The sequence below is a fragment of the Coenobita brevimanus genome, chromosome 94, assembly GCF_032717465.1.
Source record: "Coenobita brevimanus isolate Jiangsu-jjx chromosome 94, ASM3271746v2, whole genome shotgun sequence".
NCBI classification, from domain to species: domain Eukaryota; kingdom Metazoa; phylum Arthropoda; class Malacostraca; order Decapoda; family Coenobitidae; genus Coenobita; species Coenobita brevimanus.
In genome coordinates, this window is record NC_137047.1 from 23942346 (window position 1) to 24003293 (window position 60948).

Sequence of the window (60948 nt, forward strand, 5' to 3'; positions counted from 1 at the left end):
CTGTTGAAGTAACTGCTGAGATGGACGTTGTGGGAATCGAATGGAAAGGTGAAGGGTGGAGTCATCAGCGTATGAGTGGATAGGGTTAGATGTACAGCTTAGAAGGTCATTGATGAATAAAAGGAAGAGAGTTGGTGATAGGACAGAGCCCTGAGGAACACCACTGTTAATAGATCTAGGAGAAGAACGATAGCCGTCTACAACAGCGGCTATAGAACGACCAGAAAGGAAGCTAGAGATGAAGGCACAGATAGAAGGATAGAAACCATAAGAGGGCAGTTTGGAAATTAAAGATTTATGCCAGACACGATCGAAAGCCTTTGAGATGTCAAGTGCAATGGCAAAGCTTTCGCCAAAGTCCCGAAAGTGTTTAAGTTCCCCTCTGCCCTTTGACCTATTGTTTTTAAATAGAACCACTTCGTCCTTGGCTGATCTTATACCATCCAACCAAGTTTGGTCCAAATGGAATACAACTATTTAAGGGACGAACCTTTTACCTCGCTCTGTGACCTTTACTTTTGACCGATTGTTCTGAAAACTGAATCCCTTCATACTTTTCTGATCCACGACCCTCCCACCAAGTTTGACCTAAATCGGATGAAAACTGTTTAAGTGATCTTAACATTGCCCTACTACCTATGCTCCTGTTTGGGCAAAGTTTAATTAATTGTTCCTCTGATGGTCGTCAACCATTACTCTAGAATTGTTGCTGCTCCATTTTTCCATAATCTTAACAGAGACAGATGGACAGACAAAAGGCCAAAAACACAGACAGACACGCCGAACTAAACACATGACCCCCTAGCGCTACGTGCAAGGATGTAATAATGCTGTGACGCAGAAACGGCGAGAATATGACAGGTTTTCAAAATGTTGCAGGACGATTGTTTTCTGTCCTTCCATCCCTGTCTGGTGTTGGATGGGAAGCCTGCATCACCTTCGCTGCCATTCTCTGTCTGCTGAAGGAAGATAATTCAAGATATGACCATGACCAATACCACAAAATTCATATGTTGTGGTTCTTTCAGTCTGCGGCCTTCAGACTTCAAAGGACGAAAGGATCATCAACATTAACATTCTATGTAAATGGATGGCAACTGACTACTGGACTCAGTGCAACTCACCACCGTTCAGCGGTCGAAGCAATAAAGAGAACACCCCCCCCCCCAACACACTTTGCTTTTTGTATTTAAGATGTACTGAAGGTGTGGGAATGAAATGATAGAGAAAATGGGCGATTATAACTAAGTATCTGTAAGTATACAAAAACGTGCAGAAGTTATATGTATAGAAGAATTGGTACAGTTATAGGTCGACCTGTGAATGAACTTAAAGGAGACTTGTGACAACTCAAGAGATGAAGTGAGGAATATAAAAAAAGGATGAAGGAGGCAAATTAGGCTAGGGTAGGGAACATTGCTGCACTTCAAGGTTATGGGAACGGGGAAATGATAAACAAACATTCTTTACCAGCTACTGCCTGAGCACGTCATTTACATAATTCTTGCTGCCACCAGAGTACTTCACCTAAATTAAGAAAGCAATTTAGCAGAAGTGTTATATGAAGGTTATATTTATCCAGTTCCTCCAGAATGAAAAGCATCTCTCTGAGCTGGATGTTATCGTCTGGAAACAGCAAGGGTAAAGCAAAACAGACGCCATCGCATGAGTTACAGTGCAGGCTTACGGGTTGAAAAATACTAAGCACATCATACATTATACAGCAGTGCTCTGTCTGTCTGTCTGTCTGTCTGTCTGTCTCTCTCGTTTGGTTTTACAAACGGTAAATGAAAAACAGCTCGGTCTCGCAGAAAGATATCTCGGACAATTGTATAGTGCAGACATAAGAACAAATATAGTCTATTAATACTGCGAAACTGGATCATTTGTCGTCAGTTCTAAGACTGATAAACGACGCATATATTTGATTCAATGTCGTTACACTCTTCTCACTTTCACTTGGCCTAAAACTGCCTTTTCTCCGTCTTGGTCGCAGTTGTAACAACAAATTAATATTTGAATATCGTGCTAGTCTTAAAAAAAAAAAAAAAGTGCTAAGGAAAGGATGTAAAGCCGTGGCACTGTCTTTTTCAGCCACTGAGTTACGTGAAACAAGCTACAAAAGGAAGGAAAGCTGAGCCAACTTAAGGTGAAGTACTATAGTCTCTAATCTCATCGACGTCCAGTTTGTTGTTGTTGTCATATACTGTACTGTGTCAATAAATTCATCAAACAAAATAGTTCTAAATGACTCTGTTTAATGAAAATAACTCATTTGAATGCAGTTTCATTAACCTCTGTGTTTATCTGATCATTGTTCTCCTAGGCCAGAATATTGTAAGGATACAGACAAATTTTTAATAAGTATTAAAAATGGATGAAAATTCCTCTGAATATCTGAGGAAATCTGTTTAGTGAAAACATACTAAAGTGTAGAATGAATATGGCAAACAGTGGGAAAATGTAAAGGAAATACTGAAAGAATGTTAATACTGGGAGGCAAAACAATGAGTACATGGAACGACTGCTGTGAATAAAATGATGAAGGGAAATGGCGTGAGCAAATCTGCGGAGAATACGTTTGGGTTGAGTGACACATAAGGAAAGGATCTGATGCCCGAAAATGTGTCGTTGTCAGAAGTGAAGATACAAGTAGCTGTGAAAGGGTGAGGAATAGGGAGAAAGCAGGAGTTGATGATGCATTAGCAGAAATGATGATATGTCAGTGGCGTAGCTACCAAGAAGACAAACAGTACGCTCCCCCCACGAATCGCTGATCCCGATCTGCCCCTCCCCACGGAGGCCAAGTGGAGAAAGAGGGACTGTTAACTTTGTTTTTTTAATGAAAACTCGACATTCCGCCAGTGCCTGCAGAATACTGGATAGTCCTTACGGTTAATGGAAACATGAACATTTGATAACTGTTACATAATGATCATAATGAGTGCGCAACATATACAGTACGTGACATTTTCTTTAATAAAATGTGCCTTGTAATATATTTGTATCAAATCTTTTACCACAGCACTTGCATAGTTTTGAGTTTCGGAGGATTTCTGACATGTTGCATATTCTAAAAACAATCATAAGAACATTTACTGCCAAGTGTTGTAATAACTCTGAAAACTCGTGACTGGCCCCCACATCAACATCACATCCATCCATACGCCTTCTCCTCCATGGCCAGTCGGCTAACTACGCCACTGTATGTAGTTGAGAGAGTTTTGTGATCTGTTTGTGAGAAATATGCCCAAAAGCCGGGATGAATGTAAATGCACAGTATCGATGGAGTGAAAGACGGCTGTGCTTTTACTGTATAAAAGGATAGGTGATCAAAGTGAGTGCAATACTTGACGTCAAATAAGTCTTCTTAGTGTTGTGGGTAATGCATATTGAAGAAACAGTGATAGAAAAGGTAGAACATACTTCTGAATATCTGGTGAGCGATAAACAGGATGGTTTTTGGAATGCTGGGGGATGTGTCGATCAAATATTTGCAAAAAAGCCGAATACTGGATCAACCATGTGAGAAAGTCTGCAAAATAATGACCTAAATGGTACTTATGGAGCTGGAAAAAGTATGTGAAGGGATGAGCAGAAAGGGATTACGTAAAGTGACTTACGTACAGTATGCAAGGTAAACTACTCATTCCTGCACTTCCAACGGCCACATTAATGAAGTCAATCTTTGCACACACACACACACACACACACACACACACACACACACACACACACACACACACACACACAAACACACACAGTACATCGGTTTCACCTCTTACCACGGAATATTTGTCATCGTTCCTACCATCTGCTCTGCTCGGCTATTTAAAAGGTTGTTCTATGTCAAATTTTGTACTGTATATTTTTCCTCCAGCTCTGTGTTTATTACGCAAGTAGCCTAGACCTCCAGAGAGATATCCCTTTCAAAGCAATGAACACTTTTCATTTTTATAGTTTCAACTCGTGTAAAATTCCACTGACATAACATTTTGTGTTGGTGGCTACTTAACCGAGCCACACACAATGATCTTAACTTCTAGGCGGCCACATTTTAACTAGTTCCACTGATCTCTGACTCTAGTTCAATATTTTCTCCTCTAGTCCGCACATCTCAGCGCAAAATACATCTTTATCATTCTAATTCCATAGAATCTGCAACTTCCTCTTGGACCATGCACTATTTTCTCCCCTCCCCCTTCTTTTCAGTGTCAAAGCGCATGCAAGAATCATTCCTCTTCACTGATCATTTTTACATCTTACTGGTGATGAATATCGAAATCTACTAAAGCAAGGCTTCTTCTGAAATAAGCATGGGACAAAATGTATTCTTCTTTGGAGGCGAAACAGCTGAAAACTTTTGACTGCAAAGTAGTATCATATGAAGTAAAAAGCACATACAGCGTGTACTTGGTCCTGGCATATAAACGTTCGTCACAGAGTTGAATATGTAGGCCAAGGGTAAAATATGCAGGGAGTAAGATTTCAATTATTGCAAAGATACCTCCACGTGGCATTAGGCAGGCAACTGCATGTGGAAAAAGAGGGATGCAGAGTACGAAACACAGGCAGTTGACACCACACCTGGGTTTTGATGATGAACATATAATGAAGTTTGGACATACTGAACATCTGCAGACCGAGGACGCATTTCTTACTTTTTATTTGCTATCACCTGACGATCATATTCAGCTTAGGAAAGACCATCCGTAGTGAAGTAATTAGTGGATATGTTGTCTAATCCCTTCATTGCGAGAAGTCTGAATTTAAGCGTCTTAGGATAGCACCAACGAAAAGAAAAGAAAGCTACCGGATTCAAAAGGTTATGACCAACAGACTAAAAGGAAAAACCCTAATCATTACAGAAAAGTGAAAACAAAAATATAAGCGTCAATGCAAATAGCCTATTACAATACCGTAGTTCATAAGCGTCAATGCAAATAGCCTATTACAATACCGTAGTTCATTTATACCCGCTACCAGTAGGGACACACACAGGACAGCATACAAGAACTCTTTCCGCCATAACTCTGCGACAATTCCCCGCCTCTTTCACTACACCAGTCTTCGAGATAGTGCAAAATTCAGGATCAGAAACAAACTCAAGTGTTTATAAAAAAAAAAAAAAAGTGATCTGAAGTGCATAAAGTGCTTGCACGCGTAGATTGTAAAGTTAAACATACAAACTACTTGTAAGAGAGACATGGAAAAGACAGAGGAAAATGAATTGGTTTGTTTCCTGAAAAAAGTGCAACGTACACCAATAAACTGCACGAAGTACGTATCAATGTGGTATTGGATTTTGCAAAAACTGGCAAAAATAAGTACACATGTAGGCTACACTTTAAATTAGCCAAAATTCGGATGCCTGCTGAACGTACTTATTCTGACTAGCACTGATGATACACTTATAATGCAGTATCGTGAAACTATGAAAAAGGGTACAATCTTATGAATAAGCCTAGCAGAAAACATCTTAAAAATTCTGAGAGCTACATACAGTAATTGGCGACTTTGTTGGCGGAACAAGGACAAAATGATCCGAAGAATCAGCAACTAATAATTAGTATTAGAGAAACTAGCTATGGAAAATCTGAAAGCCTGGTAGCCATCGTATCGTATCTGCAGCGTTCCCTCAACAATAACAGGCCATGTGTTGCGTGGGAGCCCAACAGCCGTCGCTGCCCGCCGTAGACTGTTATGTCACCGGTATGCAGAACGTGTGTGTGTGTGTGTGTGTGTGTGTGTGTGTGTGTGTGTGTGTGTGTGTGTGTGTGTGTGTGTGTGTGTGTACATTACCCAACACCAAGAATCAAGTCAGTTACTCCGAAATTACAATATTTCTTGACCCCTGCCATCCTTCCTTCTGGAGATTCGGCTACTATCCTGATCGCCAGGTGTCAGCTACCCCTCAACCCTGCTATCACAACAACAACAACAATAACAATAGCAATTACTAATACTACTTCTTACACACACACACACACACACACACACACACACACACACACACACACACACACACACACACACACGGTGAAGACAGGGCAGTGTGACAACAAGGCCCCACTGAGCCACCATCTGGGCCACTCCCACAGCAATCAGCAACCTGGCCTCACTTATCACCTTCACCACCGCCGCCTTTAACAATACGCACTTCAACCCTTTTAGTCCGGTGACGCCTTGTTTCGTTTTAGTCTTGCTGCTGCCAGACGATTTCATTCAGCTTAGGAGTGTACTCAATGAGTGAGAGTTAATGAAGGCTTTATATATATATATATATATATATATATATATATATATATATATATATATATATATATATATCCAGCCATCCATCATCCAATCCTACATTGCCCCATGAGGAGAGTAGGAGCCCGGGGCTAGGCAGTTGGTCCCGACATTTAAGATGACAGTGACCAACCTCAATCATCCCTGAGTGGCATTACATGAGCAATAAACCCCAACCACCCCTTGGATATAAACCTTCACCGGCTCAATCCGATTGGAGCGCAATAATCACCTACTAAACCATCAGGTGCCAAAATTTGGTTACATGGTTACCACCAAGCGTAGTAAATGGTTTCCTGGTGCACAGGAAACCATTTGGCTTGTCACTCAGTGTAGAGTCACCCACAGGCAGAAGGAAGAGGAAAGATTGAAGGAAAGAAAGACAGAAGAAGGAGTGTAAAGTTACCCGTAGGCAGAAGGACAAGGAAAAGAATAAAGGAAAGAAAGACAGAGGAGGATGGAAGGAAAGAAGGATGGAGGAGAGGCAAGGGCAGACACCCAACAGCAGCACTACACTGAGTGAGTGGATGGTGAGCGCCCCCACCTACCACAATATATATATATATATATATATATATATATATATATATATAAGATTGCTTCGAAATGCGTTGCCTGAACTAAACATACTCAAAGGATATGGAAGTATAAACTATAAAAAAAAAAAAAAAAAAAAATCCGCCAGAAGAATGAAGGGCTTCACCTTCCCATTTTAAAATAATGTGTTATATTCATTTGCTATGCACTAAAATTATTAAACCTGGTTAAAAAAGTGAGTATCTACAACGTCTTGCTGATTATTAGCGTTAGCCAGCATAAGCATCAGTTGACACAGCCGTTAGCTGACATAGCTGGTCAGCCCAGGCTACTTTAAGTCCATTCAGGTCCTTCACACCCATTCTGAATCCGTGTAGACCTGATGGAGTCTCATGAATCTGAATTTTCCTGAAATAACCTGCAATAACCTAAAATGGATAAAATAGATCTGACGAGCCGAAATAAATTAGAATTATTAACATGGATCAGTGCTGACCTGAATGGATGTTAATAGACTACGATGGACAGACTGGACGTTGCGTGAACCTCACTGGGCCAAAGCTGCTATAAAACTGAACATAACCCTACCAAAATGAACAGAAATTGATCTGACTGGCCATACTGGACGTGAAGCCTTTCTTAATGGACCTAACAGGACCGAGTAAACGTAACTGACCCTGAATACCCCTGAACTGTCCTGGGCTGACCTGACTGGACCAAGGTGATGCCTATGAAGCCATATACCTAACTCAGTCCCACAGCTGCAATAAGTTCTGAGACATGACAGTTCATATTCATCACGGTCTTTTAGAAAGAGAGTCAATATAGGTCGCTGCAACTCATGCCTAAGAAGACCTGCGAGTATAATCAACCCTATCAGTCAAATAGTATGTGTGTGTGTGTGTGTGTGTGTGTGTGTATATATATATATATATATATATATATATATATATATATATATATATATATATATATATATATATATATATATATATACTTAGAGAGAGAGAGAGAGAGAGAGAGAGAGAGAGAGAGAGAATGTTGAGTCAAGTCTTTCGGACAGGGTGAGGCAGACAGAGGATAGCGAGCGGAATGGACTAAGAAGGTGATGGGTGGAGGGACATGATGGGGGAAGTGTACCCTGTGAATACGGGCATTGCTGGTCAGCTGATATTCGAGGTCGCACTTCTTACGGTGTACACTACTTCAGCGCAAAAAGAGGTGGTGTTGGAGGAAAGGAGTGGGCGATCTGAGCTTGCATGATGGCAGATACATTTCCTTTATGTCATGCCAAATATCAGGGAAAGTATATGGTGCGAAGGTGTTCGCTGTGAGAGTAATAGAAAACGTGAGGTGGATTGAAAGGAATGTGCGGGACGGGATAGAATAATGGGTTATGTGGTGAGAATGAGGATGGGCATTACAGACAAAGGCTTCATCCAATAGGAAGGCATTGTTAATAAGAATATGATGTAAGAATCATAGTTTTGACAAAAAAAAAAAAAAAAAAAAAGAAGAAAGAAAGGTCAGGTAGGCATTAAACAATGTTTTCCAAACAGAACCACTGACAAAAGGAAGAAATTAACAAAATCTGTGACTAGCGCACAAAACTTACCGATACTGCAAAATGTCTTCAAGAAGTATGGGAAATAAGTATGAGAATGGGCACGAGACTAGCCTTAGTCCTGTAACACACAATTAGCTAACTACATACAAATACACACATTTCCACACGTGTGCGGACAGTGAAGCCACCTGGATGAAATTTACCCGAACGAAAAATATCTTTAAAGTACCGGTACTAGTGCAGCCACGTTTTTTTTTCCCCTAGCCTGCATTAAAATATAGAGTTGCATAACAAAAGAATGATACTGGATGACTTTTCAGGGACATAGGTGGATGTATCTGTCCACCCTGATAAAAGTGAGAAGGCAGCCACAGAAGTCAGTCCATGGCCGTCTCTGATACAGGTCAGTGTGGGCCAGGAGCAGTTCATAATATAACTTCACCTGACAGTGTCTGCCGCACTACCAGTCTTAATATTCATATGCTCTTTCTTCATTATAAAATCATCTTTCATCAGCCTCACCGCATCAAGAACTCAACAATTGCGCGTCATGGACTTACATTTGCGACTCTCATAATTTAGAGACATTGATGAAACCTGCGGCCGCATTAAATCAACTTCTAGATTTGTTCTCCGTACAATTTCCAAGAAACTTTATGGAAAAAAGTCCTAGTATTTATACAAAATGCCATATTATTACTATAATTGCATCTCTGAGGAATAATAAGTGTTCATGATACGGTGTAGTAATAAAGACATCAATTATTACATACTGTACATACAGAGAGAGAGAGAGAGAGAGAGAGAGAGAGAGAGAGAGAGAGAGAGAGTTCATACATGACCTATATTAAATTAGTTGGAGTGTGGCCACGTGATGGATGACGGTGCTACACTGATAGCCTTTAGTTGCTTGTCCTTCTACATAACTAAACCCCCCATGAGAACGGGACAGTTCTCCTAAACTGAAGAAAACCGTCTAGACTTGGTAATAATATGACAATTTAAATGTCTCACGTTCTGAAAGACGAACAGTAGAATGCTTTAAACCCTCAGGGAGCAAGAGACATTGGTATATTAAATATGGTTGTCAATCCAAACCACCTCAAAGCATTCCTCTTTAAATGTCGCCAGCACACTGTCTGCAGACTCATTCATTTATCCATTTATCTCTCCATTTAATTTCACATGCACTCTTCAGGTATCACTATCTCATGCTCTTAGCCATGGCTTATTTTAGTTTAGTATAGCCCACGTCTCACTCTCATAAGTCAAGGCTGGCACCAAAACAGTCATGTAGGGATCTCATTACCTCCTTACTCACACTCCTATCCACATTCAATGCTCTCACAGCACTTACTTGCCTAACCTGTTGGATCTTTTACCAATTTCTAATCGATCCTACCATCCTTGTTACTTACACCTGCCAAATATTTAAACCCCCTCACACTCTTCAGCACAAAACCAATCATTCTGACAGAGCAACAAGTAGTAGTGCCTCTCTCAAATACCATAACTTTATCCTTACTCACATTTACTCCTAAATTTCGTTACTCCATACACCTCCAGATTACAAAAAAATCACTATACCTCTAATTCCTCATTCCAAAGAACGAAAGAAAGAACATCATCAGCATTATAAGTAAACAGGTCTAGTTAACCACTACTCTTCTTCCTCCAATTTCAAACTACTGTAATTTCGATGCCCATTGTTCTCTCCATGACTTCCCTATTACTCTAAACATATACGCAGTGAGCAGCTTAGGAGACATCACACCTCGGCTTCACTGAACGCTCAGATCGACTATGTCGCTATATTATTTATTCACTCTTGCTATTGCTTTCACTGCCCTTGATTGTATTATTTCGCTACAATATTCATTCACTCTTGCTATTGCTTCCATTGCCCTTGACTCTATTCTTTACTAGCTAACCTCTTTGGAATTTCTCTCGCCTTACTGAATGATTATACCACACGCTTTCCCTACCACAACGAGCAATTCAATACTCCGAAACGTTCAATGCGTGCTATTATCACCCTTCTCTTTGTATATCAGCACAGTAATATTATACTCATACCATTTCTCTAATCAAAGGGCACTCTCCATTCTACCATGCAATCACAAAACAGAAAACAAAAACATTTGCAGAAGGATATAGATATATAAATCATGATAAAAATGAATGATAAATAAATCGTTCGCTTTCAGACATGGAGATGAGAGCTGGACTAGTGGTGGTAGTGATGCTGGGTGTCGTGGCAAGAGGCGCCTGGGGCTTGCCTGCTGCTGCAATCAAATCAGACCACTGGGGAGTCAACCTCACCACGGTCAGTTCTGGACCCTCTAAATAGCAGTCCGTGAGTGTATGACACTTAGGCGATGGCAAACTAAAGGCAAATGCTCATGCAACATATGCTGAGTTTTTTCATATTAAGAACTTGTAAAATAAGAAATGTGTTTCGAAACTTAAAATTACTTTATCCTTATAGAAGCATAGTTAGGCCATGACACACGGTTCGGGCATTGTGTTTTGACGTAATGCTGCTGCTGTGTTCTAGGGAGAAATTTGTGACTTATTTCTTCATTATACCATATCATCCAACAAAAAAAAAAACTTCACTAGGTGTACCAGCCTCACCCAATTCCAAACCCAGCCAGTCCCGCACACTCCACTCTTCTCACCCCAATCATTTTTTTCCTACGATTTTCTAATAAAAATCTTTGAGTTACACCTTACCAGCCGACTTACAGTGCCCGACTTCATAAGATAAATTACCTCAACCACCCATTAGGCTACCATCCTTGTATACTACACTCATAATGGAAGTCCCTGAAAGGATATATCTCAAAAATCATTGTACTGACAGGACTGTTTCTTGGCACACGGGTTCTTAGGAACGACCTGGATCTATCTGTAATAACCTGTATCGATCCAGTTGGCCTGGAGTTACCTGAGAGCCTAAAAGACCAGAAATGTCACATATCATAAACCACATTCCCAAGCATGGGCTGACTCAGTCTCTGGTAATCTAAATGGATCTAACAAACCCTGAAGGGGCCTGAAATGACCTGAAATACCTAAACTTATTGCAAGAAATATTACACTGATAGGGCCGGCTACTGTTACATGACCCCATAGGTATGAGCTGAATCGATCAACTGGATCTACAATGAAGCCTACTATGGTCAGCTCAGTTCGGTGTGCCCCTACCATTTCTCCTTATTCGATTCAATCCCACTTCGGGGCACACATGTAAGAGGGTGCAGTAGCATGTCCTTTTATGTTTTCACAAATCTGCATCCTGTCGAGGTTCCCCAATGGACTATGCGAGTTCTCCCCTTCACAATCACAGACACTCCAACACAGTTTCCACGTACACTCCTTCACCCATGGTAAATAACTCTAACAGGTAGACTCTTGCGCATGTCTGGTGGTAAGCCCCACCCACCTCACCCCCTCGCGACGTCACATGGAACACCAAACTGGCTTCGTCAGCCAACACGTTTATTGAACAGCCTGATTTGGGGTCCAAATTTGGGCTCTTGGTTCTGTTCTTGGACCATTTTGCAGCTAACATTACAGAAATGATATGCAGGTGTATATTCATATCCTAATAATGTTATGGTTATCAGCTGTATTTTGACATTCATTTCGGAAAAATTAAAGTTTCAGCCAGTCATTGAATTAATAGATTTTGATGCTTTTTCGGTATTTTAGACAATTCTAAGACCCTTTCCTTCTGTGGCAATTTCATCGCAAATTGTTTTGAGTAAGTCATATGCACTGAAACACTTAAAAATACTGACAAAACTCTGAGGAAAATATTCCTACTAATAAGGCCGCACCACCAAACTAAAAATTTAACGGTCAGTATAAATCTATTAAATTCTGCAAGTTGGCATTTGTTATGACCAGCACAGTAGGTAGTACTGTATATGATAAGACTAGACTAGAAGGTTTATGTGTGAAACTGCATCAGCCTTCAGGAGTCGGACTATAGCAGGTGGTTCTTGAGCCAACAGTTCTTATTTCGAGTGTCTGGCGTACTGTTATGGGCTGAAATTATTTGAGCAGGCTCTACCCGAGTCGGGAGGAAATTTGCTCGCTCTCCTGCACGAACTCATTCATTTTCTTTTCCTTAATTCACTGTTTTTCGGGAATCTGTGGAGATTATAAACGGTTCCCTTACTCCCCCCACTACATTCAGATACATTACAGCAGCCCATTGCTCAAGAACTATTGGTTATTTAAAAAAAAAAAAAAAAAAAAAAAGTATCGCCCCAACCCCCGCGACCCACATGCCAGTTCCCGATGTAAACAAAGTTTTGTGAACCAGTCTACGTCATAGCGGCTCTCAGCCAATGAGGGCGAGATGCGCATAATAGCAACAAAATGGTAATCTTAAGAGTCTAAGTTATTTAACCATGCTCCCACCCTACACTCCAAATGCGTTCCCCCCCTGTGCCTATGAGTGAAGCATTGAGTGAGAGGAGGGAACTTCTCCGGTAACAGAAAGTGGTGTTCCTTGGCCATGTGGATTAGCTGTCCGCCAGAATCCATGCAGTATGGCTTGAATTTGTATTGCATAGTTGCCCAACAATGTCAGACGAGTCCAAAACAAAACTACACTGACCTGAATAGATGTGATGGACCCGACGGAGGTTCCTGAACGAGGTGATGGTGGTGCTGGAGGCCGAGGACGCAGTCAAGGACACACGTGGGGAGCAGACCTTGCAGAATCTTCGGCGTTATGACCTGAAGTCTGCAGTGTTCAACTGTGCGAACGGGTCGAAGAAAGTCTCCGTCAAAACAAGTAACCTGAAAGACATGAAAGAATATAAATTGACAGATAAAGGCCGGATCCTGAGAAAAACGCTCTTATCTCTTTCGAGACACAAATAACAGGATAATGGACAACACAAATGCTGGTAGGTGGGGCACCAACGTCTGCGCGCTCAAACAGAGGTGTGTGTGTAGGGAGGGGGGGAATTTGTCCTTACACGACACAGGAATTATGTGGGTGGTACAGTATTTCTCTTCCCTCGAGTTTTTCACAACAAAATTAAAGTTATTAAAACTCGTATTTACGAGTAAATGTCCTCTGTACTCATAGGTTCAAAACTGACCGAAAACCTTTTAATTAGTGTGAACACCGTGACATTCTATTTCAGCCCCAGATGATTGAGGAATTCGGGTACCCGGCTGAGATCCACCAGGTGACCACCGAGGACGGCTACGTGCTGGAGCTACATCGCATCCCCTATGGTGTGTCAGGACCCTCACCAGACCGGCCACCTATCTTCCTCCAGCACGGCATCCTCGGCTCCTCTGCGGATTGGATCATGAACACAGCAGACGAGGCGCTGGGTATGGATGAACATTACTGATGTTGATTCAGCACTTAATCTTTTCAGTCCGAGGATGTATAAAATCTATTTTTGCTGTCACTAGGTGATTTAATTCATCTTGGAGACGACCTCTAGTAGCGAAAGAATTATTAAAGGCTTTGCTCAGTCCCTCATTTCCAGAAATTCTCTCCTGAGCTGAACAAAATTGTCTAAATCTAAAAGCAACAAGAATATGAATAGTGTGTCACTAGCGAATATGCCAACTCGTTCAGTACAAGAACTTTTTTTGTTATTTTTACTACCGGCAGCCAATTTTATGCAGCTTAGAAGCTCATAATTATGAGTGGGTTAACGAAGATTGAATCTAACTCTTTCAGTTTTAGAACCCCCTAATTTCTTAAAACACACACACACACACACACACACACACACACGGATAAAACAGGACGTCATTGCACACAAGGGCCTAATAATATTCGACACGGCAATTGAAAAAGAAAATTTTTTCCAATCTTATATCCCTAGTGTTGGCTGATTAAGTATGCTCAAGACGAGGAAAGAACAGAATTACTGTGCATTCAAGTTTCATTAGCTTAGACTTGCCTGCTTTACAATTTCTAGCACAATAAAACCACATTTATAAATCATTAAATATTCTTAGTGTTGCTTCGTTATGCAGCAAAGTTCGACGAGGCATTAGTACAGTACATTCATGTATTCCCCTCTAACGAAATGTCATCCTTAATACCGGTAGGTCATAAGGAGCGTTTTTTGGTTCTAGCCATATATAGAAATGGTGGTATGTTGTGGTGTGCAGGGTACTTGCTGGCGGACGCTGGGTACGACGTGTGGCTGGGTAACATCAGGGGCAACACTTACTCCCGCTCTCACATAACACTCTCACCGGACGACGTTTCCTTCTGGAATTTCAAGTAAGACTGGAGACTCGGCTTTACCTATTAAGCGAGTAAAAGTAACATTTCTGTATTTGATCATTTAATGTTAGTTTCTTCTTTCTTCAGTAATGACTGACTGTCATTACAAGCTTAATGTAAGTACTATCTTGTACCGGCATGTATTATGAAAAACACCTTTCATTATCTACGCCTTAAAAGTCTAACGAGTACGAACGGTAATTATTCTCCAAGTGAGGGAATTGATTTTGAGGCAACTGCTCCGTGTCACACTGTTGATCCCCCAGCTGGGGTACTGTATTTTTTTTTTTTTTTTTTTTTCAAGGGAACACTAGAATATCTTGTTTAAGAGGGAGAAATTCTTGCTGTTAGAGGATTTAAAAACCAACTCACGTAACCTCTCCTCTGCCACTGGTGCAGCTACTCGGGCGCATTATATTCAGGCTAACACCAAATAATTTTATTTAGCTAAGTCCTAGCAGTCAAAAAGAGGTTAAAGGAACTGATGGACATAGATTTCACGAAACTAGCTCGGACTTCCTTTAAGAGCTGGCCACATAGCCCGCTCCACCGCCTCAAATCTGAACTCGGGTCCGCCCCTCTAATACTTCCAAATGCCGTCAGAGAATCCCATCAACCACTAAGTGGATAGTGTGTACTTTTATTCCCGCTGGTCTTCATGTGGCCAGCGACGAGAGATAAGTATCCACAAGGTGCGACATAACAAAAAGTAGAGCAATCTCCACTGAAAGAATTCAGCACTATCCATATTTTTCACATGATAGTCTGGTCATCGACATACCCTGGATACTTGAGAGAAATGCCAACACAGCACGTTGGTTTTTTAAAAAGTGAACACAAACCATATCTCTGCAGTTCGTGTTCGTGGTGTGGTAGTATCGTCATCATACGAGTCCGGCCGAGGTTTCTTTCTCAAAAAAAAAAAAAAAAAAAAAAAAAAAAAAAAAAAAAAAAAAAAAGTGGCCTGAATAAGATCCTAAGAACATCCTTAGTATTAACGCTGGTGAACTCTAACCACACTGTATACTGGCAAACGCAGAGCACAACATGTACCAGTGTGAAGATTAATTGTGGGAAACTCAAACTTCATGTTCACCGCGAACGTTGGAGAAATCAGCTTCAATTACAAAACTGTCTATACATCGCTGTTACGACCTGCAAATTAATGTAAGGCGATATACTGCTATAATATACTACTAGTGGATTATGAATGATAAAAGCAATCCAGTGCGATAAAGTAACACGAGGTTCAAATTTCAAATGTAACTTTCTTGCTTTTTAAATGGGGGAATGTAAAATAAGAGTAAACTGTTACTCTAGCTGGGACGAGATGGCCTACTACGACCTACCCACCTGCCTAGACTACGTTCTTGAGACGACGGGAGTAAATGACCTGTACTACGTAGGGTTCAGCATGGGCACCACCATCTTCTACGCCATGCTAAGTGAGAAGCCGGAATATAATGACAAGGTAGGCAACACAAGTTATAGGGATGGGTAATAACAGTGCAGAAGCTTAGAAGCTGAAGAAATTTACAGCAATGGCATGCGCAAGGGAGGCACAACCCCCTTCCCCTCATTACACAGAATTTTTCAACTCCTTGCAGTAGATGACAGGCAATTGTTTGGCTTATTTTTGCTATCTCCCAGTGATTTCATTCTGCTTAAGGTAGACTTTCCGGTCTGATCACGACCTGGAATATGCGAGGCGTTTTCTAAGCTCAGTAAAATCATCTTGAAGAAGCAAGAATGTAATGGGAAAAAAAAAAAAGTTCTCAAATATAACGAAAAATATCGTCCAGCTGAAAGAGTGAATGGGTTCGTTGCATATGAAGCATCTAATATGATTTTACTGTTCTTGCTGGGGAGAATTTATTATACGTAATACTGTTACAGTCAAGAGTGCCGTTATTGGGGCGAGGAGGGAGGGGGCACATGCCTTTAACAGGTCTGTGCCAGCTCAGAATCGAGCTTTGTCGCAGTCAAATTTTCTATCTTCATAAAAGTGGAAGTAAGAGAGAGAGAGAGAGAGAGAGAGAGAGAGAGAGAGAGAGAGAGAGAGAGAGCCTTGGCTAGGAATTCACATCAGCAAAAAAAAAAAGTGGGTAGAAGCCTCCGCTTTTGTGTGCACATCACATATTAAGCCTTTATTAATTTCTAAGTTTCTTTTTATGATAGGTTTGTAATTAATGTGCCATACAATACTCCGTGTCCTACTTTTCTCCACTCCCTCTCGCCTACCCCCTAAAAAATGTTTCTTATCTCATTTGTCGACGTATTTAAACATTCAGGATTCTTCTTCTTATTTGGTTTTACAAAAAATTATAACATTCATCGCTATTTTGTGATTTAAGGGATGCAGCTTTTGCCTGGGTGAAAGTGAAAACAATTTCACTTTTAGAAAATATGTTCAGGTCTAAAAAAAATTCCGTTTTTCACCAACAAAAAAACTATCTCCCCCCAGACATATGAAGAAAACTTAGTGGATGAAAAAAGATAACAACTGTTAGACGGGAGTAACAAGCGCCAGTCCTGAGATGGAGGAGTACAGAAGGGCAGAGAACAAACAAGGTTCACACACACACAGTAGAGAGAGAGAGAGAGAGGGGGGGGGAGAGTACAGGCCTACGACAAAGATGTCAATCTACTGCACTTATCTATTGCCAGACGCCTCAATCCCGTAAGGCGTGGCCACAAACAAATCGTTTCCATGTCACCCTGTCCCCCGTCATTTCACTGCCCTCTCCCTAACTCACACCCCCCTCTCTCATATACCTCTCCATTCCTACATCTCATCCTCAGCCTCCCCTTCTCCCCCCCTCCCCCTCACTCACATACACTCTCCTCATCATTCTCGCGCTCTCCATCCTTTCAATATGGCCAGACCACCTCAGTGTATTTCTCCTAACATTTTCCATCACATCCACATCCACACCGCAACCCTCCTTCATTTCCTCATTTGTCAGTCTGTCTCTCCATGTAACTGCACATGCTCCTCTCAAATAACTCATGTCCACTGATCTCACTCTTGACTTGTGTCCTTCAAATGAGGTCCAAGCTTCACTTCCATACGTTAGATTTGGTATCACAATGCCGTCATGCAACGACTTTTTTACTTCCATGCACACTTCCCTGTTTCTTATCACTGCATTCAAAGAACCAGCAACCTTCTTCCTTTTTTACACCCTTCCAAGCACTTCACCCTCCAAACTCCCATCCTTACTCATCACACTACCCAAGTGCTTAAATGCACTCACATTTTCCATTTCCTCATCACCCAACCTCACTGTACAGTACATTCAGTGACTTCATTTCTCTCGAAGATCTTAATTTTACTCCTCCATACATTCATCTTTAGATTCTGTTTCTTGCACGGTCTCCCACTCATTCACCAAGCCTACCTCACTGTACATTCAGTGACTTCATTTCTCTCGAAGACCATAATTTTACTCTTCCCTACATTCACCTTTAGATTCTGTTTCTTGCACGGTCTCCCACTCATTCACCAAGCCTTGCAGTTCCCTTGGTCTTCACTTAACAACACAGTATCATCTGTAAACAATAGAACAAGAAGTTTCCAAACGCTGCCCTCTCTCATTAGGGCCACTCCAACATCCAGTGCCCTAACTCGTACCTCTTTTATAACCCCATCCATATACAGTACAGTTTAATCAACCATGGAGACATGACACATCCCTGTTTCAATCCAACGTTTAGACAGAAAAATTCACTCAGTTCACTATCCACACGCACTGAGTCTTAGCATCCTCATACATACTCTTCACGGCATTCCACAACTTCCCATTTACTCCATATATTCTTAATATTTTCCACATTCCAGGCAAAGCTGTCTGGATGGAGAACGTTAGGAGAAGCTTTTATTCTGCAGCGGACTACAGAAGTTGCTGATGATGAATGGTGATGCCATTGACGATGAGGCCGCCTGTGTGTTCAAAGAATGCTACTGTAGATACCGCTAACGATAGACATTTTTTTTTTTTTTTGCAGGTGAGAGTGGCGATAAATTTAGCTGCCGTGGCCTTCGTGGAACACATAAAAGGACCCATCAGAGAGCTGGCTCCTATTGCCCATGATTTAGACGTAAGTTTTTTTTTTTTTTTACCCATTTTTTTTTTTAAGTCTGCACCCAAGACTGTTAGGAATTCTGTCATTTTTCTCAGAGGTTTAACACTGTGGCTCCTGTGACTCACTCTTATCTCACTAAAATCGTCTGGAATTAGCAGGAACAGAATACTCGACCATGAGAGGGATGATGATAGCATCAACACTCCCCGACCCCTATAACTCTCTCTTCAGAATTCAATCGTCTGGTGTCAGCTGGAACAGAGTGGCAGAGTAGTTCCGATCATCAGAGAGTTTATGGTGGCAGGATTAATACTACAGGCTCCTATCACTCATTCCCAGCTGTACAAAACTGTCTTGCTTTAGATGGAATAAAATACTTGTCTCGACCATGGGCGGGTTATCGGCCGCGTAAATGTTAAGCTTCAATTGGTGAGGGGCTAGACAAAGCCTCATTTTCTGATGATATTTTCTGAAACATACTGCAGAGATAAAATGTATCCATCTGTGCTCTGTATTGTGGGATGCAGGCTCGTCAAATCCAAAAGTCATACGTATTACATATTGCATGAATGTCTGTCAGAAATATGGGAATTTGCCTTCTGAACACAGTAACAACAAAAATGAAAGTAAGAACATTCATGAAAGTAGAAGCTAATTTTCTTTACAATATTAACGAAAAGAAAATATTCATGTGAGTTTAAGGGTGCAGTAAAAAAAAAAAAAAATACAATTGTAAAGTCATGACTGAAGATTCGTTTCATGATGGAGAAACTGTGAACACAGTGATTTTAAACATTACATGACAATACATAAAGAAAGCTACAACAAGTTACCGACAAACAACCTTAATCGTTTTAAAGGTCTCTCTGACTGAAAGGATTATGATGAAGACCCTCCATTAACCCTCTTAGTTCGATGACGTATTTTTGTAGTTTATTCTTGCTACCTCCTGACTACTTAATTCAACTGTGAAAAGATATCTCGTTGTGAAGGGTATAAACATAAAACATTTGCAAGACTGATTACGAAATCCATAGAAATCAAAGCAGCATCTAAACAATGGAAACTGTGTTTAATATACTTCTTTATATATAAAATGGCGACATTAAAAACCTGAAAAAAATACTAAAAACTTTTTAATAGAATTTCGAACAAATGAAAATAATATTATACAAGAAGTAAACCAGCCACGACAATAAACTGGATTTAGTAGTGGTTATTCAGTAACGAATCGCATTAAAGTTATGAATAATGTAACTGGGAACACTTCTAGAATCAGGCGGCCTCTGTGCGCTGCATTTGTCGATTATGAAAATGCATTTAATTAAGTTGAAACAGTGACGGTAGTGACAGGAATTCGCAAACATGATGTCCAGATATGAGAAGGGACACAATTTCGGCTAAGTTATTCATCATATATTTATAGGACGTTCCTGAAACTGAAAATGGAGTAGGAAGATTATACTGAAAGATTAGCTGTTGAAAGGTCTTCGATTTGCTGAATACATTGTTCGTTTTCAATGAATAACAAGAATTATTATTATTATTATTATTTTGGAGTCACCAATCTCACGCACGTGTTAAGCATTGGCTCTTTTCCCGAGATCGATAAAACGCTCTAGTATATTTTCCTGATAAGAACTATTTTCATTAATGACAAGAAATTAGAACCTGGCGGCGTACGCATCACAAATGAAGTTTATAATAGACCTCACCTTTCGAGAACTGTACTGGGATTTAGATAAAAAAAATCAAAATCCAAACAAGGCATATATTACCCATCTTCTGCAAACGAGTAATTTGCAAATACATGACGCCAGGGTGACGCTAGGGAAACTAGGCATGAAGAAATGGCCCTTCCTTTGGTTTGGGATAGAGAGGGCAATAACTAGTTGCTAGCTAGCCGGAATCATTCCCTCCATCCAAAGTCTGCAAGTCTAACAGAGAAGCCACGGACCACTTCCCCAGATGACGAAGGATTGCAAATGGAATGTCATCCCGTCCTGGAGCTGTGTCCTTGCAGAAAGCAAGCAAAACACTCGGCTTTGTCGCAGTACCACTAGGGCTCCAAGTCTCGTCTCCCGGAGATTGAGTCAAGTTTCAGTCTCTCTTGATGCACACTATAATTTTTTACGGTGAATTTAATCAGGCGGAAAAAGTGTGCTTGAAAATTTTTCTAAACAGATTGATTTAATTTAGGATGAGGGATGTACAAAAAAATAATAAATATTTTGTGAAGCTCGAAGTTTACTCGATTAAAGTTTCTATAAAATTTTTATTGCAAATTTCAACGACCTTGCAAGAAACCTCCTGGATGATCAAAAAGCAGATTTGACGATGGATAATTACCTTGCAAATTCCGCACCCGCTAACAAAGCGGTGATGCAGGGGTGGAGATGATGGAAGATACGCGAGCTTCACAAGGGCCACACCACGCATTCTTTAAGGTCCATCGATATTTAGCACAAGTTTGCCAGAACAGCTTCTGCAAAAAGTTTTTAGCTGGTGTACATCGAAACAAGAGAATGCAGCTCAGTGGGCCCCGAAAGCCACTGTACACGCATCGTTTCATCACGATAGTCGATACAGGGCTGAGAGAGAGAGAGAGAGAGTGTCTGGTAAAGGGTAGACGCAAGACATACAGCAGCTTCATCTGCATACAGAAAATCATTTACCTGTAACAGTAAAATACTGATGTTTTGAGAGAGATCCCAGTGTACCTGCTCCAGGACACCAGCGAGAAACACGAACCATGGGTAGACTGCCAACTGTGGATAGCAAAATGTCAGGTGATGTAATATGATGAATCAACCTATTAAAAGGTAATATCTTGGCGACACGGAAGAGCTGAAGTAAAGGTGACCCTAGAATGAATAAGTATTCTCATAACCCTGTCCCTTCCCTCTGACGAAGAAATTTTCTCACAGGCAGGAACTAACAGGAACCTAATGCTCAACTTTAAATTGGTCAAATTGGGTTGATGAAGCTGCGTGTGACATGACAGCTGAAACAAGAGAGGAGATTTGGAAAATCCATTCCAGCATTGGATTCATATATACCACACACCTGTGGGAGACACTGCAATTTTCTTGAACAAGACCGGCTTGGCCAAATCTCTTGCAATAGAAGCCCTCCCTAGGCCGTGGCACAAATGGCATTACTTGAAGGGGGTACCAAGTTGCAAAGAGAGCATCATGCACAGTTGTAACAGTGAATGATGGTGTCTCAGTCAGGATCCCATCAATCTTGTCCCTAATCCTCTTCCCCTTTACCATCTCCTGGTCTGCCAGCCCCTCTAGGGATTCCTGCAGCAAGTAACAAAGGAACTTGGAGAGGACCATTACCTGGATCTGGCTTAAGATGGCATGAGGCATGACGGACACTAGTGGGTACTATGCTCTCAATGGCATGGATGAAAGTGCTCTCTCCAGCAACCCTGATCCCTGTTAAAAGTAACGTACCGTATCTGCCTGTAGGACTCGGGTAACCTTCAAGCATGGACTCGGTCATGCTGACTTTGAAATTCTTCTAGTTCATAAGGGAGGAACACTCATTGTGCTTCATGAAAACAACCTTACTGACATCACGCAGGCGACTCCAAGTATCATCTCAACAGTGGCAGCGAAAGTTTTCTTGGAAAACCTTGTGCTTCTTCCTCGAAAATTTCCCTTACCCTTGCTTATAGTAGCTTGGGAGGGTTCTACTGTCAATCTTAGCAGACCCAGCTTGAGATATAAGTGTCTTGCGAGCACTCCATACTCTTGGAGCACCGCTAATGAGAGATAGCTTCTGAGTTGTGGAAGATCCAATGGCTGGATTATTAGACATACAGGATTCATCCACAATAGTCAGTTTGGACAGACCTCAAGCAATGTCCATTTATAGCAGGAGAGGAAGAAATGTGGTCAGTTGATACGAGGACCAAATGTGGAAGAGAAGCTGCCACAAAATACATATGACTTCACTCTCCCACCCATCACGAAGCCCTGACAGGGGAGGCCGAATTACAGGGCAAAGAGCATCTGACATCCTCATGGGTAGCAGAGGAGTACACACCATACGGTGCCTGCTGAACACTATCCTAAAAATGTTGGGGCCACAACAAGTCACCCACCTAGCCACGCTAATAGATCAAGATGTGTGCTGCTAGCCACAAGGCACAGCGTACAGCATTTCTTAACACTCAGGCTACCCATACCTTATTATAATGGGATGACATGCATGGCAAACACATGGGGAGACAATAACCCTGACTTATAGTGATTAGGGTAGGAAACATCACTAGCAGGTCTTTTCTGGCGATGAAAGAGGAGCACTTTGTTCACAAGAGGTAGTCAAGCTGTAAAGGGAGTAAGGGACCCAAATGAACCTTAACAAATTATAGTAATCACACTGGTCTGACCGGGATTTGAACTCAGGCCCTCGCACCTCATACACGCGCACATTACCACTGAGCCAAAGAGAGGATCCCCACACTGCCTCTAAGCAACGTGGGCTTTTATACACCCCATTACATCACTCTTTTCACCCCCTGGTGATTAATTTGGTCAGTTTCGAACACACGTGGTAGCGTAGCACACTGAAGGTCACCACTGGGGGGAGCCCGCGAACCACACAGACAGCTCACCCCTGGGATGTAAGGTTTAAGATACTTTCAACATCATGGCCTCTAAGCCCCACCTCACATCCCACACCACTGCCAACCAATGTAAAGGGACCCAACTGAAATTTAACAAACTAATCACACTGGTCTGGCCGGGATTTGAACTCAGGCCCTCGCGCCTCATACACGCGCACATTACCACTGAGCCAAAGAGAGGATCCTCACATTGCCTCTAAGCAATGTGGGCTTTTATACACCCCATTACATCGCCACCAAATCGGTGACGCCATATGCTTCGTTTCAAGCCCCACCACCACGTCAAGGTGGCTCCCCCATGGCGGGGAACAGAGATATAGTTATAATGAATATTCTTTTTTATTTATTCTTTTTTATGCAAAAGAGAAGGAACAAAAGGCCAGGAGCCTGCAAACCGTTCCTTCCAAGAAAAAACACAAACAATACAAAAGAGAGCCAGATTCAAGATCAGTTCATTTCGAGATGCCTGGACACATGCGTTTAAAAGACTGGAGATCATAGGAAGTAGGAAATGCAGACAGAGGGAGACAGTTCCAGAAATGACCTGTTGCATAAACGAAGGACTAGGAGTAACGGTTAACTCTTGCATTAGAGAGCTGGACAGAAAAGAGATGAGAATTTGTTCGCACCCGTCGTAGAGGTGGAGGGATGCAAGCAGACAGTTCAGAGGAGCAATGACCATTGAAGTAGCGATAGAAGAGATAAAGATGCAACAGTGCGGCGAGGAGGCAGAGGTTGAAGGGAGCCAGTAAGAGGAGGAGAGTTTATGAGACGAAAAGCCTTTGACTCCACCCTATTAAGAAGAGCTGTACGTGAGGAGCCTCCCCACACATGAGAGTTGTACTCTAAACAGGGGCGAATAAAACCCGTGTATAAAGCCTTGAACTGTAAAATCAGCAGGATTACATCAGTTATTTTCAAAATACAACGTCTCCATGAACGAGAAGCTGAAAATGAACTGTCACGATAAAACTGGTTGTGATTTACAGCCGACTATCGAAGCCCCTCATTACAATAAACATGTTATGACTGTTACTTGAAACCCCTTTTAGTCATTTGCTACGAGAGTAAAAGAGCAGAAAGCATCAGTAGCTATCATAACAACATTGATAAATTAACTCAGTAACTTCTCGGGCTCCTATGACTCACTCACAGCACAAATAATCGTCTGACGTTGGTTGGGTTAAAGCTGTCTACTTCAGCTTTGCGACCATAAGATATTACAAGATCATGAGAAGATGAAGCTGGAACACTTGGGAGAGGAATTGTTCAGGAGAGAGGAAGTAATAATTAGGAAGTGTTTCCACCTACCTTTACATATTAATACAGTGACGGTAGAAGATGAGTGGAAGTACATAATCTGAGAGAGGAATCACAGTATTGTGCATGTGAAAGAGGGAACTTAAATACAGGCCACAGTAAAGTGATGATGTTGGAGTGACACAGACAAACTGTACCTTGAGATTAAATGGGACTTAAGTACAAACTGCGCAGGTGTTCAAATACTTACGCTGTGCTGTGAACAGAGACAGTAATAAGGATGATGAACTGAAGGAAAGATTGCAATAGGCAAGGGAAGTTGCAGGGGCGTTCAGAGGTGACAATAAACAGATCTATAAGCAGGAGAGTGCGGGAAGCAATGAATTACAACATAATACAGTGGTTCCCAGTAACTCTTGGCCATTACCCCAATTTTTCCAAAATCATGCCTAGCTGGAAGCTAATTACCCCACAGCATTTTGTTACTATTATTTACACGCTAATGTGCAATACACATAACTTTATTAGACTGGACTTTCCTTTACAGACCAGTGATGACAAATACCGTGATTACAATTACCAGTACTCATTCTGTACAGTTCTATCTATCTATATACCTAGGCTGCTTCCCCCAAGGAAAGGGAGGTAGCCGAGACAGGACGACTCACTCTCCATTTACTCATCCATTCAAACACATTCATTCGCATCTTAGCCCCAAAGGGGAGAACGGACAGATCCTCACCGCATCACACCGCACAAGGGTCAACTGCGCAATGCAAGCAGTGACATCCACAGCAGGGCCCGACAGCAGAACTGGTTTACCCCTGCCACATCATAACAGACCCATCCCCTTACCCGCACCTGACCTGACTAGCTGATCAGACCAAATGCGGGAGAATATCCCCTCAGGGCTGCGTCATCACTTATTCATTCACAATTTCTCTCCATTTATTTCTGTCACGCACAGCCACTCTTCCTTGCTCAACAGACATCCCTCTCGCATCCAGCGCTCTCTTCACACTGTCCATCCATCCTATTCGTGGTCTTCCTCTCAGTCTTACACCTCTCACATCAGATCTAGTTATCTTTTTCACCAATCGCTGTACAGTTAGAAAAAGAAATTAATTGGTGATTTTAGGAGTGCAATGACACCTACACTGTTACTGAAGTAAATAAAACAATATTTATCCTTTCACCTAAACTCCGAACCCTAAAAAGTCATTACCCCAGCCGAATGCAAAATTACCCCAGGTGGGGTAATTTAACCCTATTTGGGAATAGCTGACATAATAGCTCCGGCACTAACATACTGTACAATAGGACCCGTGAAACATGCTCGAGGGATAAAAATGAAGAGTGGGATGTGAAGATTTAAGTTAGCGACCTCAGAAGCGCTTGTGGAGTGATACGAAAATACCGCTGGACCAATGAAAGGATTTGTATAGAAAGTGAAGAGGTCGATGCGAAGCTACTTTGAACGTAGCTTCACTACATGGAGTAAATGAAGAGTTGAAACCTGACTAAATGAGTATGAAAGTGGAGTGGCTGGAACGAAGAAAGACCGAGACGAGATGGAGAGATGGAATATATTAGAGCGGACGGTGTGTCGTGGAAAAGTCATCTGTAGAGAGGGGAGGGGGGAAAAAAAATGCCCGGAGGTCATTATTTTGTCGAGGTCATCTCTCATAGCACAGGGCCTGTGGTGTCGAGTGATAAAAATTGCAGATTATGCAAAGCAAAATTGTCAAAGTAGCCCGATATCATATTTCGGTTTTCAAGCTTTAAAGCCTTCAATCCAAGAGTCTTTTTCATATTACTCTTGATATCCCAGACAATTTCATTCACTTTTGGAGATACTGTTTGAGCTTGGGTTAATTATAGCCTTCATCAATCCTTTTAGTACAGTGGCGCTCTCCTAACTTGAACAGAATCGTCTGGAGATTGCAAAAATAATACAGAATAGGTACAAAAGTACCGGAACTAGACATGTAGAAACTTCATGGCTCTAATATGGGGCTTTTGTGAGGTCGCTAAGGTTTAAGGGAGTAAAGCGGGAGCTTCAGGGTTCTAATATGGGACTTTGCTAAAGTAGCTAAAGTCAACGAGTGAAGCACCTCTGAAAAACGTTAGTGAGCGAGAGTCAGGGCCACTCCTAGATACTTCCACATCTATAAATACGTCATCGAATTGAAGGGGACTAAAAATTCTGATACACTGACCACACCAGCACGCATACTCACAGACGGGGAGAAAATTAAGCAGACCTGCAATAGGGTCCTACTCCCTGCTACATATGAAAGAGCGACGGCTGGAGGTGGAGAGGAAGGAAGGAACGATCCCCCAAGCTAGACCTTACTAGGGCGACGGCAGAGCGCTACCCCTCCCAGCACAGTAGCCACCCGTGCGGGGTGCGAACTGCGAACTCGACCTCACGGTCTCGAGCCCGACACCTTACCACTGAGTTACCGTCTCCCCCCCCCTGGAGGTGGGGAGGGGGAAGGGGTAGAAATGACCAGGGTGAAGGTAAGTGTCAATAAAGTAGGCTGAGACAACAGGGTGAGCGTACTGTAGGTGATATTCTTCTCTCTTTCAAGTAGCAAGGATCTTAACCTATTCGCAAGATAAATTTATCTACATGGCCGTTAACTGTCAGAAGTCATCTTGGTTTTGGCATTTTTTTTTCACTGAAATTAAATCAGTTGTAAAGTTCACATGCGAGTTTTATGAGTAAAGACGAAAGTGCAAATAACGAGCAGTCTTATAGGCTACATAACTTAGCTTTGAAAAGTTTGTAAATATAAAGCCACATGACGTATTTCGAGGTGCGGGAATACTTCTAGGGGTGGCCCTGTTCGTCTTGTCTCACTGACAATTTTCGGAAACAAGCTGTTTCATTCTTGTAAACTTCAGCTATTTCTGGGAAGTTACACCACACGACACTGCACACCATATACCAGCCTCTCACAAAATCACCCTCCCACACCACACCACACAAGGGTATTAACTGAAAGCCCCTGAAGCTTCAGCATCTAGTATTTTTGAACTTTCAATCTGTTTGGTGCTATATAGAGAGTTTTACTCAGCTTAAAAAAAAAAAAAAAAATGAACTGGAGGGATTAAGTACCTCCTTTTTAAAGAAGTGCTCTCCCAAAGTGAATAAAATTATCTAGAGGTACCAAGAAAAAAGTTGTCTGAAGAGGTTAAATTTTCGAGTGGGAAGGTATATGCAAACCCCTATTTTCCGACAGTCATTATGGAACAACTGATAGCATTAGACGTAGTTAACCTGCCTGTCACGTTACAAAGTATGCACCAGTACGGCATAGGCGCCAAAATAATACGCTTCACTCTCATCATGGGTTTCGCATATTACTGTCCGTAACTCCACCAGTGTATCCCCTTTTTTAACCCCCTTGAACACTTACTTTTATGATGATGATGATGATTACTCCTATCTTCGGAGGATTTTAGTCAACCTAAGATGGAGTTCACGAAGGTTTGATTTAAAGGCTCTAGTTCGGAAAACCTCTCTGTTAAGCCGAGTAAAACTATCTAGAGGCTGCAAAGAATACTCAAGAGATGTCCCCGAACTGAAGAGTACTTAAAACTAGTTCTTATATAATCCATACAAACATATGAACATAACTTATTAGACAACATTTAAATCAGAGTTTACTAGTACAGTCGGTTTGTTTTACCTGATGGAACGGGACCACTATCAAAACCTGAATACAGTAGTGAGTTACTCCTCACAAGGTTGCATGAAAATCAGTAAGTATAAGTTATAACGTTGGAATGACTCTTTGGTTACAAGTAAAACTGACCTTCTAGTCTGACTGAACTTGCCCATCAACTAAACTGGAAAAAAAAAAAAAAAAAAAAAAAAAAAAAAGTTAGGGATCTTCGTCAGGTTAGAAGAAACATGCACTACAAATGCCCATGTTGTGTGCCTCAGATGGTGCTGACATTGCTCGGTGTGGGAGAGTTTCTGCCCAGTAATGAGCTGATGGACTACTTGGCTGTCAACTACTGTGATCAAGAACTGGCCTCTGCTGAAATCTGTTCCAATATTCTCTTCCTTATCTGTGGTCCTGATCCCACGGAACTCAATAAGGTTTGTTTATCTATGAATATTTGTAACTAATTTGTCACACGCATGTTCATACTGAATTTCCCTCATCAATTTTTCCTTTCGTAGTCCATGTTCACCATCTCAGCAGTTACTTCAACAAACAAGGGATGAGGCTATGGCACACCTAATGTCTGACTTGGCTCGTATCTCAGACTGGGGTAAAAAATAATCTTGTTCTTAATGCACCAAAGACTCAGTTCTTACACCTATCAACCCGACAAAATCTTCCTCAGGAGTACCCACTGTTTAATATTATCCAGCTCAATCCTGCATCATCCTTGAATATGCTTGGGGTTTCATTCTCTCGGGACCTATCTTGGAAAGATCATATTACATCTCTTGTAAAATCTGTTTCCATGAAATTAGGTGTGCTAAGCCGACTCCATACCTTCTTTACACCTGTACAGCTGCTGACTTTATACACGGGTTTTATTCGTCCCTGTGCAGAGTACAACTCTCATGTGTGGGGAGGTTCCCCACATACAGTTTTTCTCAATAGGGTGGAGTCAAAGGCTTTTCGTCTCATTAACTCTCCTCCTCTTACTAGCTCCCTTTAACCTCTGTCTCTTCACCGCACTGTTACATCATTATCTCTTTTCTACAGCTACTTCAATGGTCACTGCTCTTCTAAACTGTTTACATCCCTCCACCTCTACGACGGGCGCGTAGCACCCATCTAGCAACAAACTCTCATCCCTTTTCTGTCCAACTCTCTAATGCAAGAGTTAACCGTTACTCCCTGTCCCTCATTTTTGCAACATGTCAAGTCTGGAACTGTCCCCCTCTATCTGTATTTCCTACTTACTATGATCTCCAGTCTTTCAAACGCAGTGTGTCCAGGCATCTCGAAATGAACTGATCTTGAATTTGGCTCTTTTTTTTTTTTTTCTTGAAAGGAACTGTTTGTGGGCTCTTAGCCTTTGGTTCCTTCTTTCTATCTATCTCTATCTATTGCTAGACGCCTCAATCCCGTTTGGGGTGGCCACAAACAAATCGCCTCCAAGTCGCCCTGTTCCCCGCCATTTCACTGCCCTGCTCCCAACTCACACTCCCCTCTCTCATATACATCTCCACCCCATCCCTCTATCTCATCCACGGCCTCCCCCTCCCTCTTCCCCCCTCCACCTCACTCACATACACTCTCTTCATCAGTCTTTCACCCTCCATCCTCTCCACATGGCCAAACCACCTCAGTGTGTTCCTCATAACGCCTCCTATCACATCCACAGCCACACCACAACGCTCCTTTATATCCTCATTCGTCAGCCTGTCTCTCCATGTGACTCCACAGGCTCCTCTTAAATAACTCATTTCCACTGCTCTCACTCTTGACTTGTGTCCTTCCAACAACGTCCAAGCTTCACTTCCATACGTTAGAGTTGGTATCACAATACTGTCATGTAGTAACTTTTTCACTTCCATGCTCACTTCCCTGTTTCTTATCACTGCTTTCAAAGAACGAGCAACCTTTCTTCCCTGCTGTACCCTTTCAAGCACTTCACCCTCCAAACTTCCATCCTTACTCATCACACTACCCAGGTACTTAAACGTACTCACATTTTCCAATTCCTCACCATCCAACCTCGCTGTACATTCACTGACTTCACCTCTCTCAAAGACCATCACTTCCCTACATTCATCTTTAGATTCCGTTTCTTACACACTCTCCCAAACTCATCCACCAAGCCTTGCAGTTCCCCTTCGTCTTCACTCAACAACACAATATTATCTGCAAACAACAGTACAGGGAGTTTCCAAACACTATCCTCTCTCACCAGGGCCACTCAAACATCCACTACCCTACCTTGTATGGTACCTCTTTTATTACCCCATTCATATACAGATTGAACAACCATGGAGACATGACACATCCCTGTTTCAACCCAACCTTCAAGGAGAAAAATTCACTATACCTCATACCAATTAATCTGGCCAGGCATGTATGGCAACATTGTTCCTGCCGAGATTCTGATTGGCTGGAGGTGTTTGTTCGATTTCGTTGTTGCTTAAACCGATACTTTCTTTATTATCAGATATGATCCTGAGTTTGTCGACAATACAATCGTCAAAAGCAGTAAGAAATCCGTGATATACTTAACAACAATGAAATTTGCGTAGGAAGATAGAAATATGAGTCAACAAAGTATTTAGCAGTCAAAGTCAAGGTCAGCATTCGAACAATTCCCTTAAATCTCCGACACTCGACAATATAACAGAAAATTAAGGAAACCTGCTTAATCTAAGCGTTGGTGTAACACACATTTAAATTTTAAGATCAGTCCGCACCCTTTAACGGTGCCACAACTCTGAATAATTAAAAGTTCTAATGAAAAGACGAGTTGTGCGGGGAGGGAGGTTTGAAAAAATTTCGAAAATCAAAGTAGGCTAAAGGAAAACTATTTCATTTTATCTTCTCCATTATCACAGTACGGACTGATCTTAAAATTTAAATGTGTGTTACACCAACGCTTAGATTAAGCAGGTTTCCTAAATTTTCTGTTATATTGTCGAGTGTCGGAGATTTAAAGAAATTGGTCGAATGCTGACCTTGACTTTGACTGCTAAAATACTTTGTTGACTCATATTTCTATCTTCCTACGCAAATTTCATTGTTGTTAAGTATATAACGGATTTCTTATTGCTTTTGACGATTGTATTGTCGACAAACTCAGCATCATATCTGATAATAAAGAAAGTATCGGTTTAAGCAACAACGAAATCGAACAAACACCTCCAGCCAATCAGAATCTCGGCAGGAACAATGTTGCCATACATGCCTGGCCAGATTAATTGGTATGAGGTATAGTTCACTATCCACATGCACTGCAGCCTTAGCACCATCATACATACTCTTCACAGCATTCAACAACTTCCCATCTACTCCATATATTCTTAATACTTTCCACAATCCTTGTCTATCCACCCTGTCATATGCTTTCTGCAAATCCATGAAAGCCACATACAACTTCTTTCTCTTCTCTAGAAACTTTTCCACTAAAGATCTAAGAATGAATATCTGATCTACACAACCTCTTCCCTTCCTAAAGCCTCCCTGTTCTTCTTCAACTAATTCCTCTGTTCTTTCTCTAACTCTGTCAATAAGTATCCTACCATACACTTTTCCTATTATACTAAGAAGACAAATGCCCCTGTGATTACCACACACTTCTTTTTCCCCTTTTCCTTTGTACAAGGGAATAATTATACCTGACTTCCAATCCTCCGGGACTCTACCTTACTCCCAGGCCAATCTACACGTCTTCAAATCCATTCTACTACTATCTCTCCCCCATGCTTCAGCATTTCACCACACACTTCATCAATTTCTGGGGCTTTCCCCAATTTACCTTTCTTCATTTCTTCCACAACTTCTATCCTACTGATTTCTTCCTGTCTTCTCACCTCTCTCCTTCTCCCAGCCATTCCCCAGCCACTTATACTCGCATTACTTCCATCCTGTACAGTATGTTCAACAATGTCTTAAAGTGTTCTCTCCATCTGCTCACTTTTTCTCCCTTCTCCACTACTAATCTACCATTTTTATCTTTCACTCCCCTGCTAACCTCACTTCCACCCTGTCTCACTCTCTTCACCTCTTTCCAGAACATTTTCTTACAGTCCCTCCACTTTACACTCAAATTCCTTCCAAATTCCTCATCCACTCTCTTCTTACTCTCTCTTACTAATCTTTTCACCTCTCTCTTTCTTTCTACATATAACTCTCTCTTCCGCCTCTCAACTTCTTCCACGCCCCTATTTCTCATCCATTCATTGTACCAGGTATGCTTTCTTCTTTTATGCCACAGCCTGTCTCACCTCTTCAGTCCACCACGCTGTTCCTTGCACCCCTCCTCCGTCTTCTCTTCCTCCCACACACCACATCACATGCTGCACATATTTCTTCTGTAAATATCCTGCACACACCTTCCATGTCCCCCATCTGCTCCAATTCAAATTTGCCCAATCGTTCCTCCACTTCTCTCTTATACTCTGCCTTTTTCTCATCCTCTTGTAACCTTTCCACTCTCCTTGCAACTACTCCTTCCTCTCGTCTTTCCCTTCTTCTATTTCTCCATCTTACTTGGATCCTAATTCTGGCCACCACCAAGTAGTGGTCAGAAAGTCCGCTCCCTCAACCTCTATAAGCTCTTGCATCCATTACACATCTTTGCATCCTTTCATCCACACACACATAATCAATCATTGCCTTTCTTCCATTCAGTTCACCACCCACCCTTCTCATCATTCGCCATGTATACCTGTGGATCATTTTATGCCTGAAGAGGGTACTGGCTATCACCAACCCCCTCCCAGCACATATGTCCACTAACACACTGCCATTCTCATCTATCTCAGCAGGCACACCCCACTCACCAACTATTCCATCCACCTTCACATTCCCTACTTTACCAGTCATATCACCTATCAAAAACACTCTCTCATTCCTTCCAAACTTTTCCATGCACACTTCCACATTTGTCCAGAACTCTTCTCTCACTCTACTAGCATGATCTCGCGTTGGCACATACACACACACAATTGCCCACATTTGTATTCCAACTTTCAACCTTACCCACACAATCCTTGACCCAAGTGATCCATACTGTCTTATGCTCTTCTTCCATCTTTTACTCACAACTATACATACTCCTTCCTTTGCCCTCTCATTCTCACCTACTCTTGCACATATACCCCATCCATACTCCCATTCTCTCACACTTTCTCTCTCCATTTTGTTTCAGTTATTCCACATACATCCACTTTCGCACCCTCAAGCATCTGGACAATCTCTCTCTCTCTCTCACCTCATCATTCGCTCCTCTTACATTCCATTACCAAGTCCTTTGTCCAATCATGGGTCGTCATCGTTTGGTCAGTCCTTGTCCGAGGCTTCTTGTTTGTCTTTTTAGTTAGTTGTTTTCCGGGGAGGGGGACTAACCCTCCGCCAACCCTTTTAGTCGCCTTTTACGACAAGCAGGGATACTGGGGGAGTATTCTTGATGGACTGGTTGACGTTTTTTTTTTTTTTTCCCTTAAGCAAACAGTTTATTTGAGTGATAAATGTGCTGATATAGTTAATTTGACAAACGAAGGTAAAAATTTGGAGATATAAGCCTTCAAAGTTGCACAAAAAGAGGTTGATGGCAGCACGAACCTCGAGTGCCCGTGTCGTCATAAACCCGCCAAGCCGGAAACGAGACTGTGAACCCCACCTAAGTTGTGTGATTGTGTTCTGGTGATTAGCCAAGCTTTGTTTCGTCATGGCCAAGTCAGAAAATACCCACCATTGGTGCTTTGTTCCACTGTGCAAGAACACAGGTAAAATCATACAAGAAAAAAGATTCATCACTGTTCCAAGAGATCGCTGTGATGGCCAGAAGCGCGTCGGAGTACCCCGTCACAACTGGCAACTTCTACATTCTACTTTCCGAAGCGGTGTGAAGGAATACCGAATCGGCGATCATTAATCGAATCGGCACTTTTAAATTGGAAAATATTATAATTTTTATCACCATATAGTACATGCTATCTATCTATCTATAGCCCGACGCCCTAATCCCGCAAAGGGTGGCCGCAGACAAAACGCCTCCAAGTCGCTCTGTCACCCACCATTTGACTACCCTCCCCCCATCTCACCCCCCTCCCTCATATACCTCTTTACTCCACCCCTCCACCTCATCCTCGGTCTACCCCTCCCTCTCCCTCCCTTCACCTCACCTACATACACCCTCTTAGTCAGTCTTTCATTCTCCATTCTCTTCACATGTCCAAACCACCTCAGTGTATTTCTCCTAATCTTCTCAACCACATCCACATCCATCTCACAAAGTTCCTTCACATCTTCATTTGTCAACCTGTCCCTCCACGTCACTCCACATGCTCCTCTCAAGTAACTCATTTCCACCTGCTCTCACTCTTGACTTGTTCCCCTCTTGCAAGGTCCACGCCTCGCTTCCATACGTCAGGGTAGGGATCACAATACGACCATGCAGTGACTTCTTAACTTCCATACTCACCTCCCTATTTCTCATCACTGCTTTCAGTGTACCAACAACCTTCCTTCCCTGATGTACCCTTTCACGCACTTCATCCCCCAAAGTTCCATCCTTACTCATCACACTACCCAAGTACTTGAATGCACTCACATTCTCCATATCCTCACCATCCAACCTCACTGCACACTCTGTGACTTCATTCCTCTCAAACACCATAACTTTACTTTTGTTTACATTAACTTTCAGATTCCTCCTCCTACACACTGTCCCAAATTCATTCACCAAACCTTGCAACTCCCATTCATCTTCACTCAACAATACTGTATCATCAGCAAACAGCAACACCGGAAGCTTCCAAATCTCACCCTCATTCATTAGAGCCACCCCCACATCCACTGCCCTACCTTGCACCTCCTTTACAACCCCATCCATGTATATATTAAACAGCCATGGAGACATCACACAACCCTGTTTCAGTCCCACACTGAGATCAAAGAACTCACTCAGCTCACCATCCACTCGCACCGTAGCCCTAGCTCCTTCGTACATACTTTTCACAGCACTGAACAATTTCCCCTCCACTCCATATATTCTTAATACCTTCCATATACCTTGCCTATCTATTCAGCCATAAGCTTTCTCCAAGTCCATGAAGGCAACATACACTTTCCTTCCCTTCTCTAGATACTTCTCCACTAAACATCTTAGAACAAATATCTGATCTACACATCCTTTTCCCGTCCTAAATCCCCCTTGTTCTTCTCCAACTAGCTCCTCTGTCATATGCCTAACCCTATCAATGAGTATTCTACCATATATTTTACTAGTCACACTAAGAAGGCAAATACCCCTGTGGTTACCACATACTTCTCTCTCCCCTTTTCCTTTGTATAAAGGAACAATTATACCTGATTTCCAGTCCCCTGGAACCCTTCCCTCTTCCCAAGCCAATCTACACAACTTCCATATCCACTCCACAACAAATCACTCCCATACCTAAGCATTTCACCACACACTCCATCAATTCCTGGGCCCTTTACCAACTTAATCTTCATCGCTTCCACTACTTCCGCCCTACTGATCTCTTCCTCCCTCCTTTCATCTCTTCTTCTCCCAACCATTCCCCAACCACTTATACTCGCACTGCTCTCACTCTCTACATTCAACAAATCCTCAAAGTGCTCCTGCCATCTCCCCAATTTTTTCTCTCTTCTCCACCAACAATCTATTTTTCCTATCTTTCACTCCCCTACTATTTCCCCTTTCACACTGCCTTACTTTCTTTACCTCCTTCCAAAACAATTTCTTACCCTCCCTTCATTTCACACTCAGATTCTTCCCAAACTCTTCATCCACTTTCTTCTTACCCTCCTTCACCAGTCTCTTAACCTCCCTTCTCCTGCTCACATATACCTCTCTCTTCTCTCTCTCATCTCCCCTACCTCTACTCGTTAACCATTCACTATATGCCTTCTTCTTTTGTTCCACAGCTCGTTTCACCTCATCATTCCACCATGCTGTCCCTCGCACACCCTTGCATCTCCTCCTCACTCCACAAACCGCCTCACACGCTGCGCCTATCTCTTCCGTGAATATCTTACATACGTCTTCCACTGCTTCCATCTGCTCTAGCTCATACCTTCCCAATCTTTCTTCCACTATGCTCTTATACTCTGTCATTTTCTCACTATCTTGCAATTTCTCCACTCTTCTCACAGGAGCTGCTTCCTCCTGTCTTTCCCTTCGTCTCCTCAACCACTTTCTTTGCAGCTCTACCTTGGCCATCACTAAGTGATGGTCCGAGACTCCATTCCCCCACCCTCTCCACACTCTTGCATCCAACACTTGTCTTCTCATTCGTTCATCCACACACACATAGTCTATTATTGCCTTTCGTTTAACAAGTTCACCATCCATCCTCCTCATTACTCTCCATGTATACCGGTGGATCATCTTATGACGAAAGTAGGTGTTGGCTATTGCCAACCCCTTACAATCATAGATGTCCACCAAAGCACTACCATTCCCATCTACTTCAGCTGGCACCCCCCACTGACCAACCACTCCATCCACTCGTACATTCCCAACTTTGCCATTCATGTCTCCAATCAACAGCACTCTCTCGCTCCTCTCAAACTTGCCCATACATGCATCTACTCACGCCCAAAACTCATCTTTCACTCTTGCCACTCGATCCTCTGTCGGGGCATACACACATACAATCGCCCACGCTTGTATACCTACTTTCATCCTCATCCATACAATCCTTGCACCCACTGTTCCATACTCTCTTATATTCCCCTTCCACTTCTTGCTTATCATCAGACATACTCCCTCTCTTGCCCTCTCATTCTCATTGACTCCCGCACATATACCTACACCGTATTCCCATTCTCTCACTCTTTCACTTTCCCATTTAGTTTCAGTCAATCCACATATATCCACTTTTGCATCCTCAAGCACCTGAACAATCTCTCTCTTTCACTTCATCATTCACTCCTCTCACATTCCATGTTCCCAGCCTAAGAATGTCCTTTGTCCATTCCTTAGTCATCAACGTATGGTCCGTCCGGGTCCGAGGTGCTTTATTCGTTTTTTTAGTTAGTTCTTTTTACGGGATGGGGCACTAACCCACCACCAACCCTTTTAGTCGCCTCGTACGACAAGCAGGGATACTGGGGGAGTATTCTTGAAAACCCCCCTACCCCCAGGGGGTACATGCACACCTAATTATGTGAAATCCGGTCAAAAATTTGTGCTTAATATGATTATTGAAAACAGATCAGGTTTTACAGCTGAAACGTGCTAAAATTTGCGGATATTTACCCTTGAGATTAACAAGCACTAACATATATTAATTTGAAGCACGATTAAGTGTATTTGCATTGTCTGTCTATCCATCTATTGCCAGACGTCTGAATCCCGTAAACTCTCCTCGTCAGTCTCTCGCTCTCCATCATGTACATAGCCAATGCACCTCAATATATCCACGCCACAGCCGTCCTTCACTCCCTTCTGTCTCTCCATGTGACTCCACATGCTTCTCTCAAATAACTCATTTCCACCGCTCTCACTCTTGACTTGTGTTCCTCCAATAAGGTCCATTTGCACTGTAAATCAATATTTACACAAAACAGAAGTCTGTCAAGGAGAATTGTCAAGCTAGAGGTGAAATACTTCAGCTAACTTTAGCAAACTTTTGCTCTGAATCCTGAATTTTTATTGTCACATTAAACACAAATTTCTGACTGGATTTCAGATAATTAGGTGTGTATGAACCTATCTGGTTATAAAAATTATAACAGCCTAACATATACGGCTTAACCTAACCTGACAGTCACTGCCATGCAAAACCAACCCTAACTTTGGCTTAAGCCATTGGTAAGTGAAATACAGCATAGTGTCCCCTGGAATATCCAGCCACCTCCACAAGGAATACAGCATAGTGCCCCCGTGAACTCCCAGACACCCCCACATGGAGCCCACGGAGGAGCAGCAGCAGCGCACCAAGACTCAGTGCAACAACGGTCTAAGTCAGCCCGGGCCGCACGCCCCTATGACCCGGAGCCCGCCTGCCATCGCCATAGCAGGAATACTGCACTACCTTCTGGGCGAGCCTCCACCAACCAGCTTAGGGGTGGAGCTGTCTGTCTAGCTCCTGCCAGCACCCCAAAGGAGTCGGCCTGTAGCCGCTCCTGCCTTCTTCAGGAGCCGGTCGTTAGCCTCTCTGAAGGTTTCTTCCTCTTTGAGACGGCCTGCAGCTGCTTGACCCTCGCTAAGGAAACGGCCTGTAGCCGTCCTGAGGGTAATAAGAAGATGGCCGGTAGCCGCTCCCACCTTCATCAGAAGGTGTTCTTCTGGAGACTGCCGGTAGCCACTTCAAAACCCCTCCTGAAGGGGTCAGCCTGTAGCCACCCCCACCTTCGTCAGACGGCCGGTAGCTGCTCTGAAGGTGTTTCCCCTGAGTCTGCCTATAGCCGCTCCACACCCCTCCTGCAGGAGTTGGCCTGTAGCCGCTCCCGCCTTCATCAGATGGCCGGTAGCTGCTCCAAAGGTGTTCCCCGGGTCGGCCTGTAGCCGCTCCCACCTTTGTCAGACGGCTGGTAGCCGCTCTGAAGGTGTTTCCCCTGAGTCAGCCTGTAGCCGCTCCACACCCCTCCTCCAGGAGTCGGTCTGTAGCCGCTCCCGCCTTCGTCAGACGGCCGGTAGCCGCTCCGAAGGTGTTCCCCTTGAGTTGGCCTGTAGCCACTCTACACCCCTCCTGAAGGAGTCGGCCTGTAGCCGCTCCCGCCTTCATCAGACGGCCGGTAGCCGCTCCAAAGGTGTTGCCTCTGAGTCGGCCTGTAGCCGCTCCACGCCCCTCCTGCCGAAGTCGGCCTGTAGCCGCTCCACGCCCCTCCTGCCGAAGTCGGCCTGTAGCCGCTCCCGCCTTCGTCAGACGGCCGGTAGCCGCTCCGAAGGTGCCCCTGGGTTTGCTGGCAGTTATTCACCCTCTCAGGCCATGGCCAGTAGCCGGGCCTTGGCGCCTTTTAGCTGCGCCCTTAGGAAGCCACGGCCCGAAGCGGCAGAGAGCCGCCCCACCGCCCCAGCCTGACACCAGTTTCCTGACCTCCAACGCAGAGGGCATAGAGGAGTGTTGGAGAGGCCCTATAGCTTCCCCTGGCCTCTGCTCCCTACAACTGGCTCTAGAGGAGACCCACCTGACAGACCCTGACGCAGACCGGTGTCGCAGCCCCTCCTTGTCAGCGCCGCCCAGCCCTGGGGACCGAAGCCCTTGGGAACCCCTGACCCTCCCTAGAATGCCCAGGCGGGAACTCCCTTGACGGTGGAGGACCTCCACCTCCGTCAGGAGCCTGAACGAACGGTTCAGGCAATTGTTCGGCCCCAGTCCTGAGGGCCACACTCCTGTCCACAGCCCGAAGAGTACGGGCCCCTTCGCCACCTGCAGCCTCGGACGAGAGCAGACGCCCCTGCGCGTGATCCCGTGCCCCCTTGGCAAGGCCTCCCCTGGCGGTGCCCCAGCCCCGGCAGAAGTAAAGCCGGGTTGCCCCTCCGCCGCACCCTTGCCGCCCCACGACCCATAGTGACAGTGACTGTGCCATTATAGTAGTAAAACAGTGACGAGGCGGAACAGTGAATTAATAGTAATAGACCCAAGTGTTAGTAGGCTGAACAGACACAGTGGAATGATAATGGTCTAACAGTGACGAGGCGGAACAGTGAATTGTTAAGCACGAACCTAAGTGCCAGTAAGAGAGACCGACACAGTGTAACCATCATACAGAAATAAGAGAATCACCCAAGCCCTGGAGTTTGTAATAATAATTAACCAAAAGTCCCTTGCAAGTAGAAAATAACAAAGTGAACACGCTACCAGTAAACTCCGCCTCATACTACCATAATCACAATTAGACCCTAGTGCCTTACACCCTCCCCTAGTTGAGAATCATCTCTAACCTCCCAGTGCGCTCAGAAACCTTGGACTGTACTAATTCAGAATACTCTGCCTCGAGTGTTATTTCCCTGTATTCTCAAACAGTATCCTGCGAGATAGGCTACATTATCTAGATATAAGTGTTTATCATCGCACAGTATGTTGTGTTTGTAACATCTGCTGTTTCCCCTGTCTGACTGAGTAATACACGTGTAAGGTTATTGCCTGGAGTTTTTGTGTCCTGCCTCTCTATTTGTCCTAAGCCCCGGTCTCAAAAGAGAACCCCGCTACACGTTATGGGTTTAAGGAACGGGAAGCCGAACCTAAAACACCTAGCATTACAGTAAGGATGTGAAAATCTTATTCTCCAGATCAGACTGGCTGTTACTAAAAACGATGTTCAAACATCACCAGTACATGAGACCAAGAAATTATAAAACCAAATACTCCACATAGGTCTAGCTGTTCACGGTCAAGGCCTATCTAAGAGGAAAGAACATTGAAACATTTGTGATATTTTCCCTCGGTATTACAGCCCAGTTTCAGGGCTATATGCCCTGGAGTCAGGACCTATCAATACTTATACTGATTCAGTCCATAAATCACTTCATTGTGACTTTATCAAATCTAATCTTTGTGCTACCGAGTTCTCCTACGGGTGCCCGGCCCAGGCTCGCCGTCACGAGTCTCTCGAAACCCCACAAAACTCTTCACTAAAGCACAAACACTGCATACTTCATCTTTAAGAGAGATCACACTAAGTCTTGCATGCTTATCATGATAATAACAGCTGAATATCACAGAAATCTTACCTGTACTGGAATATGATTCCGAGACGTTGTTGTGAATGGCGGTCAGCTGCGGCCCTGATGGTATTGGTTGTGACGTAACAACGAGGGTGCATGTTTCGCGCAAGGTACGATAATCTCCAACTTTGACAATTTTTTTTCATAAACATTAAATCGGAGGAAAAAAAAATTGATATCCGATGATTACGAGTGACCATTTTATTACTTTATGTAACTTGTACACGACCGATAACCAGTGCAACTTTTTTCTTGTAGAAAACACCGGGCGATTTTACTCCATTAAAGGGCATCTCTCTTCCAGTGGTGTACTCAGGGGGGCAAGGTCTCAAGCTATAAAAAAAAAAAAATGTCAAATGCCAATTACCATTACTACTGCTATGAGAGAGAGAAAGAGAGAGGCAGACTCTAGCCTATTTGAGAACTTGTACATGTCCCTGTTGTCATCAGTTACAGGGTTAGAATATGTTTAGATTTTCTTTCAGTGAGTGAGGCACGTTTAGAAATTAAGTTCTGGCTAATGTAAGGTGGTTTTATTTAAATGAAGGAAGCGTCTCTGGTGGTCAACTCTGTTCAGCACCAAAACGTAACAAGAACCAATCAGTGAGTGCAACACCTGCACCCTACAATTGGTTTAAGATCAAAGTTTTGACCCTGCCTTTGACTGATTGCTCTTAAACTCAAATTACTGGTTTTAATTCTTCCCTGATGCTTAACCATCCTTCATGTTAGGTCCAACATGGATCACATAAAATACAGATGAACCTGAGTCAACCAACTTTCTCCAATCCATGTTGTTCTATTGCAGCCTTTCAAAAAAAAAATCATTTTCACTCGTTGGTTCTTTTCCTGCCTTCTCAAACTATTTCTGAATTGCCTTTTTGTTGTATACTTATAATCCAGTTTATATAAAATCCTACTGACCTTCACAATTATACTTTTGTGATTCTGTCAGTTTTAATCTGTCCCTTACCCACAAAATTCTAACCTTGTCCCTTCACCCACTGCTAAACATTTTCCTTCCCTTCCTCTCTAGGGACTTGAGGTCACACCAATATGGGCTTCAGATTTCTATTTCATATGTTAGGGAAGAAATGATAAACTAATTACACTATTTACGGTACCCCTCCATTTTTTTTTTTTTTTCTTTTAAATACTATATGGTGGAGGTGGGGCTGGAGCTAGCTCTGTGGCTAAGGTAAGGAGTGGTTGAAGGAAGTTCAGGGAGCTGTTGCCTCTCCTAACACTGAGAGTGTTTCCCCTCTGTGCTAAGGGTTCTTTGTATGTTGCATGTGTTAGAAGTGTAATGCTGCTTGGCTGTGAGACCTGGGTTATAGAAGTGGAGGATATCTGTAGACTCCAACACAGAGAAATGACTGCTTAAATGGATGTGTAATGTCCTTGAATGCGAGGCCTGGGGAGGCTAGGACTGTGACTGAAAAGTTGAGGGGAAGGATGGGACTGGAATGTATTGGTGTTGTGATGAGAAGGCATGGATGGAGATGGTTTGGGCATGCTGAGAGGAAGGAGACAACAGTTGGGTCAAGAGAGTGTGAAGTGTGAATGTCGAGGATGGGGTTGTGAGGGGCTGACCAAAGAAGACCTGGGACAAGTAGCATGGACAGCCAGTCTTAGGTGACCAACGCCGACCCATGCAAGCATGTTGGAGCCCTTATAAACAATATGATGGATCAAGCACCATGGACAGCAAGTATTAGGTGACCAATGCCAACTCACACAAGCATGTTGGAGCCTTTATAAACAATACAATACAATACTACTCCTTCTGCTACTCTGTTTACCTAGCCCTAAATTTCATCTTGTTCTTTGATTCCATTATCATGAGCTAGTGCAAAATAAAAAATTTGGTATACTCAATACATTTTATAAGAAGTGATTGAGGGAGCTATTATACAAGTAGTCACTGTCTCATAGCCAATTTTAAACCTAAGTTGCTTGTAGCTTCTTACCCGATTCTCTGAAAGAACTGTGTCTGTATATCAGTACAGCCAAAGGACAACATGCTGTGCTGCAGTCATGACACATGACATTAACCCATTTGTGCCTAGGAATTCTGTGTGGGATTTTCCTGGAAGGGTACTTTGTGCACTGCTAAGTCCAAATTTTAGGGTTCCCACTTGCATTAACTCTTGAAAATATATAACTCTATCCTTCTTAAAGGGCCCTAGGCACCAGTGGCTAAAAGAAACTTATGTACTTATCAGTGTTTAACCCAGTAATGCCTTCAGTGCTCTTGTGTGGGATTTTGTTAGAAGGAGACTTCGCATACTGTCCTCTGTCTGTCAGCTCGCACTGGAAAAGTTCATAGGTCTGTACCCTGTGGTTCCCCCCTCCCCTTTATAACTTTTAAAAATGCCTAGTTCTGCCCATTTTAAAGGACCCTAGGCACCAATGGGTTAATCATTAAGTGGTGTGATGCTGCACTAAACAGTGGAAAATGCTGTGTAATACGGCTGTCTGTGCAATAGTTTTTACTGTGGATGTGATGAAAATGGTATTCACGTAAATCTGAGGTCATGCCTAATTCCCCTCTTGGTGTTCACAGGAGTACTTGCCAACTCTACTGGCCCACATGCCTGCTGGTACCTCTGTTCACACTATCAATCACTTTGCCCAGGAGATACTCACTGGTGAGTAATAATAGCAAGTATCAAATACAGTAACAGATAGAAGGTTGTAGTATGCTGTATTATAATAAGGGACTTTTCTTCCAATAAACAAGAATACTCTCCTAATTATTATAATAAGGGACTTTTTTTCCGATAAACAAGAATACTCTCTTAATTAACCCCATCCATTCACTCAATGTAGTGCTACTCTACTCCAGGGTAACTCTACACTGAGTGACAAACCAAATTATTTCCTGTATATAATCCAGGAATTTATTTAATACACTGGGTAGTAACCTTATAACCAACCAATATGTGTTCCCTACATGTCAACAAGTGGGTTGGTGGAGGGTTAGTGCCCCTCCCTGGAAAACTAACTACAAATACAAACAAAATGTTTTGGATCAGGACTAACCAACAGGTCACAAATAGGGACTGTATAAAGGATGTGGTGCGGATTTCAACGTGGAATGTGAAGGGTGTGAATGATGAGGTGAAAGAGAGAGACTGTCCAGGTACTAGAACTAGAGGATGCAAAAGTGGACATATGTGGATTGATTGAGACCAAAAGAGGTGAGCGTGTGAGAGAGTGGGAGTATGGATTGGGTACATGTGCAGGAGTAGGTGAGAATGAGAGGGCAAAGGAGGGTATATGTATTGTTGTGTGCAAGAGATGGAAGGAGAATATAAGAGAGTATGGATGAGTTGGTTCAAGGAATGTATGGGTAAGATTAAAAGTTGGAATACAGGCATGGGCAACTGTGTGTATACCTGTGCCAATGGAAGACGTGTGAGCAGAATGAAAAAAGAGTTCTGGGCGAATGTGGATGCATGCATGGAAAAGTTTGAGAGGAGTGAGAGAGTATTTTTGAATGGAGATATGAATGGAAATGTAGGGAATATGAAGGTGGCTGGAGTAGATGGTGGGTAGGGTGAGCCTGCAGAAGTGGATGAGAATGGTTGTGCTTTAGTGGACATTTAACTCCTAACACATGCAGCATACGAAGATAAGTTAGCATGGAGGAAGAGCTCTCTCAATGTCAGGAGAGGCAACAGCTCCCTGAACTTCTTCCAATCACTCCTCGCTCTAGCCACAGAGCTAGCTCCAGCCCCACCTCCAGCACGTAAAGTGTCTCCCAAATTAACTCTTCCACACACTCAAGACTCGCCAGAAAGATCAATCCTTTCATGCCTGAAAACCTCCATATGCTCTCCCAGACACACCGCACATATGAAATCAGCATTATTTTGCAGTCTACCTCTAATACCACTATATCTCTTGTGCACCTACTTATCACAAACTGTGCAAGATGGAATTACTTTTATGTATACTTTTTATATACTTGTATATTTATTTATAATTAACCCCTTATGGGATTAAGGCATCTGGCAATAGATTTATTATATATATATATATATATATATACACACACATAGTCACCGCTTGCATAAAATGGGAATATTGTACTTTGAAGCTCCCGCTTTATGAAAATTCCGCATTATAGGGCCATATGTCTTTATGTTAAAGGGTTTCATGGTACCCAAGCCAGCCTCAAGTTCACCTGTTGGGGCAATTTTCAGTTTTTTTTTTTCCAGGACATCATACAAACACTAGAGGATTCCCCACCTTGAATGGAAGAGGTTGTAGGCTTGCTGAGGGGAGGTGGAGTGGAGTTCTATGGCCAAAAGAAAGGGCAAAGATCACACAGAGCATGTGTGCAACCAGACCAAGGAAAGAGGGTAGGCTTAACTGGGGCAGGAATGCTCAGTGGACCGTGACGACACCCTGCGCAGGCACGTGACGGCCATATGTCATTGGCTGATGCAACCCGAGCTATGACTATCACTGGCTGCATTACATCTGTTCCCACCACGTTATGACCCTATTTTTTTGCGTATTGACTGTTTGAACCATAATATGGGGCCTCTGGCTGTGTTACCTCTATTGTCGCAGCATAGTATGGTTTTCAAAAACATGGCCAGCTTCCTCCATCTGCATTATGTCTATCATTTCAAAAACATGGCCAGCTTCCTCCATCTGCATTATGTCTATCATTTCAAAAACATGGCCAGCTTCCTCCATCTGCATTATGTCTATCATTTCAAAAACATGGCCAGCTTCCTCCATCTGCATTATGTCTACCATCTTCATATTGTGACCATATTTTGGCTCCAAATTTTGCCTTCTGTGTTATGTGTGTTCCGTACACTAAGATGACACATTGTGCGAGCAGTGACTATATATATATTGTATATACAATAAAACCTCCGCAAGTCTGCATCCTATAAGTTGGAATTACGCATTAGTTGTAGTGGCACATGAAAATCATTAATGAAAATAATTTAAAATGTTCGAAGTCAGTAAAAAGAAAATCTCAGAAAAATTTCCCCAAAGTCGTAAAATGGCGTCTAATGGAAGGCCCAGCTTGGAATAATGATGCATCATTCTAGGCTGTGAGGGTTTGTGTTGCTCCACTGGTCAGAAAATTCTTGTAAAACTATTCCTAAGATGTGAAATCTCAGCTAAGCAAAGCCATATCTCAGCATGATGACACACCAGATCATCATGTTCTAGCCTGTGAGGGCCCACCAGCCACCTCCCGCCCAGATTTGCTAATATGGCAGCTTGCCCACTAAATGTAGAGATTTAAAAAAAATCTGGGGATAATTTTAATAAAGCTTACTCTATATCTGGCATATTGTAAAGTCCTATTAGCACTGTTTTCCTTAATGTTCCCTAATTTCCATCAGTCTGGTGGATTTTTATCACAGTTTAGGCCAGTCTAGCAGATTTCCGTGCTGTACAGTACAGTACATTCCGTTTGGCATTTCCGTGCTGTACAGTACAGTACATTCCGTTTGGCAGCGCTGCTAAGTCCCGCAACCTCCAGGCTCACTCTGTCTCAGTCTAGCATCTCCTACCACTCGTGTCGGTGTTCTCTCACATTCCACTTCATATTCTGCACTTTTATTCCTATCCAGCATGGCTTCCTGCCTCCCAGGGCTCCTTCAGGAAGGAAGGGGATGAAGATGAAGACCCTGAGCATTCAAGAGTAGGTGAAAGTTTTAGAAAGGACTGATGCTGGTAGCCTGATGCATACCATATTTGCGGTGTTTAACCTGAAGCCGGGTATGTTTTATGATATAAAGAAGAATTGTTGTTCAGTTGTGATTATGGTTACGAAATGTTGCACAGAAGCAATCATTTGCTCCCCTAGCACCTCTACATCCTACCAAGAGGCCCTCCTTATGCTTGGATTACACCCTCTGCAAGCATGGTAAGTGATTTTTGTTTTTTTGTTTCTGTTTAGTCAGGAATCTCATATTTCCCATAAGTCGGAACAGCCTCAGATTTCGACTTAGAGAGGTTTTACTGTATATATATATATATACACACACTCAATCCTTAAGTAACACGTGGTTGAGTAACACGTTTTTGTTCTAACGCGGTCAGCATAATGAGACAAGTCATGTCAACACGCGGAAAAACTCGAGCTCACGCGGGAAGTCAGCTGGCCTGGGGACAAAATTTGAAAGCCGCGCGCTATGACGTCACCCTCTAACTTCTGGGTACATTTCCTGGGCGCATATTTCCATTCTGTATGGGTATTTATCTCAGTACCACAGCCAGCCACCTCAGCCAAACAGCCCTAGTGAGATGGGATAGGTTAGGGTAGGTTAGGCTGCTGAAATTTTGCCTGGGAAGCACAGTGGGTATATTTTCGTGAAAAACCTATGGTTAGTTTTGAAATGAATGGGCAAGCGTTGTTCCTGGCTGAAGGTTCCTGGTGGTTTTTATGAATATCCAAACAGAATGGAAATATGTTTTCTGGGCAAACTCAAGGCCGAACGGTTCGACGAAATTTATGGGTTTCGGCAATTTCAGGGGACAAAATGGAACGACAATGTATGCTAATCAGAAAAAAAAAAAATCCTTGCGTTCTCGTAAGTTACAGTTCAGTTCCACATTCTTCGTTTGATTTCACGCTTCCCAACACATTTTGGACCAACTGGGCATATGGTTATCAGTCCTTTCTCATGCCTCATCTAGTTCTTACCCACAATTATCATGGATTTTGCAGTTTTAAGGAACGAAAATGTTTGCTAATTAGAGGAAAAGTTACTCTTTCGTCCATGTGTTATCGTAGCGTTCAGTTCCACATTCTTCGTTCGATTTAATGCTTCCCAACACTTCCAACTAACTGAGCATACTGTTATCAATCCTTTCTCATGCTTCACCTAGTTCCACCCCACACTCAAAATGGGTTTCGCAGTTTTAGGGGATGAAATGGAACGAAAATGTTTGCTAATTAGAAAAAAATACTTTCGTCTAATGGTTCTTGTTAGTGTTCAGTTCCACATATTTCGTTCGGTTTCGTGCTTCCCAACACATTTGGACCGACTGAGCATACGGCTATCAAGTCCTTTCTCGCGTCTCACAGACTCCACCTCACAGTCATGTGGTTTTTGGGTTTTAGGAGACGCAACTGAATGAAAATGTTTGCTAATCACACACACACACACACACACACACACACACACACAAAATACTTCTGCTCGTGTAAGTGAGCATTCAGTTTCACATTCTTCGTTCTTCTTCCTGATAGTCTTATGTTTGTCGGATTACTTCTGGGAGGTAAATAAACGTTTCATACTAAATCTGTTTCCCCCGTCGTTTTAAGTTGTATTCCGCTGTCAACTGTTTACACATCAGGGTTACGGCGAAATTAGGGCCTGTCCTAACCTAAGTGTTTAAACTTGACCTAACCTAGCTTAACTATACCTTATAATTTAACCTAACCTAACATAGCATCCAGTTGGGAAGTTGGGAGACAAAAATCACCTTGAGTACATCAAGACAATCATGTTATGGCTTAAGGAACGTGATGATAAAAAGTGGGAAATTTTTCAGTAGGAAAAGGTAATTTACCACCCTGAAAATAGTCAGAAAAATACAGAAAACAAACTGGAGGAATATGAACTGAATTGGTAAGGTTCTTCCACTGCTTTAAGCGTACAAATACCAAAATGGCAAAAGAAAAAAAGAAAAACCATAGCATAAAAGAAAGCACCATCATAACGATTTGGAAGGACAGGGAGAAGATAAAGATCGTGCGTAGGAAGTGATGCAATCCTGGCAGCTGTGAAGGTTTATATGTTGTCCTGAAACTGACTGAGAAGCTCATAGGGTGTTATGTGGAGCATCAGAGAAAGCAAACTCTCACTTTTACCCCTTTTTACCATCTTACCCCACGTATTTACCTCCACCTATACGCATCATCAGGTAAAACACTGAAAGAGATATAACTGTTGTAATTAAAAACATCAGTGGTATTAAAAATGGCATTAACAAAAACAGAAGTTGGACTGGGTCAACACCACCTCCACTGAGTACCCTTTTGTTGATAGGTAGCTCCACGGTATTTTACTCTCGCCCCCCAACCCCAAAGTTGTTGTCAAAGTTTCGCCTTCTCGTATCATGTGGCCTTCGGGAGAGACGTTAGGCTGTATAGTTAGACTAAAATTTAAGGGTCTGGCTGTTTTAGGGAACAAAATGGAGCAAAAATGTTTGCAAACCAGAAAAAAGGTACTCTTTCATCCATGTGTTCTCTTGAGTTAGCGTTCCGTTTCACATTCTTCGTTCGGTATCGCTCTTCCCAACACATTTCAAACTGATTGAGCAGTTTAGCCATATGTTTAGTTCATCAGAAATGCGTTGGGAAATGCGATATCAAACGAAAAATGTGAAACTGAACGCTAACTCACGAGAACACACGGATTAAAGTAATTTTTTCTCGTTAGCACAAATTTTCGTTCTATTTCGTACTCTAAAACTGCCAGACCCATAAATTTTTGTCTAACCATATGGCCTAAGGTCTCTCCTGAAAGCCACATGATATGAGAGAAGGCGAAACTTTGACAACAACATTGGGGTTGGGGGATGGAGGAAAATACCGGGGAGCTACGTATCAACAAAAGGGTACCCATCCCAACTTTTATTTTTGTTAATGCTATTTTTAATACCATTGATGTTTTTAATTACAACAGTTATATCTCTTTCAATGTTGTACCTGATGGTGGGTGCAAGTGGGGGTAATTTACGTGGGGTTAGGTGGTAAGAAGGGGTAAAAGTGAGAGTTTTGGAAAGTTGCCAGAACACATTGTACCATTATACATGTAAACATATTGTCTGAGTGACGCGGATTTGGGTACCACGGTCCTTGTCCAGTCCCTATTGCCCGCGGTACTCAAGGACTGAGTGTATATATATATATATATATATATATATGTACAGCAAACTCGCCCGGAACACGTTCTTGCCGAACGCGCTCGCAATTATACACGATTAGTGCTGGGATACGTATAAGATAATGTAAGATTAAATAACTATTACGAAAACTATATATTTACGCAAGAGAGGCTTTTGATGGGCCAAATCCTCGAACATCAGCTCAGCACGCACGGTTTGTTTTGATCACGTGATGTGATTCGCTGTACTGCTTTTCCTCAGTGCTGTATTTGTAAGTTAAATATTTACAGTACTGTTCTGGTAAGTTTATGTGCAAGTTAAAGTATTATTAAATAACGTTCAAGCAAGAAATAAAGTCTTATAACCAGTTTTCTGATAGGCGTCAGAATATTACCTTTTTTATTTGTTTGTTAAATATTTGCTGTACTGCTTTTCCACAGTACTGTATTTGTAAGTTAAATATTTACTGTTCTGGTATGCACCTGTAAGTTAAAGCACTTAAAGAAAGTTAAAGCATTAAATATAGCCTTGTAACCAGTTATAGATTACACACGATCGGTGGGTTCCAAGACAATTCGCCACCATGTCAATTCCCCGTCAAAACATGAACGATTCCCCATCAGGACAATTCGCACCCTGTATGATTCTCCGTCATTCTATAAATATATTAATTAATCAATATTTTTATAAATATACTTATTATTAATTAATCAATACTTTAATAACTATATTTCAGGGGGATCCATCAAAGTCTATGATGTCTTGTTATTGTTGTGATGGCGAACTGGCTTGACAGCGAATGGTCCAGAAACCATTTTGCTCCCTAGACTCCCTAGGCGTGGTGTTTTGCTGTTGTCTGCCATTGGTGATCAATATGAGGCACTTTGGGTGGTTGGAGGGTTCATTTGGTGTTGTGGCTTGCAAGTACAGTGCTGCACAGCAAGGCTTCGACGTGCAGGTGCGTGGGCACGGGGTAACATTCCGACGCCGACTGGTTTCGGCATCGGAATGTTGCCTTGTGTTTGGGTGTTTGTGTGTCGGAGTTTTGCTGTGCAGTGCTGTGTTTGTGGGTTGTGACATTGGATGGGCCTTCTGACCACTTGGGGTGCTTCATATTGATTACCAGGGGCAGATGGCAGCGGGGGACCACGTTTGGGAGATCTAGGGAGCAAAATAAGGAGTAGTTAAAACTTACACGGTTTCGCGCCGAACGCACCACGTTAGGAACGAAACCCATGCGTTGGGGGTGAGCTTGCTGTATATATATATATATATATATATATATATATATACAGTACCCTTGCGTCCAACACGCGTTTGTCCAGCATGATTCGCGTCCAGCACGGAGCAAAAAATTAGTACAATTTAATACAGTTTAATTACTGTAACATGGGTGCATTAGCATAACACGGATGGAGCTCCGAAAAGTGGGAGAAAGACGCAGAGTTCGCCTCTAGCACGATCATCCCCGGGCCAACACGGTCATACTTGACGTTCCTGTGACACTGACAGTCAATCAAAACTTCCTATCAAGTAGCCTTCCCCGCACGCTATCATGACGTGATCATGATGTCGCCCAATTAAAAACACTTCTGCTCTCACGTGATGTTTTTTTAAATTACTCCCGCCACAGCGCCACTAAGTCACATAATTTGCATTGGACAGTGCTTTTATCATGCTGCATTTTCTGCCCTTGCTACTGCATTTTACCCTGCTCATGATGCCTAGGAAGCCTTCTGAGAACCCCAAGAAGCAACGGCACCTCCCTCAGGCCACCGAGCTAGAAGAAGAAAGGGGAGAGGAATGTGGACATCGCCAAGGCCTACGACGTGAATAAAGCCTGCATGAGGACCATAATAAAAAACCAATACAAGATCTTCCAGCAAAAAGAGGAAGAGAGAAGAGTGCCAGGACAGGCAGAAGCAGGACCTTCCATGGATGTGGACAAGGATAGTGATTCTGAGTGTGATTTCGAAGGATTTATGAGGGAGATTGAGGAGGAGCAACAGCCATTACCTGCTAGTGACGCCAGCAGCCATCCTCCAGGGACCCAGGAGGACTACCTATAGCCTCGGATACCACCTTCCATTCCCAGCAAGCTCACCAACACTATCCTAAAAGGCTAGTTATCATTCATAGTATAGTACCATTTATTATAATTATGGTAGTACCAATATATGTATAGGTATATGGTAGGTATTTAGGGTGACTTTTCCTAGGGTTGCTGACATAATTCATTTTTCCCCATAAACTCTTTTGTTTGTCCAACACGTTTTTAGTCCAACACAGGACCCATGCATGACAGTATTACCGTGTTGGATGCAAGGGTACTGTATATATATATATATATATATATATATATATTTTCATTCATTCATTCATTGCCAGACGCCATGTATCCCAATCGGGGTGGCCAAGGGCTTAGAGTTAATTGTTTTACAGGGAGGGGCACTAATCCTCCACCAACCCCACTTGACACGTAGGGAGAACGAGCCAACAGCATCTGGTGTTCCCAGGCGGTCACCCATCCAAGTACTAACCAGACCCAACGTTGCTTAACTTCGCTGATCGCACGGGAAGCGGTGTACTCAACGTGGCATGGCCGTTGATATATATATATATATATATATATATATATATATATATACATATACATATATATATATATATATATATATATATATATATATATATACACAGTATATATATATATATATATATATATATATATATATATATATATACACAGCCTATATATTTATATATATATATATATATATATATATACACAGTATATATATATATATTCATTCATTCATTGCCAGACGCCATGTATCCCAAACGGGGTGGCCAATGGCTTAGAGTTAATTGTTTTACAGGGAGGGGCACTAATCCTCCACCAACCCCACTTGACACGTAGGGATGCCAACAGCATCTGGTGTTCCCAGGCGGTCACCCATCCAAGTACTAACCACACCCAACGTTGCTTAACTTTGCTGATCGGACGGGAAGCGGTGTACTCAACGTGGTATGGCCGTATATATATATATGTATACACAGTATATATATATATATATATATATATACACACATACACACAGTAGGCTCGCACAGTGCGCGTCATCGCAGTGCGCGATTTGCATTATGCGCGAGTGACCAAAAATCATAACCAAAAACCTTTCAATGGGCAAGTTTACCGCACAGAACGCGAGGCAGAGGCAAGGAGTGGCTCAAAAATGCCATTTTCTACTAGTGCGCGACCACCCCTCACACAGCGCGTCACGTGTCGTCATGTTGATGCGCAGAAATTCCCAGGCATTCTACTGCGCAGCTTGGGGTACAAGGGAGCAGGCACGCCATAACAGTCCTGGCTCGTGCACCGTGCGGATCTGCTCTCTACAGCTAACCTGTCGTGTACAACGTGTGGTGTTTTTTGTGCTCCTCTATCCTTGCCTGTATTTCGCCGCACCATGGCTCCAGCCCCAAGAGTTAAGAAACTTCTGATGCACGCCACCAAGTTAAAGATCATTAAGATGAAGGAGGAGGGTCAAGGAAACACTGCTATCGGGAGAACCCTGGGACTGGCTGAATCTACAGTGAGAACTGTGTGGAAGAACCATGAAGCCATAAAGGCTGTAGTGAAGACGTACGGTGCCTCTGACCTAGACGGCTGTTCGCGGGTGGGAAATCGCGCTATGATACTAATGGAGCGCTGTCTTGCCACCTTCATAATGAGGAAAGAAAAGGAAGGTGCTCCACTGAATGGAAGATTTATTCGGAACCAAGCCCAGCTCTTTTACAAGGCAGCATCTCGTAGGTTAAAAGAGGAAAAACCTTTCAGGGCATCGGTTGGATGGCTGGACCGTTTTCTCAAGCGCAAGGAACTCCGTTACGTGAAAGTGTCTGGTGAATGTGCCTCTGCCGATGAGCTGGCCGTGAGAGACTATCCTGCGATATTTCGAGCGATTATTGAAGAGGGACAATACACCAAGGACCAGATCTACAACATCGATGAAACGTCATTATATCACAAGGCCATGCCCAAATCAACTTACATTGCTAAAAGACAGAAACAAGCCCCTGGTCGCAAGCTCCAGAAGTGTAAGATGACGGTATTGTTCGCTGTAAACTTGTCTGGGAGTCACAAGATGAGGCCAGTTGTTGTACACAAAGCTTCACACCCAAGGTGCTACAAAAACCTCACAAACATGGATGCAAGTGGCATGTATTGGTACAAGTCCGCAAATGGTTGGATGACCGGGAACATTATGGCAGACTGGTTAACGAGGCGGTGTGTCCCTGATGCCAGGGCCAAGTGTCAGGAACTGGGCATTCCATTTAAGATGCTCCTTGTGCTTGATAACGCACCAAGTCACCCTCCACACCTTGAAGATCTTCATAATGATTGTCGTGTTGTGTTTCTGCCGCCCCACACGACGTCACAAGTGCAGCCACTGGATCAAGAACTAATCGCCACAGTGAAACATTTCTACCATAAGCAAGTGTACAACTACCTACGCAGGAAGACCGACACACAAGAGGAACTTCATGCCCTACAAGAAGATCACGACAAAGACCTTGATGAGCAATCTGCTCCCGTTCCATCTCCACCGGCACCTGTATCCTGACCTGCCACAGATGCCATGACTGTTGAGGCATTTTGGCATAACTTTACGGTGAAGGATGCAGTTGAATTTCTCCTTCAAGCCTGGCACCAGATTACACCTGCAACGGTGAACCATGCGTGACGAATGCTCGTGCCTCACTTATGCATCACCCAGGAGACGGCCATTCAACCACTGGCCGAGGCTGAGGCAGCAACACTGACAGCAGCACAAGCTGTACCAGGTTTCGAGGACGTTACATTGGCTGACATACAAGAAGTGCACACTGCTACTGAGGAACAGCCTCCCGAGGAAGTGTTGCAATGGATAGACAAGGCTGACACAGAGCCCGACGCCAGACAGTCAAGTTGAGCAGCCTAGTGTGATGGAAGGCAGGACTGAGCTGTGTATGTCAAACATTAGCAAGATCCTTGCTGCCGTGGATAAGCTCAAGGAAGAGGTGAAGGAACAGGAAGTGAGCAGCCTAAGAACGGAGGAACTTCTGGTTGGTATCGACAAACTCTTCCGTTTCTACACAGACAGGCACAGGGAAGAAATAAACAGGAGAAGACAGACGCTCATAACATGCTACACACAGCGGGCTCAAGGTGGTGAAATTGCGGAACCATTGACATCGTCTGCTCCTGTTGAGGATGAAGAGGATGCAATGTCAGAAGTGTCAGCATTGGACTTTGAAGGGTTTATGGCCAAAGTGAGTGACTTTGATGCTCCTGAGGAAGGTGATCAAGAGGAGTCTGTGGAGGAAAGTGTTGGTGCGGTGGGAGGTGCGGTGGGGAGTGCGGCGCTGTAAGTGTTGCCGCGCCTCGGAACCCCTGTTATTTAAGGTAATCAGGCCTGTTGTCTACTGTTGTTAAGGTGACTACCCATATTTTTGTTATTGTAGCTATAGCTTCAGTACAATGTCTGAAACATATGACCTTTATTATGTCTCTAAGGGCCAAAAAATGTCCAGGTATGAGGGGGTACCGCCCATATGTAATTATTCCTGTAAGATTATGTATTCCTAGTACGCGAATTCCCATTGTGCGAGGTCGTGGACCGCCCAATCTCTTGCGCATTGTGCGAGCCTACTGTATATATATATAAAGTTTAGTTTCCCTGGTAGACGTATTGAAACATAGGCAATGCTATGCTCTTGCAACCCTCCCAAGCACATACCCTCTACCTCCCTGCACACCTAACAAAGCACATAAATGTGCTCACCACCCCCACCCCTGCTCCAATCTTTTCTTTTAAAGGGGGGCATAAGCAGAATGCCTTGAGGATACATAACCTGGGCCCTTCAGATTCCATGTGCAGGTCACATTGAAATGTATATATAAAAAAAAAAAAAAAAAAAAAAAAAAAAAAAAAGTGGAGAGAGAGAGAGAGAGAGAGAGAGAGAGAGAGAGAGAGAGAGAGCATTCTACCTATCAAAAGGCACCAGTTCACTATAAAATACATATCTATATGAAACTTCAAGGCTCTACAGTGAATACTTTCTGAGTTCTGGCCTGGAAATGAAATCTCCACACCTGGCCAGCCACCCTGCCACCCAACTCTACTGACAGACACCTATTGATCCCAATGATAACAACACCCTCCTCTGACTTTGTGAAGTGGAGGGTAAAAAGGTAATTATGTACTGACTGTATAGCAGATCTAAAATGCCATACTTAAAGATCACTTGTAGGTGTGAAAGCTAATAGTCTGAACAAAAAGCAATGAAAGTATTGGATATCTGGTGTGTTAGCCAATGGATATATTATCACAAACTTGTGTATGGTTAAGTAAGGATTACAGTATACCTATATTCACTATCTGTCTACTCTGTCCACTGCCAGATGCCTTAATCCCGTAAGGGGTGGCCACAAACAAATTGCCTCCATGTCACTCTGTCCCCGTCCATTTCACTGCCTTCCTCCCAGCTCACGCCCCCCTCTCTCATATACCTCTCCATTCCATCCCTACATCTCATCCTTGGCCTCCCCCTCCCTCTCCTCCCCTCCACCTCACTCATATACACTCTCCTCGTTAATCTCCTGCTCTCCATCCTCTCCAGGAGATATGGCCAAATCACCTCAATGTATTTCTCCTAATGTTTTTCTGTTACATCCAGAACCACACTACAATCCTCCTTCACTTCATTTGTCAGTCTGTTTCTTCATATAACTCCACATGCTCCTCTCACATAACTCATTTCCACTGCTCTCGCTCTTGACATGTGTCCTTCCAGCAAGGTCCAAGCTTCACTTCCATACATTAGAATCAGTATCACAATACAGTACTATCATGCAGCGACTTTTTTACTTCCATGCTCACTTCCCTATTTCTTATCACTGCTTTAAACAAACCAGCAGCCTTTCTTCCGTGTTGTACCCTTTCAAGAACTTCACCCTCCAAACTTCCATCCTTACCCATCACACTACCCAAGTACTTAAATGCACTCACATTTTCCACTTCCTCATCATCCAACCTCACTGTACATTCAGTGACTTCATTTCTCTCAAAGACCATAACATTAATCTTCCCTACATTCACCTTTAGATTCCATTTCTTATCCATCCATCATTCAGTCCTATGTTGTCCCATGAGGAGCGTAGGAGCCCAGGGCTAGGCAAGTTGGTCCTGGCATTTAAGATGAGAGTGACCAGCCTCACTCATCCCAGAGTGGCATTATGTGAGCAATAAACCCCAACCATCCCTTGGATATAAACCTTCACCGGCTAATCCAATTGGAGTGCTGTTATTATCCACCAAACCACCAGGTGCCAAAATTTGGTTATATGGTTCCCACCCAGCATAGTAAATGGTTTCCTGGTGTACAGGAAACCATTTGGCTTGTCACTCAGTGTAGAGTCACCCACAGGCAGAAGAAAGAGGAAAGAATGAGGGAAAGAAAGACAGAAGAGGGAGTGTAAAGTTGCCCATAGGCAAAAGAAAGAGGAAAGAATGAAGGAAAGAAAGACAGAAGAGGATGGATGGAAAGAAGGATAGAGGAGAGGAAAGGGCAGACACCCGAGAGCAGCACTACATCGAGTGAGTGGATGGTGAGCGCCTTATTTCTTATACTCTTCCAAACTCATTCACCAAGCCTTGCTGTTCCCCTTCATCACCACTTAACAATATTGTATCATCTGCAAACAACAATAAAGGAAGTTTACCAAACCCTGACCCCTCTCAGTAGGGCCACTCCAACATCCACCGCTCTATCTTGTATTTCTTTTATAACCCCATCCATATACAGATTGAACAACCATGGAGACATGATACATCCCTGTCTCAATCCAACATTCAGATAGAAAAATTCACTCAGTTCACTATCCACATGCACTGCAGCCTTAGCACCCTCATACATACTCTTCACGGTATTCAACAACTTCCCATTTACTCCATATATTCTTAATATTTTCCACAGTCCTTTTCTATCCACTTTGTCATACAAATCCATGAAGTCCATATACAACTTCTTTTCCATCTCTAGAAACTTATCCAATAAAGACCTATGGTTGAATACCTGATCTGCATAACCTTTTCCTTTTGTATAACCTCCCTGTTCTCCAACTAATTCCTATGTTATTTCCATAACTTTATCAATAAATATCCTACCATAAACTCTATTACACTAAAAAGACAAATGCCTCTGTGATTACCACACACTTTTTTTTCCCCTTTTCCTTTGTACAGGTGAATAATTATACCTGACTTCCAATCCTCTGGGACTACCTTCCTCCTGGGCCAAGCTGCACATCTTCCATATCCATTTTACTACTATCTCTAACCCATGCCTCATCAATTCACCACACACTCCATCATCTCCTGGGGCTTTCCCCATTTTGACCTTCCTTATTGCTTCCACTGCTTCCTTTCTACTGATCTCTTCCTCTCTTCTCACCACCATCCTTCTCCCAGCCACTCATACTCGCATTACTTTCATTCTCTACGTTTAACAGTTACTTAACATGTTCTCTCCATCTGCTCACTTTTTCTCCCTTCTCAACTAGTAATCTACCATTGTTATCTTTCACTCCCCTACTAACTTTTTTTTATCATCCTGTCTACCTTATCACTCTGTCTACCTTTACCTCCTTCCAGAAAATTTTCTTTTGTTCCCTCCACTTTACACTCAAATTCCTTCCAAATTCCTCATCCACTTTCTTCATACTGTCTCTTACTAATCTTTTCACATACCTCTTCCTCTGTACATAAAACTCTCACTTCTGTCTCTTAACTTCCTCCGTGCCTCTGCTTCCCCCTCACTTACTATATGCCTTCTTCTTCTGCACCACAGTTTGCCTCACCTCTTCATTCTACTATGCTGTTCTTTGCATCCTCTTTCATCTTCTCTCCATCCCACGCACCACCTCACATGCTGCACAGATTTCTTCTGCAAAACTCGGACACACCTTCCACCTCCCCCGTTTGCTCCAAATCATAGTTACCCAATTGCCCCTATGTTCACTGTGTAGTAATATTTGTAGTGTTTAGTTGCATTTGTTGAAATACAAATAAATGCAAAGTAGTCTTGTAATAAAGCAGTTACCACAATGTTATCAATCACAGCAGATGAATGCATAGATAGGATGTCACCCCTACCTAGGGCTATACCCTACAGCCTATGGGGTCCCTGAAATATTTTCCCAAATACAGGGGGGGTCCACACAGGTAAAAAGGCTGAGAACCACCGATACATTATATGAAACACATGCTATTCTAGGTCAGAACATCAACTTGTGTCGAAATGACTAATACTCAAAAGATTACTGTTACTCTCTCTTGATATACCATAGGTACATTTGTGAAATATGATTATGGGCGGCTTGGGAACTTAAACCATTACGATCAAGATAAGCCACCACTGTACTCTCTAGCCAATGTCACCACACCGGTAGCACTCTTCCATGCTGATAATGACTGGCTGGCAGACCCTCAAGTAAGTTAAATGGCTCAGTTTCTGTATACTAAGGAGAGCAGATTGTTGCAACAGAGTACAGTACTTGTATCAAAATTTTTAAGTTATACATACTGAATATAAAATCAGATGCATACCTCTACAGTATTATTTGCAGGGTACTGAATTATAAATTCTGTTAGTGTTTCACACTATACAAATTATGTTACTGTTTGACACTGTTGTGACAATCTTGAAAAAGGTCATACAATAAACTTATACACAAATAATATATCAGCTGTTTTATCAAACATGTTGTGTTTTGCTTGAAATTCTAGCATGAATGAAAATCCTTTAGCTAGTTACCACAGAAGTAGTAGGTGATAAAATATTTGCATTTATGATCCGGCATTCATAGGATGTCGCAAGACTGGAGTCTGAGCTTCCCAATGTTATTCTCAGTCATCGTGTCAACTTCACAGCCTTCAATCATCTGGACTTTACTTGGTAAGCAGCTTGCATTACTAAAATATGAACTAGTAGAACATGCATTGATAATTCACATGATGACAAAGCCACATGAGAGCTATTGTTTATGATAGATACTCATATTTCAATACAAAATATTCAGGAACTGCTACAGGATTGCTGTGCAAGCAGGACATGACCATAAACTTAATAATGCACTACTGTGTTTTCAGGGCTATACATGCTCGAGAGTATGTATACACCCATGTTTTGGAGGTTCTGTCACACTACTGATAGTATTGGTAGCTGTGGAGTAAGTATGCTATCCATACACCATTATTGTCAATTTCTTTTACGAAATTCTTGAACTCATTCAATCTTCTCTAAATTGGGGTTGAGACAATGGATGAAAACCTTCAAATAATGAAATCAGTGAATAAAATGTGTATCTAAATGCACCCTTTGCATTCTCTTCAAATAACAAGAACAATAATTACAGGATTTTAAAAATCCTTATACTGTGCAAAACTTTTCTTACAAGAACTGTATTGCTCTGTCCTGGCAGAAAGGATTATTTTTGCAAAGTTTCTGCTCTGCTGAGTACTGAATGATGTTAAAATATATAACATTACTAGAACAGTACTGTATTTCTAGTTGTCATGTACATGATGTTGGAATAAAATATTTTGATGAGTTAATTCTGCAAAATATGGAAAAAAAAGAAGAAAAGATATAGCTATTAACAGAAATTAATTTGCCAGGCAATTATTATCTCCGAAGTATAAGTACAATATGTTGAAGGTCTGGCATGCAAACTTAATGCAGTATAAGCTGAGCATGCACTATCCTCTTAAGGCTGATGCAATGATACTCTCTCTCTCTCTCTGCATATATATATATATATATATTTACATGAGCAAAATATATATACAGTATATATATTTACATGAGCAAAATATATATTTATATATATATATTGCTCATGTAATGCCACTCAGGGATAAAGTGAGGCTGGTCACTCTCATCTTGAATGTCAGGACCAACTTGCCTAGCCCCGGGCTCCTATGCTCC

General features: G+C 42.6%; 1 protein-coding gene, 1 non-coding gene and 1 pseudogene across 2 annotated transcripts; 1 reads left to right on the forward strand and 2 right to left on the reverse strand.

Annotated features, from left to right (window-relative positions):
* The first annotated feature begins 10607 nt into the window (after nt 1–10607).
* Nucleotides 10608–60171, forward strand: LOC145412863 (lipase 3-like). The gene is made up of 10 exons (XM_080282662.1): nt 10608–10724; nt 13570–13765; nt 14564–14678; nt 16002–16152; nt 18690–18782; nt 28622–28780; nt 43601–43685; nt 59309–59451; nt 59828–59916; nt 60111–60171. Exons 1-10 carry the CDS (start codon nt 10608–10610, stop codon nt 60169–60171), a joined length of 1209 nt encoding a protein of 402 aa, XP_080138788.1.
* On the reverse strand, nt 52406–52524 carry LOC145413063 (5S ribosomal RNA). The gene has a single exon (XR_013899672.1). It is a non-coding gene; the product is annotated as a 5S ribosomal RNA (ribosomal RNA).
* LOC145413086 (5S ribosomal RNA) lies at nt 52838–52956 on the reverse strand (annotated as a pseudogene).
* Nucleotides 60172–60948: the final 777 nt, after the last annotated feature.

Coding starts and splice junctions, on each gene's coding strand:
- LOC145412863 (XM_080282662.1), top strand. CDS start 10,608: ATGGAGATGAGAGCTGGACTAGTGGTGGTAGTGATGCTGGGTGTCGTG. Junction 10,725..13,569: donor GGGGAGTCAACCTCACCACG/GTCAGTTCTGGA, acceptor ATTCTATTTCAG/CCCCAGATGATTGAGGAATT. Junction 18,783..28,621: donor CTATTGCCCATGATTTAGAC/GTAAGTTTTTTT, acceptor TGTGTGCCTCAG/ATGGTGCTGACATTGCTCGG.